At 36.2% G+C, this 72089-nt stretch overlaps 2 protein-coding genes and 1 non-coding gene across 3 annotated transcripts; 1 reads left to right on the top strand and 2 right to left on the bottom strand.

The window, feature by feature from the left end:
- Nucleotides 1-24554: 24554 nt before the first annotated feature.
- RPL37 (ribosomal protein L37) lies at nucleotides 24555-27315 on the bottom strand. The gene is made up of 4 exons (XM_074200559.1): nucleotides 27210-27315; nucleotides 26510-26645; nucleotides 25715-25799; nucleotides 24555-24670 (listed from the first exon to the last, which is right to left on the bottom strand). Exons 1-4 carry the CDS (start codon nucleotides 27210-27212, stop codon nucleotides 24601-24603), a joined length of 294 nt encoding a protein of 97 aa, XP_074056660.1. The 5' UTR covers nucleotides 27213-27315; the 3' UTR covers nucleotides 24555-24600.
- On the bottom strand, nucleotides 24751-24830 carry LOC141503830 (small nucleolar RNA SNORD72). The gene has a single exon (XR_012473131.1). It is a non-coding gene; the product is annotated as a small nucleolar RNA SNORD72 (small nucleolar RNA).
- A 1752-nt stretch (nucleotides 27316-29067) lies between the features above and the next one.
- Nucleotides 29068-45486, top strand: CARD6 (caspase recruitment domain family member 6). Its single transcript, XM_074201998.1, has 4 exons — nucleotides 29068-29123; nucleotides 32042-32160; nucleotides 33478-34029; nucleotides 37364-45486. Exons 1-4 carry the CDS (start codon nucleotides 29068-29070, stop codon nucleotides 39592-39594), a joined length of 2958 nt encoding a protein of 985 aa, XP_074058099.1. The 3' UTR covers nucleotides 39595-45486.
- The last annotated feature ends 26603 nt before the right edge of the window (nucleotides 45487-72089 follow it).

Raw genomic sequence — 72089 nt, 5'->3', positions numbered from 1 at the left:
TCACTGCTTCTGTTGTGGGTTACAGAAATTAACACTGATTTTTCTGCTCCAATACTTCCATTAATGACTTGAGTTGATTATTGCTAAATATAATTCACATGCACTAATAAAAAGAAAGCTCTTCTTTACAATACATTTTTGATCAGTACAACTCATTATACAAGACATTCCTTTGTTCATTTTAAATGCAGAAATGAAGGCCTCAGTTTTGCAAATGAAGGTCTCAGTTATCTCCAAAGAGCAAGAGAGATAAACATTTTGGTGTTGGAGTAAGTAATGGAATTGGAGTAAGGGAAGAGATTTTTGATAATTTCTCTCAATGAAAGGAGTGTAATTAAAACAATATTTGTGACCACCCAGGTGCTTTTATGGTTTTGCATTTAATTTTTAAAAAACATTTAGTCATGTTGAAATGGCGTTGTTTTAATAGTTCAGAGTTTAAAAACTGAACCATATTTTTCTTACATTACTGACTTGTGCCTTATAAAATCATAAAAACATTTGCATTGCCATATCTTCCATCTTTTCTTTAATTATTTCTAGAATTCTATCAAAGGTAGGTTTTTTGGTAATAGAAAATCACTGAGTCACTTAAATCTATCTGAACTGCTTTCACATTTTAAATCCTATCTTTTTTAGTTTAGAGCAAAATGTGATTATTCTAGAGGAATTTCCCTAATGGGAAAAAACTCAGTAAATAAGGTTGAAAGAGTTGGCATCATGAAGACCAGAATAAAGATCTACATTTTATTTGAGATAGTGAGGATGCACAAAATATTTTTGAACAGAAAAGTGATGGAATTGCTATGTTTCAATATTGTTGCCAGAGGATTCGTTGGTGAAAGTGAATGAATTCACATTTAGCCAAGGAGTTTTAAAACCACTCAGGATTTATTAAACAATACTGCCAAGTTTATAGATTAAATCTTTTTTTTCTTCTGGAGAGATAGCAGGTCTCTAGAAGACAGGTTAAATAACAAAGGATCAGGTCAGGTGCCTGAGGGAAAAGAGAGCAAAAAGGGAAGCAGCCAGGAGACCTGGCTGAGAGGGAAAGGAGAGAGGGCCAGATTAATCTGGCATAGAGGTCCATGGTTCCCCAGTGGGCCCTGTCCAGGAGAATGGCTCTAGCTTAGGGAGAGAAAAAGAAAGAAAATATCCATTCCAAGAAAGAGATAGCAGAGAGAAGAGCGAACTTCTCTTCTCCAGTTAGATTTAAAATACACTTCTGTGTAGTGGGCTGGACAAGGATGGTAATTGGGGAATGGTCCAGCACCTGGCTACTGGCAAGCTACTCGCTGGTCTTTCCTGTCCCAAAGTGCGTGACCTCTAAGTCCAACTTGTCATTTCCTATGGAAGATGATTGTCTCGACAGCATAAGCTTGACCTACCAACAACAGCATGGCCAAGGTCAGGTAAAGACTAGAAGATGGAAGCTGGAGGAAGGGGGAGCCAGCTGAGGTCCCTCCCATTTTGGCAAATTTACATTTAACAATGGAGTTACTTTGAACAATAGGAAACCACTGGCATCTAATCACATCTCCTATGTCCATAAATTCCTGCATCAATACTGCCAAAATTACATAAAACCAAAGGTTTACAATGTCTAGAAATAAATTCCCTCAAAAATACCATTAGAAAAGATTAAAAAAAATTAGAGACAATTCAGAGAAAAGGAACCAGGTTGAGAAGGGAGTCTCAAAGCCATGTTATATGTAAATAGGCTGAAAGAACTAGGGATGTTTAGACTGAAGAAAAGATCTAAGTCTTTAAGACTGTCTAATGGAAAAGGGATTAAATTTCTTCTACTTTATTGTGAAGGACAGAATTGGGAATAAAGGACAAGAAAAAGTCCCTAACATTTAGAACTACCTAAAAGTTGAATGGGGCAGAGAAGCAACACAGTGGAGAAGGCATCTGAGCAGGACTTAGGAATACTCATTTTCCTGACTTATTAGTTTCATGACCCTAGGTGGATCGATAAACCCTGTTTGCCTCAGTTTCCTCACCTGTAAAATGAGCTGGAGAAGGAAATGGCAAACTGCTCTTTGCCAAGAAAACCCCAAATGGGGTCACAAAAAGTAGTTGAAAAGCAGAAAAAGTGAAATTGGCTGTCTTGGGAAGTAGGATCTTGCCCATGTTTGAGGAGAGACCAGATTTCCAGGGATTTTCTTTTCATGCTTAATGATTTTATTTATTTTAAGTTTCACAATTTCCCCCCAATCTTGCTTCCCTCCCCTACTCCCCACAGAAGGCAATTTGTCAGTCTTTACATTGTTTCCATGGTATATATTGATCCAAATTGAATTGTGATGAGAGAGAAATCATATCCTTAAGGAAGAAACATACAATATAAGAGATAGCAAGATCAAACAATAAGATAACAAAAATTTTTTTTTTCTAAATTATAGGCAATAGTCCTTGGTGTTTATTCAAACTCCACAGTTCTTTCTCTGGATACAGATGGTATTCTCTATCAAAGATACCCCAAAAATGGCCCTGACTGTTTCACTGATGGAATGAGCAAATCCATCAAGGTTGATCATCACCCCCATGTGGCTGTTAGGGTATACAATGTTTTTCTGGTTCTGCTCATCTCACTCAGCATCAGTTCATGCAAATCCTTCCATGCTTCCCTGAATTTCCATCCCTCCTAGTTTCTAACAGAACTATAGTGTTCCATGACATACATATACCACAGTTTGCTAAGCCATTCCCCAATTGAAGGACATTTACTTGATTTCCAATTCTTTGCCACCACAAACAGGGTTGCTATGAATGTTTTTGTACAAGTGATATTTTTAGCCTTTTTCATCATCTCTTCAGGGTATAGACCCAGTAATGGTATTGCTGAATCAAAGGGTATGCACATTTTTGTTGCCCTTTGAGCTTGGTTCCAAATTTCTCTCCAGAAAGGTTGGATGAGTCCATGGCTCCTCCAACAATGTAATGTGTCCCAGATTTCCTATAACCCTTCCAACAATGATCATTTTCCTTTCTGGTCATATTGGCCAGTCTGAGAGGTATGAGGTGGTACCTCAGAGAAGATTTAACTTGCATTTCTCTAATAAGTAATGATTTAGAGCAATTTTTCATATGACTATGAATTACTCATCTGTAATCAGATTACTGATCTCATCTGTAAATTGCCTTTGCATATCCTTTGACCATTTGTCAATTGGGGAATGGTTTTTTTTTTAAATTTGACTCAGTTCTCTGCATATTTTAGAAATGAGTCCCTTGTCAGAATTACTAGTTGTAAAGATTGTTTCCCAGTTTACTACATTTCTTTTGATCTTGGTTACAGTGGTTTTGTGCAAAAGCATTTTAATTTAATGCAATCAAAATCATCTAGTTTGTTTTTAGTGATGTTTTCCATCTCTTCCTTAGTCATAAACTGCTTCCCTTTCCAAAGATCTGACAGGTAAACTACTCCTTGATCTTCTAGTTTGTTTATAGCATTGTTTTTTTATGTCTAAATCCTGTATCCATTTTGATTTTATCTTGGTAAAGGGTGTGAGATCTTGGTAAAGGGTGTGTTGGTCTAATCTAAGTTTCTTCCATACTAACTTCCAATTTTCCCAGCAGTTTTTATCAAAGAGAGAGCTTTTATCCCAATAGCTGGACTCTTTGGGTTTATCAAACAACAGATTACTATGATCATTTTCTGCTATTGTACCTAGTCTATTCCACTGGTCCACCACTCCATTTCTTAGCCAATACAGACAGTTTTTCCAGGGATTTTTATAGAGAGGTTTTGTGATCCCTTTCAATTTATCCTTTCATCCCACACATTTTAGGACATCTTGCTATCTGCCTTGACACTGCACCTACCTCTGGAATTGGAACAGTACCATTTGAAGCAGAGATCAATCACTCAATCTAGATCTCTCTATCCTGAAGCTCAAATTGATTATCAGGCAAGTGAATGAGTACCAGTTGGCCTAAATGATAAAATCTAGTTGGCTTTACTTCCAGCCACCCTACCTCATTTGTATACTTTTCTCCATGTCATACCTTGCTTTCCCTACTCCACTCAACCTCTTCTGGGAACAGAAATTGAATCAAAACTGTCAATGTTTCTGGAAAGGGAAAGGTAGTTCCACTTACAACTTTGCCTCCCCAGACTAAAATTCCCTTCTCTGTTCACCATTTTCCTGTTGTGTGATTTCTTCCTATTAAATTGTAAGCTCCTTGAGGGCAGGGATTATCTCACTTTTATCTTTGTATCTCTAGTGCCTACAATAGTGCCTGTTGGGCACAATGCAGCCACTCAATAAAAGTCTTTTCATTAACTCATTCATTCTGAGATTCTGGGAAAAATATCTATTTCAAGAAAGTAGGTGGTCACCTTAATGAATCTATGCTCTCCCTCTACAATGAATTACATATTCTTGGGAAAGATGCTATAAATAGACAATAAATTGGGCCTACAAATTGATGAGAAAGATAAAATGAATTGGATTATATTTTGTAAATTGTGCAATTCTTTTACTAATTCCAAACTTCCTTGGGGGGGAATCCTCAAATTTTGAGATTAAAAAAATTTTAATGGTACTAGATGTCTGGTCAGGATTGAAGGAATGATAAATTTTCACAAAAATATTGATAAAGAAGAATTATTTCAGAATTATAGAAAGTTCTAAATAGAGATGAAATACTGCAACATGGCCCTACACAATGCCAATGTCACAAAATATTTCTGTATGAAGAATTAGAATTTTAAATTAGAAATTTATACAAGATGATTCTGCAATACTACTATTAGGTGTGTATTTCAAAATGATCATTAAAAAAGGGGCCCTTTCATGGTGGCAAAATATTGGAAATGGAGGGAATACCCATCAATTGGAGAATGACCAAACAAGTTGTGGTATATGATTGTAATAGAATATTACAAATGTTTAGCAGGCAGCTTTTAGAAAAATTTGTAATGAATTGTACAAATACAATGTGAAATGAGCAGAACCAGGAAAACACTGTACAAAGTATCAAGAACATTGTGATCAACTATGAATGATTTAGCTCTTCTCAGCATTATAGTGATCTAAGACAAGTAAAAAGGACCTTAACATGAAATTCTACCCACATCCAGATAGAGAACTGATGAACTGGGAGCATGGACTGAAGAAAACTTTTTTTTACTTATTTTTTATGTTTTTTTTTTAAATTTGTTTCTTCTTTGACAATTAGGGTTAATATGGAAATATGTTTTACATAACTACACATATATAATCTATATCAAATCCCCTACTTTTTAGGAAGAGAGGGGAGGGAGGGAGAGAGAAGGAAAAATTTAGAAGTCAAAATCTTTAAAAATAAATTGTCTTGACATATAATTGGGAAAAAATAAAATACAGTAAAAAATAAATTTATTGAAGAGATAGAAATAAAACTGTTTAATTGATTTGGAAACTTGACTGATTTAAATCTCATTGAAAACCAATGGGTCATATTTAAGTCTAGACTTGGAAAAAATGAGATGGTCATAAAAATTATAATTAATATCAATCTGATAAAAGAATGGTTTCATGATGAACTGAAATAGATCTGTGAAAGTATTATAAATAATGTTAAATTGTGCAAAACAAGTCAAAAAATTTAAAGTTGATTAAAATGTATATAATAAGTTATTTTACTTTGTCCCAAAGGGAGCAGAATAAAAAAAAAACAACATCATACACACTAACAGCATTGTGAGTTGATCAGTTTTTATGATTACAGTTCCTCTCAGCAGTTCAGAGAGCTAGGACAATCCTGGGATACCTGTTATGAACAATGCCATCCACATCCAAATGAAGGGAAAAAAACAAAACAAAGCAAAAAACAAACAAAATACAGAATATGAATGAATACTTTTATGTTTTTCCTTCCTATTCTATGGTTTTCTTTTTCCCCCCTTTGTCCTAATTCTTCATACAGAAAATGATTAATATGTAAATATGTTAAACACAAAAGCACAAGTACAATGTTTAGTATACTGAGGGGAGAAGGGTGGGAAGAGAAAGTGGAAGAAAACTGTGTAACTTAAAAATATGCATGTGGATGAATGCTGCAAAACTTTTATAATGTAATTGGGGGGTGGCTGGGGGGTGCAGTGGATAGAGCAACCGGCCCTGGAGTCAAGAGTAACTGAGTTCAAAATGGGCCTCAGACAGTTAATAATTACCTATCTGTGTGGCCTTGGGCAAGCCACTTAACTCCATTTGCCTTGCCAAAAAAAACCCCCCTAAAAAACATAATTGGAAAAATAAAAAAAAAATCAATAAAAAAAGAAAAAATTACAAAAAAATCTATCAAAAGTAGCACATTTTTTATATAAATGTTTTTCATAAAAGTTTGCTTTTTAATAAAAGTTTTCATAAAATTACCTTTCCTGCTTTTTAAAAAAAATTAAATATTTTTTCAATTGATGAAAATATGCCTTTTCTTTCTCCTATTTCCCCTTCACTTTCCTCTCTTCTCAGGAAAATATACAAAAGTTCTGCCCCAAGCAGGTCGTCAAGCACAACAAATATTTGCATTGGTCATGTCCAGAAAAATAAAGTTTGTCTTAATTTGTTCTCTCTTCATCTCTCTCAAGGGCTGGGTAGCATGTTTTATCAGGAACATCTGGAAGCAAGGTCGCCTACTCTTCCTGTTGATAAAATCTCTTTTGATGTCTGAAGAACTTTGTTGTCACATGTATTTCCCTTTTTACACCTATTCATAGGATTTAGAGCTCAAAAGGAGCTTTAGAAATTATCTAGTAAAATTTCATTTCACAGATGAGTAAAATGAGACTGAGAAATGAGGTAACTTTGACCAAAGTTGCAGTGCAAAGTAAAAATTTGAACTTGAGTCTGATGATTGTTCTTTCCACTATAGTATTCAGTTGTTATAGTCATGTCCAACTCTGTCACCTCATTTGGGATTTGTCATGACAAAGATACTGAAATTATTTGCCATTTCCTTCTCTGACTCATTTGTGAAGAACTAAAGTTAACAGGGTTAAGTGACTTGTCAAGGGTCACACAACTCTAGGTGTCTGAATTGAACTCAGTAAGAATCAGGAAAACTCCAGGCTCATCTCTCTCCATTGTACCACCTACCTGTCCTCCCTACAGTCAAACTGCCTTCAATTCATTCTTTGCCCTTTCTGTCCTCAAACATGCACTAGTCCCTTGTACCTGGGTGATGGGGCAATAAATCTTTAAAAACATTCACTTGACTGGTTGTCCTCTTCATCTATTATCCTTGAAATTCTTTCCTTCCTTAGGCTTTATAACAGGAGTCTAGCCTTCATTCCTTGGGACTCTTCTCCAGGTATCAAATCATTTGCCTTCTGGATACCCGAGTCTTGATGTTAAAAGACTTAAATTTGAGTCAATTATTTACAAGCTTGCTACTTACAACCAAACCCATCTCTTTTCATTCTTTAAAAAACCCTCATGAAGGGGCGGCTAGGTGGCGCAGTGGATAGAGCACTGGCCCTGGAGTCAGGAGTACCTGAGTTCAAATTCCGCCTCAGACACTTAATAATTACCTAGCCATGTTGGCCTTGGGCAAGCCACTTAGCCCTATTGCCTTGAAAAATCTAAAAAAAAAAAAACCCTCATGAAACCCTTTAAATTTTCTCAAGCTGTTGACCCATATCTTCCATCCATTTCACATCCAGGAAAAAAGAAACAACTGTCAGTATCTATTGCCTCCACTTGCTCTCCTCTTACTCATTTCTCAACCTTTTGTAATCAGATTTCTGAATTCATCACTCAATGAAACTACTCTCCCAGTGATCTCTTAATTGCCAAATTTGATGACCTTCGTTTTTTTTAGAACACTCTTTGGTGACTAATACCTTCTCTAGGTTTTCCTGACAATACTTTCTTCCTCCATCTTCTTGTCTGTGTTGTTTTAGTCCCTGTCAGTGGTTCATCACCTATGTTCCTTGATGGTAGCTGTACTCTCAAAACTGTCACATTGACAACTTCAACCTATCCAAAATCAAATTCATTTTTTTTCTCCCAAACTCAATCCTCTTCCTAACTCTTCCAGTTCTGCCCATGACATCAAGATCCTTCCAGGCTCTCAAATCTGAAATCTTAGTATTTTCCTTGACTCCTCACCCTTCATTCTTCAACATAATCAAGCAGTTGTCTAATCTTGTTATTTCTGCATTCATAATATATATGTTGGAGGATTTGGAAGGCTTCCTGCTCTCATTCCTACTTCTATGCTCTCCCTCTACAACTCTTACTATTATTATTACTCAAAGGAAGAGAGTTTCATTTAATCCATATTTATTATTCAATCAAAAGTCTGGTGACTATCATTTACTGACTTCCAGGATAATGAATTCAATGAATTCAGTCTTTCTATCAGAACATAATCATTTATTAAATGCTTATTAGGTGCCAAATACTGTGCTAACACAGGAATACAAATATAAGCAGAAAAGACAGTTCCTGCCCTCAAGTTGTTAGCACTTCACTAGGGGAAAATCATGCATAAAAGGAAGATTTTCAGGTGAGGGAAGGGGAATTACAGTATCCAGTAAGAAAGACTCATCTTCCTACATTCAAATCTGGTCTCAGACAATTACTAGCTGGGAATGTTACTTAAATCCTCTTTGTCTCAGGTAAATAAATCCTCTTTGCCTCAGATTCCTCATTTGTAAAATGAACTAGAGGAGGAAATGTATCTTGTCAAGTATCTTGTCAAGAAAACCTCAAATGGGGTCACAAAGAGTTGGACATGGAACAACTACAAGAAATTACTTTGCATATAATTGTTTTCCCCCCTTTATTTCTGCTTACTTCACTCTGCATTAGTTTGTGTAGATGCTTCCAGGTTTCTCCATAATCATCACATGCAAACTTTCTTATAGCAAAGTAATATTCTATAACATTTATATACTACAATTTATTTATCCATTCCTCAATAGTTGGGCATCTATTTTGTTTCCTATACTTTGCTAAGAAAAAAATTTCTGCTATAAATATTTTGATGTATATGGGGACTTTTTTAGTGATTCCTTGGGATATAAGCCCAGAAATAGAATTGATGATTCAAAGAGGATGAATATTTAATAACTTTATTTGCATAATTCCAAATTGTCTTCCAATATGGTTACCATTTCATAATTTCAGCAACCATGTATTAGTGGGCTTGTCATTCTAAAACTCCTTTGACATTGATTATTGCCATCGTTTTGGTCATCTTTGCCATTTAGACAGTATGAGTCATCCTAATCCATATTTCAACACAAATCTAGATGGCTTCAGAGGAGAGAGTGAGATTGGTAACTTGCACACAGACCTCCCTCACTTAAGTCCAATTCATTGGCAAGTCATATGGCATCACCTTTCCAAGGTCATGGTCTTGAAGAACAAAGGACAAACAACAACAACAATCTTCAGTCTTGGATACTGTCAATTACCATTTTCTCCTTAATAGTTCCTCCTCTCTAGGTTTTCATGATCCTGTTCTATTCTGGTTCTCTTCCTCTTATCTCTGGCTGTTCTTCAGTCTCCTTTGCTGTTTCTTCATCCAGATTTCTCAAGGTTCTGTCCTGGGCCCTCATACTGTCTTAAAAAACCTCAAGGTTTTTATTTGCACTCTTATTATTCATAATTTAGAACATTCTTTCATATGATTATAAAGCTTTATAATTCTTTTTTTTTGAGAACTGCTTGTTTATTTTTTTGATCACTTATAAATTAGGGAATGACTGTTAATCATCTATATTTATTAATTGTTTAAATAAATCCCAAATGGGGTCATAAGGAGTTCACAACTGAACAACAAATATTTCTCCTCTAATTTTTTTTGTAGTGTGATCCTTAATATTAAGGTTGTGTTTTAGTTTAGAATGTGTGGTGGAGGGGCAGCTAGGTGGCTCAGTGGATAGAACACCGGCCCTGGAGTCAGGAGTAGGAGTTCAAATCTGGCCTTACACACTTAATAATGACCTAGCTGTGTGGCCTTGGGCAAGCTACTTAACCCCATTGCCTTGCAAAAAAAACAAAAACAAAAACAAAAAAAAACTAAGAATATGTGATGGAACAATTGTGAGGTGTTGATTTAAATCTTATTTCTGCCATTTTGCTTTTTAGCTTTCCCAGCAATTTTTAGCAATTAAGTAGTTTTTTTCCCCCCAAGCAATTTCTAGGCAAAATCTCTCAAACACTGGGTTATTGAGTTTTACAATTTCTGATTCTCCCTTGTCTAGACTTTTTCCATTGATCTAATTTTTTTTTTACCAAAACCAGATGTTTTTGATGATTGCTGCTTTATAATGTTTAATGCTTGGAGAGTCCATTTGTCCTTTTTCATTATTTTTCTTCTTATTATAGATGTTTTGTTTTTTCCAAATGAATTTTGCTATTATTTTTTAGAGTTCTATAAAATATGTTTGATAATTTGGTATAGTATTAAAAGTATAAATTAACTTTGTAATATTGTCATCTCATCATATTGGCATGACAATTGAATATTCTTTTAGTTATTTAATATATTCTTTCCTTAATGTGCACATTGTATTTGAATTTATGCTTTTGTAGGTTGATCTCCAGCCATCTTATGTAATTTGAATTTAGATTGAGATTTCCTTTACTATTTTTGCTTCCATGGTTTTGTATTATTGAATAAAAATATGGTTGATTTTTTTTGTGGGGTGGTGGTGGTGTTTTATGGCCTGCAACTTTGCAACTTTGTCTCAGTTACCATCCATGCTGATTCCCTCGGATTTTCTAAGTTTTCCATCATAGGATCAGCAAATAGAAGTAGTTTATCTCTTCTTTACCATTTTGTTAATATTTTATCAAATCACATAAGATATCTTTTTTCATAATTTGATTGTTATAGCATTAAAATTATAAATGAACTTTGGTAGTATTTCATTTTTCTTATAATGGCATTGACTACAAATATACATATATATGTATACATACATATATATAACATACATACTCATATTTCTTTTTTTCCCCTTCCCTTCCCTTCCCTTCCCTTCCCTTCCCTTCCCTTCCCTTCCCTTCCCTTCCCTCCCCTCCCCTCCCCTCCCCCTCCCCTTCCCTCCCCTCCCCTCCTCTACCCTCCCCTCCCCTTCTTTCCCCTTCCCTCCCCTCCCCTCCCCTCCCCTCCCCTTCACTTCCCTTTGTCCACATAGGGTATCATACCCTTACTTCAGGGTACTATTCTCAAATAAATATAAATTTGTATTAGCTTGAAAGATATCTTGGAATTTACGAGCTAGATTTCTTTCTTAAGGCCCAAGCCTTAAACCCAGATCATTCTGGCTCTCATGAGATTGGTCAATAATAGTTCCTAGCAGAACCCTCCTTTGGACATTGTTTGAGCCCAGTTGGCTCAGAATGAATGTAAATATGTAATTGTTTCTGTTTTGCTCAGAAACCTAGAGAATCTTTCCCCTCCCAGACTGATTTTTTTTTGGGGGAAAGGTAAAAGAGGTCATTCTTTGCCTCATTTCTTACCTAATCTTAATCACTGAAGGGGTATTGCCTCAGTCAAACTGAGAGACCTGGGGAAAAACCTTAGCTTAAAAGAGTCAAGGTCTCCCGCTTTATGGGGCCATCTCCAGTCATCCTAATCCATATTTCACCACAAATCTAGGCGGCTCCAGAAGAGAGAGTGAGGCTGATGACTTGTACAGCTCTCCCTCACTTAAATGCAATTCACTTGCAAGTCATATGGCATCACCTTTCCAAGGTCATGGTCTTGAAGAACAAAGGACAAACAACAACAATCTTCAGTCTTGTATACTGTCAATTATCATTTTCTCCTTAATAGTTCCTCCTCTCCAGGTTTTCATGATGCTATTCTGTTCTGGTTCTCTTCCTCTTATCTCTGACTGCTCTTCAGTCTCCTTTGCTGTTTCTTCATTCAGGTTTCTCAAGGTTCTGTTCTGGGCCCCCTTCCTTCTTTCCTCTATGCTATTTCACTTGAAGATGTTATGAGCTCCTATTGATTTTTCTATTATCTCTATGCAGACATATTTGTCTAGTCCTAACTCTTTTCTGAGCTCTAGTCTTGAATCTCCAGTTGCTAATTGCATGTCTCAAACTGGATGTCTATAGATAAATTAAGAGCAACATGTACAAAATAGAACTGATGACCTTCCCTCCCTCCTTAACCACCCTATCCCAACCCTCTCATCTTCCTAACATGGATATTACTGTAGAGGGTACATACCATCAACTTCCCAGACAGTTTACATCTTATGAACTCTAAAACTGTAAAAATCTTAAAAATATAGGGTTAAAACAAAATTTACAGAAAGGGTTGATTAGACATTTTAAATTTTATTCTCTAAGATCTTATCTCTAACTTATAGGTTGAGATCATTAAGATAATGACCATCCTGAAATAGGAGGGAGGGAAAAATATTTATGCAAAAAAAAGGGGGAGAAATTATTAACCTCCTTTTGTGGCCTGACAATGAAGGTTGCACAATATTAAGTTGTCCAAATTGTTTCTCATCCTTATAACAATAATACTCTCTGATCTCTTCTTGTTGCTTCCTGGCAGGACAAGTCTCCCATCATTATCCTCCTGAGTAATTAACATAGGGGGAGATACTCAGGAGTCTTGACTCCTTACATAGTGGCCAGGTGACTGAGAGATGAAGGTTGAGTATTCTCTTAAAGAATTCAATCTTTTTAACCTGAAATTTGAGAAACTTATTATACTTTTACATTTTCATTCTTGACTTTTCATCTTTGTCCTCCAAATAAAACCAGATGTGAAGTCCCATCATTTCTAATTTCTTTCTAATATCTTTCACATATACCTTCTTCCCCTTCCCCCCACCATGACATTGCCACTATGCTTATCTTCTCACATATGGACTATTTACAGGAGCAACAAGTCAAGTATTGCTTGTTGGTTTGTCAAGTCTCTTCTAACTCCAAGCTATCCTTGATTCAGCTGTCAAAATGATCCTAAAGCTCATCTTATCCTAAATCCCCAATTCAATCAACAAATTGCTACTTCTAGGATTAAATATAAAATACTATTTGAATTATAAAGACTTCTATAACCTGCACCCTTCTCACATTTCCTGACTTCTGAAACCTTACACATCTCCAAATATTCTAGGATCCATTGACATTGTCCTTCTTGTTGTTCCTTTCATGAGATATGCCATCTCCTGACTCTGAGTGCCAGTCCCCTAAGCCTGATTCTTCCATCTCTGCTTAGCTTCCCTGGTTTCTTTCATATCTTAGTTAAGTTATCATTTCCAAAAAGAAACTTTTCCCAATTATCTTCATGTTAATGACTTTCCTCTGCTGATTATTCTATATAGATACATAGATGATAGACATAGCTATAAATTTATTTATTTTTGAATTTTGAATTTTTCCCCAAATCTCACTTCCCTCCCCCCACCCTGCACAGAAGACAGTCTGTTAGTCTTTACATTGTTTCCATGCTATACATTGATCTAAATTGAATGTGTTAAGAGCGAAATCATATCCTTAAGGAAAAAAAACAAAATATGATAGTAAGATTACATAATAAGATAACATCTTTTTAAATTAAAGGTAATATGTCTTTGGTTTTTGTTTAAATTCCATAATTCTCTGGATACAGATGGTATTCTCTATCAAAAAATACCCCCAAATTGTCCGATTGTTGCACTTATGAAATGAGCAAGTACATTAACAGTGTTCTGGTTCTGCTCATCTCACTCAGCGCCAGTTCATGCAAATCCCTCCAGGCTCCTCTGAATTCCCTTCTGGTTTCTAACAGAAAAATAGTGTTCCATAATATATATATATATATATATATATATATAAAATTCACTCAATTTCCAATTCTTCTGTTTAGAGCTGCTATGAATATTTTTGTACAGGTGATGTTTTTACCCTTTTTCATCATCTCTTCAGGGTATAGTCCCAGTAGTTTCTAACAGAAAAATAGTGTTCCATAATATATATATATATATATATATATATATATATATATATATATATATATATATATATATATATAAAATTCACTCAATTTCCAATTCTTCTGTTTAGAGCTGCTATGAATATTTTTGTACAGGTGATGTTTTTACCCTTTTTCATCATCTCTTCAGGGTATAGTCCCAGTAGTGGTATTGCTGGATCAAAGGGTATGCATATTTTTATTGTCCTTTGGGCATAGTTCCAAATTTCTCTCCAGAAAGGTTGGATGAGTTCACAGCTCCACTAACAGATTTCCCACATCCCTTCCAACATTGATCATTGTTCTTTCTGATCATATTGGCCAGTCTGAGAGGTATGAGATGCTTTAATTTGCATTTTTCTAATAAGTAATGATTTAGAGCAATTTTTCATGACTATGGATAGCTTTGATTTCCTCATCTGTAAATTTTCTTTGCATATCCTTTGACCATTTGTCAATTAGGGAATGACTTTTTTTTTTAATAAATTTGACTCAGTTCTCTATATATTTTAGAAATGAGTCCTTAGACATAGTTATAGATAAATGTGATTATATATAGAAATATTCATCTGTGTGTATGTGTGTGTGTTTATGTCTATATCTATATAGAGACAGCTAGGTGATGCAGTGAATTGAACACCAGTCCTGGAGTTAGGAGGACTTGAATTCAAATTCGGTCTCAGACACTTGATACATACTTAAAACCTAAAAATCCAGAACCATCTCCAGTTGTCCTGGTTCATATCTGGCCCCTGGACTAAGGTGACTCCAGAGGAGAAGGTACTCCACAGTACTGCCTCATTCAATCCAAATCATCTGCTTGTCATGGTATCACCTATACTTATTCATATATACATACCTACATATATATATTTTCAAAGTTTTATTTCTTTAATCTTATATTTCTGACCAAAATAGGCTTCTCATCTTCTAATTAGGGTTTGTAAGTCTGAATGTTAACCTCTGCCCTCCTTAAGGTCTATGTGTCTCTAGCTATTAAAAACTGCAGATAGGCTCTGTGTCTTTGAAGTAGCCAGGTTCTACCTATTTGCATATGCAAATTTACTTTCACAGTTGTATAAAAAAATCAGAGGTAAAATCCATATTGAAAAGACAGGAAACTGGTCTGGTTATCTCAGTAGTCCTGCTACTAGTTGGATCCTGGTCAGATAGAACAGACCTTATGGATGGGTTAGAAAATCATAAATCAAATCAATGATAGTTTTATGTACTAATGTATAACCTGATTGGTTGACTGCCAAAAATTTTATGATTCTTTGTGTGATTTCTCTAAATACATTCCCTCATTAAGCTCTTGGTGGACATCTTTAAAGATGTCCTCCACCTATAGATTTTTGGTAAGATCTTAGAGAATAAAACTTCCTTTTTAAATCTAGAACTGTCTTTTCCTTTATTTTTAATCTAAGAATTAAAGTTCATAATACATACACATACACATATATGTCTTGTCTGTACATAGTTGTTTCTATGCTATCTCCCCCATTAGACTATAAACTCAAGAGCAGGAATTGCCTTTCTCCTTTCTTTGCAACCCAGTACTTAGCACAGTGAATGCACCATAGCAATTGTTTAATGAATGATAGTAGGCAAACTAGGTGACACAGAGGTTAGAGCACTGGTCTTGGATTCAGGAGGACCAGAGTTTGAACCCAGCTTTAGATGCTCGAAAATGAAAGACAAACATTATTATGATTATAATAATTGTTGACTGACTACTTACACAACCTTCTCTTCTCAAGAGGCTACTACCCTAGTACAAGTCTCATTACTTCCCCTAGACAATGACAATAGCGTCTTCATTGGTGTCTCAAGTCTCTTCTCTCTCCAAAACCTCCTCCACAGAGCTACCAAAATAGTTTTCCTAAAGCACAGGTCTGACCATGTCTCTCCCCTGCTTGATAAACATCAGCAGTTCTCTCTTACCTCTGGGATAACATATGCTTATATTTAAAGCCTTTCATAATCTAGCTTCAACTTGCTTTTTTTGTATTTATGAACAGTGTTTTTGGTACAGAAAGAACAATGAACCCCTTGAGAATAGAAACCATCTTTTGTTTTTCTTTGTATTCTACTGGCTCAGAGTAGGTACATAAAAATGTTTATTGATGAATACATGTAACTTCTCTTCATACATTCTACTGTCCAGGCAAAGTGGTATTCTTGCCTTTCTTAAGATAGTGAGTTTTATTTTTCACCACTACCTTTGCACTTCTAGTCTCTCAAGTCTGTCATTGTTCTCCCTTCTCTACCTTTTCTGCCTCCTTCTCCTTCCACCCTTTTTCTCTCTCCTAAAGCTTAATTTTCTTCAAGTCATGTTTTCACTTGAAACTTTTCCTGATCATCCAGCTCCTAATATCCTCCCTCAAAATTTATCTTTTCTTTATTCAATATTTACTTATTTTTATATATGTTCTATCCTTCTATAAAATGTTTTACTTGGTCTTTTCATCATCCAGAATATGTTATTGCTAAGTTATATCTGAGAGTCATGTCTGACTCTTTGTGATTCTGTGGTTCATAGCATTTCAAACCCTTCTGTCTTCTGCTATCTCCTGAAGCCTGTCCAAGACCATATTCATTGCTTCCACACTATCCATCTCATTCTCTGCTGTCCTCTTCTCATTTGACCTTCAATCTTGGGCAATATCAGTCTTTTCCAATGAGTCCTGTCTTTTCATCATGTTCCCTCAGAATATAGATGATCAATGTTGGTTCAATTCAATTAGAAAGAAATTTATTAAACACTGTGAGATAGGAATTGTGGATATAAATAAGAAAAAGAGATAGGTCCTGACCTCAAGAGCTTACATTCTAACAGAAAAGATAATTCTTACTGGGGAAATGGGGAATGATAATCTGTCTTTTCCTTATATAAGTACTTCACTGGGATGATGTATGGAATTTTAGGACTGATTCTTGATCCACCCTTTTCTTTGATAATAGAAGTATTGTTTTGATTATAATCCAAGGACTAGAAGGAGGTGATGGTGTCTGCTCAATGGCAGGGCCAAAGGCCTCTGGGGAATAAATGTACAAATCAGTATATTTACTAAGATTACTAGGAATTATAGCGTCTAGGTGTAATGGGATGGAGTATTATCAGTAAGACACTTAACTCAAGTTCAAGTCAATTCAATCAGACCACGTAGCAAACTATACACCCCTGTCTGAAGACTAATACTATCACCTGGGGATTACTCCCACCTCCCAAAGGGAAATAATGGGGAGGAGCTGAAGAGACTCAACCCATCAGCCTCTTCATTAAAATGTTTATCAATTATGATTACTTTACCCTTGTTCAGTCCTTTTCAAGTCTTTTCATGAGCCCATTTGAAATTTTCTTGGCAAAGGTACTAGAACGGTTTGTCATTTCCTTTTACCATTTTACAGATGAGGAAACTGAGGTATGTAGGGTTAAGTGATTTGTCCTTGGTCATATACCTAGTAAGTTTTTGAAACTAGATGTGAATTCAGGAAGATGCCATATTGGTTAATGAGAGGCCATTGGGGCAACTAGATGGCACAGTGGATAAAGCACCAGCCCTGGAGTCAGGAGGACCTGAGTTCAAAATCGGACCTCAAACCTTAATAATTGCCTAGCTGTGTGACCTTGAGCAAGTCACTTAACCTGTTGCCTTTGCAAAAACCAAAAAAAAAATTATTGAAAAAATCTAGATTAAAAAAATAAGAGTAACTTTTGAGAGGTCATTGACTTAATTTATTGTTATTGTTAGCTTAACTAATAAATTGATCATTGTCTCTTAATTTTACTTAGTTATTATTTAATTATTAATAAATTTAATTAATTTTCAAACATAACATTATCAAGGCATGACATTGCCTCCATCTACTCAAGAGATCCCATTCCTTTCTTGTTTCTTTCAACAGATTACCCCTTCTGTCATCCTACTATGAATTATGATTTCTATATTGATTAATATATGCATACTGAATTTAATAATAATAAAATAATAATAATATAATAATAATATAGTTTCCAGAGATTCTTTTCCCAGGCAGGCTCTGGCCTGGGAAAACAGTGAAAGCAAAGCAGCTAAGAGTATTTTATTTTAATTGTGACAAATCCTACATTTTTCCCTGAACATTTTTGTCAGTGTAAAATTTATACTATATTGTAACCCCCTCCCCCCAAACCATACAATCATCAGGGTCCCTGTCTGTGATGAGGACTACTCTGATACCAGGCTGTTTTTTTTCTTTCTTGTACTTAGCACATGGATTGGCAAAGTTTTTTGCATGTATTTTAAAAAATTTTTGAGAAAGAATTTTTCCTTGGTTGATTTTTGTGTGTCTAGTTCAAATGATCATCTTTAATTGCATGCTTGGGTAGAGTTGTGGAATATGAACTTGCAATTTAAGTGGATTGCTAGCAGAATGAATTAATCGCATCTGAGAATTTGTGTATTTGTATTGTTAGAGTATATTTGTATTGTGTATAATTGTTAGTTAAGTGGTGTCATTATCTTTGAGTATACCTCTTTAAGATAGGGAAGTGGTATGGTAAAATTGAAAGGGAAGGTACAGCAATTCCTATTTGCAACAACCCTGAAATCATACAGCTATGACAAATAGTATTCAGAGACAAGGGAAAGAGTATAGTTATGAATTGTAATCAGTGAAGGAAAGAAAAGATTAAATCTTTGAAAAACCAAAAGATTCCATCAACTTCCCAGTTTCTATGCTCCCTTTCAAAGTGCAAGATAGTGGCTTGATCAGAACCTGTGTTCTCAAGCCCTGGCAGTGTGGAGAACTCCAGATTATTGCCATAATATCCCCCTGTTCATACGGGGGACAAGAGGTGTATGCCTCAGTTGACACTGGTACATTGTTTTAAACTCTTCTGCCTTCCCTACTCCCATTATCTTCAGTTGTGGGGATTGCTAGTGAAGCCATTGTAGCCTGTTTCAGAACCATTCTCCCTTTTTTGAAGTATGAGTCTTTCATCCTTCTGTCCTGGCCCCTGAGACCCCCAAACAGGCCTTCCATTTGGCCCTTTGTCCTTTATTCCTCTTTATTCCCTTTCATCACTTCTCTTAGTCAAGTTCCCTCCAGTTTGGGGGTGTCAGATGTTCTAGATTTATTTGCCTGAGAAAGGAAGGAATGTAGTTGGTGTAAACACATTTAATCCTACCTGAAGTGAAAAGTGAGATTTTTAGTTCATGGCTGCATAAAATATCTAGTTACTTTATTCCCCACCCTCCCACCCCAGAGGACTTGAAGAAAACTCTTTTAGAAGGAATAGACTTTTATTTGTGCCTTGATAAATCCTACCTCAGAAATAAGGAAAAAGCATGCATTTAGGGTGGTTCATGACTAGGATGTCATGGAAACATTGGTGTTTTCATATTTCTTCAGGATAGCCCATTAAAAAATTAAATGAAAAATCAAATTTCCTATCTGACTATTTACTGCTTCCCCAAACTGCAGGAGAAATTCTTGGGCACATTCAAGAAAACAGAATTCATGCCCATGAAAATAATTGGTTGACCAAGCAGCTAAAAACTATAAACCAAGAAAGACTTCAAAAGGACTTGAGAAGTCTATGGGACTATGGGTTGTCCCAAAAGGAATAATAGTATTCCCTAAGTCCTATGATCACCTTCATTCATTCAGCTACTGGAGATCTGATAAGCTGGTAGAACTGGCTTGAAAAATTATTCCAATATGGGGGGCTTCCTAGAGAAATCACATAGATATCCATTTCACAGGAGCTTCATTATCTAAGTTGCAGTACCTATCACTATTAATTCTCAGGAATGGTTAACAGGATACCTAAAGACCTCCCTTGCTAAATTATCTGAGGAGTTAGGTATTCTCTAGTCCAAAACCTTCTTTTAGCTTGCCTTAGATCTAGACCATTTTGTTCTCATAAGCTCAGTAGATCCAGTTACTAGTTGGATCAGACTGAATTTCAGTTGAGCTTTCTAAATAATAGCACTGTGAGACAAGAGGGTAAGTTTCTGCTATTTCTCTGTGCCAACCTAATACAGTATTGCGGGGAAGAATCTTTAGCTGCTATACAAATGGGTTCACCTGGTGAATCTTGAGCTTTGCCTTTAACACCCTGTACAAACATAATTGGCTATTAGATAAGACTCATGCTGGAATTAAACAGAGCTAAGGGAGTTTTTCCCCTATCATATGATAACTATGTCCCTTTTTTTCCATTTATAGCAACTTTCTATAATAAAGGTTTGTAAATCTATATCAAATCCATTAGGTAATTGACAAATCAAACTAAAAATCATTGTGCTTTAAGGGATACAGTCCTTATTTATCTAAAAGAAAGGTATGTCCAGAGTTATTTCTATAATAATATATGTGCAATGAATTTAATAATTATTTAGTTCCACAGATCCTTTTCCCAGGCAGGTTCTGGGTCTAGTAAAACACTGAAAACAAAGTAGCTAAGAGCAATTTGTTTTAATCATAAAAAGGTCTTACATTTTTCCTTGAATTCTGCTTCTTGAATTACCTGAAGTGTATCAGTATAACTTGAACTGTATTGTACCCCCAAAATCATACAATAAATCCAGCCTTTCCTACAGGACCCCTAATTGGATGGTCACAAATGATATAATCATTGTATTGTCCTGCATGGTGGGCTTGGCCTGGGAAGATCACTCATGACCTAAATCTATTTTTCCACTAACGATCATTTATATCTGGCTCCACAACACAAGGCGGAGCTCCAAAAAATGAAGTAATTCCATGATTTTCAAATTGGTTCCTAATAAAAATAAGTTATTAATAAAGTGCTATCTTTTACTGGCACATGTCCAAGTTAGAGATGGCTCATTAAAAATTTGGTACTACTCCCTTCATTACTACCCTAGAAACATGTCCTTTCATAGATGCCCAAGTATCCTCCCATCTCATTAAAAATCTCACCTGACCCATGCTAAACTCCTTGGGAATGTATTCAACAGATGCCTCACTTGCTCTTCTCTCATTTTCCTTTAAATCCCTTAGAATCTGGTTCCTGTCTTCACCATTCCATTCTGCTCTCTAGTTACCAATGAAATTTTAATTGTCAAATCCAATGACCTTTTCTATATTCTTCTCCTCCTTGATTATTCTTTGACACTGTTGATCCTCATCTCTTCCTTGGTATTTTCTCGGGGATACTATTCTTTCTTGCATCTTCTACTTGATAGCTCTTTCTCAGTCTCCTTACTCAACATAGGGATCCCACATGGCTATCTTGTGCTTTTTCTTCTCCATCATTTTCTCTTGATAATCTCAAATTCCCAAGGATATAATTGTCATCTTAAATCTACCTATTCTACCTCAAACTTTGGGTCTTCAATCGCCCCTTTTCCCACTGCCTTTCAAAGACCTCCAATTGAATATCTAATAGAAACCTTAAACTCAATGCATCTCTCAATTTATTTCCCCTCTCTAAACCCTCCTCACCACCTGCCTTCCCTATTTCTAGAGGGCAACACCACCTTCCTAGTCTTTAAGGCTTGCAACCTAGGTATCACCCTGGATTTCCCACTCTTCTTTCTCTCCCTAAACCATTCCCAAGGTTTGCTTGCCAGTTTAGAATATACTCCCTTCTCTTCTCTCACACTCTAAAATAGGCATTCACCTTATACCCCAGATTATTCCAACAGCCTGATGGTGGTTCTGCCTACCTAGTCTCTCTTTTAAAGATATTTTCCATTTAGCCACAAAAATGATTTAACCTAACTGCAGTGCAGTTATAATCACACCATACAAACCCTTTTCCTGTTCTTCCTCCTTCCCTCCCTTCACTTCTAAGCTGAAATATAAAATCCTGTTTGGCATTCAACTTCATAAGCTATCTCATCTTCTTTACTAGTCCTCTTATGTATTACTCCCTGCTGGGTACTCTTGTGATTTTGGATTCCTTGTTGCTCCATGAACAAGATACTATCTCCAGGCTCCCCACATCATCTTTGCCTATCAATGCCTAGAATCCTTTTCCTCATCTGTGCCTCATGGCTTCCCTCAAATTCTATGTTTATGTCTTTCCCTAACCACATTTACTTCTATTTATCCTGTAACTTATTTGTATCTATCTGTTGGTAGGTCTCCCCAATTAGATTTGAGTTCCCGGAGGGCAGGGGCTGTCTATTGCATCTTTTTATCCCTAGAACTTAGCACAGGGTACAGAAGGAATACAAAGTTTGACTGATTGACATAAAAAATAGCCAACATTTCTGTAGAGCCTACTATGTGCACTGTATTAAGTTTTATTTCTCCTTAAAATCATTTTAAAGATGAGGAAATGGAGGTAAACAGAGGTGATGTAACTTAATCAGGGTTATTCAGTTAGCAGGTTGATTGAAGCTGATTTTCACTTCCAACTTCATTTACTGACTATACTGAGCAGCCCATACTGAGAATATATGAACTCGCCAAAGGAAACAGTTGATATTTATTTAAAGTTTTAAAGTTAAACATTTTACACATACACAAAATTAACAATGTACATTATATAACTGTATTAAGGCTTTTGGGGCACCCTATCTCATTTGATGAGATAGATAGTACACACATATGCCATTAGGTATATTACTCTATATTAAAAAACATATATACATGAATATTAATCTCCAAAGTGCTGGTTTCCTTCATTTAAAAAATTTTAAGTTCCAATTTTTTCCCTCCCTCCTCCAAGAAAACAATTACAAACATTATAATCATGTAAAACAAAGTCTATTATCAGCCATGCTCCCCTGCCCCAGCAACAGCCCCTCCCACCCCTAAAAAAAAAAACCACAACATGCTTCCATTTGTACTAGTTCACTGTGATAGCTAACACTCTGGGGTCACTGGATCATTTAGTAATTCTTTTCAAGTTCAATATTCTAGTCTTCTTCAAAACTACTTAAACGGCTAATTCCTACAAGAACTTTGTACTCAGAGCCCTAGTTGCATGGAGCAACTCCCCATTTTCTAGTTTTTTGTGTGTATTCAAACTTTTAAATGGTAGGAAGCTTGAATGCAGTAATCTTTTCATTCATTTTTTATCTTACCTTCTAGGGATCAGCAAGTATTTAATGCATAGTTAAAAGATTTACTGCCTTTGAAATTTTGTAGTTATCTAATGCTAAGCAATTTTCCTCATCTGTAAAATGGAAAATGAATACTCAATACAAAATGTTGGTATGAAATGCTATATACAGGTTATCTTATTGTAGTCAGATATTCCTTTGAGTGTAAAGAATTCCTAATTCCACCCCCAGTATTTACCAGGTGTGATCAGATGGGCAAGTCACTAGCCTTGTATGTTATTACTTTTACAGAGATTACAATGTAATGCGTTAGTTAGCAAGAGAAATATTATATAGGTTAGAATATAACATTTTCAGTTGAATCAATGCATGATAGAAACAAAATGATGAAATCTCTTCCATTGCTGTGGTACTTGCCAACACAACTCAGCGGATTAAAAGTGTAGAACTATAGATAACAACTGGAGGAACCTCAGGTTAGTCCAATTACATCTCCTGTTTTACAGATGAGGAAACAAGCCCAGTAGTGACAGGTTCAGGGACAGATAGGAGCTGGGATTCAAATTCACAACTATAAATCTGCTAAAAAATTCTAATGCCAGTATTAAATTGTCTATTAAGTTTTTGAACAGTCCCGGATAAAACTATAAAGTAACCATGCAGACAAGAGGCTACAAATACTTCAGCAAAACTTATTTTTGTGGTGGTATACTCAGTTTCCTTCAAAAGGTAGGACAAGTTTTACAAATTCATATATTCTGAACATCTAGGCTCCACCCCTGAGCACTATATCAAGCAATGCATAAAGTGCCCCTTTCCCTAAAATACAAGAAATCCATTCAAGGACTTAAATTCTATTGTGACAGATTTCAATTTACTTAAATACAAATCCTGTAAACTTTTCACTACATTCTTAAATCATTTAAATGAAAAAAAGTTGACACTCCACCTCTAAATGGAATATACAAACATTGTATGTTCATGTATAGGTATATGTAATGCGACTGAGAAATTACAGCTGGACAACCAACATTCTCCAAATGGCATGTCTGTACATGTTAGCAGAATTAGAATAAAAACCCAGGTGCCCTGATTCCAAATGTATCATTTTCTATTGTGCTGTCACCTTTCTAATTTAAGCTTTGCTAGCACAATTCAAGCTAATTTAGAGCTGTGAACTTCACATCAGCATCAAGTTGCTTATTAAATAGCACAGAAAGAAATCCAATTCCTGTCAGTTTAATATTTATATAGTATTAAGTTTATAACACATTTATATATATGATTTCACTTAAATCTTACAACACTTCTGTAAGGTAGGGTATTACAGATGGGTAGTGGTTAAGTACTAATTAATTCTAATAACTGAAGTGTGTCTCTTTGTGCACTGGGGAAGGGGGTGTGTGAAGAGGATGTTCACAGGGCAGTGGAAGGCCTAACACTAACTTCTCACAAACAAAAAGTCACAAACAAAACCCAAATATGACCTAAGATGCAGGTTACTAAATAAGTCCAGTTTTGGTTATTAAATATCCACCAAAAACTCATTAATTTCACTAAAGTGATCAATCGATCAAATGAAACTGACTACAATTACTTTTTAAATTCAGGATATTTATTTTAACAAACAGTTGAATACTCAAGATGAACTAGATGCTGCAACAGCTGCTCTCTTGGGTTTAGGTGTTGTCCCTTCACGGAATCCATTCCTATGGCATTTGAAAGGGGGGAAAAAGGGTTTAGTTTTTCATGGTATATGGTTTTATTTTTATTTATTTATTTCTTACTCAGCTTTATCTCAGTTAAATGCTGAAATCAGTATTAATTCATATGTTCAGACATTTTTTAAGAGTGCATCACTGACAAGCTGCAAAGAGCCCACCCCCATTTTTCTCATAAAGGACATAAAACTTATAGACTTCCAATTGTTAGCCTACTTTTTATTTTTGGCTCATGATTATATAGGTAGGAAATGTGCTGGTTTAAAAAACCATATCCATTCAAGCCCAAGATTCTAAAAATTTGAGGATGATTAAATTGTCACAAGGCTTCCTATTTCTGCACTGAATTCTCAAAGATTTTTTTTAAACAAGAGAAGTATGCCTGTGATGTTGGCATCAAATATATTATCAAGAATTCAGACTAGAAATTCAGTGTGATAAATTACTTTACCAAAAAAAGCTTTATATTAAAACTCAGTTCCACAGTTCTAATCTCTCTCTTCAAAGCAACATAAATAAAAATATACCCATTTTAAAACTTCAAGGTGGAAGTGCTGAATTCAATGGCGAAAAGATCCATAATAACAAAACCCTAGTAACTTTTAACTAGTCAGAAACATTTTATTTCTCTAAAGTAACTCTAGAGCAGAGAGGTTTTTGAAAACATAACCCTGACAATGGTTTTCAAAAAATCCCAACTGCATTTGTTGACTGTGGCTACAACCTGGAAGGAGTTTCACTTTGGTTCCTGTTATAAAACCAATAAACTGAGGCCTAGTTAAGAACCCTAAATATTTTTTGCTCTTAAAAAAAATAAATGCATGTAAACCTCTAATAAAGCACTGCCCCTATGGATTATTTATCTAGTTCCAGAGTGCAACAATCACTACCAAGAATGAAATTTAAGACTAATTCATTAGTTTTATACTTGCAAATTATGTGAAAACTACTCTAATTGATAGTCATTGTTGAAGTAGGAGGAACTACTCATGATTTTGTTTTATAAAGCTCAGTAAGAAAACAAAATTGTACCTGAATCGGCGATAGACAATTTTTAGGTGCCTCATCCGACCAGTACCAGTGGTGTTTCGTCGTTTAGCCTTTGCACTCCAATTATCTAGGAAATAAAAAATAAAAAATTGTTCAAGTCTTCCAAATCCCCCAAACCTATTATTTTCAACAACACCTTCTTAGCTGTTAGCAAGTTTTTGCTCATTTTAAGTTATTAGTCTTAAAGATGGTAAAGACATGAAATAATCTCATCTCAGAAGGAGCATTTCTATTTGCATTACAAGTTAATCAAGGGCATTCAAATGCTGATTTGTTCACTGAAAAATCCCTTCCTTTTGTATTTTTCACATCTCAACAATCCATAGAACAGTCCTAAATAGTGAATTAATTGTGTGAAGCTAGGCACACCAGAATTACAAGTTTTCTCCACTGCCCAAACAACTCTTAAAAAAGTTTTAAATGTGTACCACCTGTTCAAAGATTCCCTGTCTAAAACTTTGTTCTAATCATTTCTTTCAGGTGTTTACTTTTCTACCTTAAAATATTTACCATTAAAAAAAATCCAGACTAGTAATTTTTCCTACTTATTTTTAAGGAGTCAAAATGTGAATTCACCTCCTCTGGTTTAAGTGATATTTTCCTAACAAAGGACAGTCCTTAAACTTTCATTTACCTTTCTTATTCATTTTATACACTTGAACAGAGACTATTTGTAATGTGTCACGTCTGTGAAACGAAGAAGACTACCCTCTAAGGACAGTAAGTGAACCCTGGCCCCTGATTTAAGGAAAGCCCCTTGCAATATGGCCAACTTACACTTTCTCTTGCGCTTAGCGGGGTATCCACATTTGCCGCATGTTGACTTCTGGAGATGGTATGCTTTAGAGCCGCAACGACGGCACAAAGTGTGCGTCTTATTCCGGCGCTTACCGAACGAAGATGTCCCCTTCGTCTAGAGAACAAAAACTCATTTGAAATTGTTTAACGGCACAATTTGGCGCGACAAGAAAACGGCTGCAAACGTTGGCGCTAACACGAGGCACGAACTTCAAAAGGCCATGCTGCTGAAGCAAGTCCCCACGACCATGTGCCATGTAATCCGTCCTCCAAATGGCGGGGCCTTTGGGGAGTTATTTTGGGGTAAACGGGAGGTGTGAGAATAAGGAAATCCTACTCTTTAGAGCCCTTCACGCTTTCTCAAACTTCAGGCCATTCCCCAGTAAGTGGGGCCCGGGGAGCCCAGGCTTTCCCGAGCAGCCCGATCAGTCCCGGGAGGGGCCTCTCGGGGACATCGGGGGGCTCCGAGGTAGGAGGCGTGAAGCTTCCCGCAGACAAGGGCTAAACCCCGGGTCTCACCGCGGCCCACACTTTTAATTTCAGGCTCCTCTTTCCAACTTTCCGCCGGACCTCCCTCCCCGATGCCCGCGGACGCCACTGCCGCCGTGGTTGGCCATCGCAGCGAGCCGGGGAGAGAGGATGGATACCGATACCACGTCTACCCAAAGGTAAAACTCACCATCTTCCTCCAGCCGCCAGGACTAAAGAGAACGGAAGAGAAAGAACACTTCCGCTATATCAAGTTCGCGGCGCTTCCGCCGAGGTAGTACTTCCGTCGGTCACGGTGCACCATAGAAAAGGTTCCGGCAGCACCGAAAGGAGCGGGGGGAGGAGAGGTTGAGGAGAGGCTGTGGCCTGGGCGGGGCCGCGCCGCCGCCCTTCCTGCCGCGGCTCTGCGACGCGCTTCCGCCTCCGGATCTTGGCTTCCACGCTGTCAGCCGCGGTGCGTGACCTTGGCCTGGGCCCGGGCCGGGCCGCCCACACCCAGCTCGGCCCCGCCGTGCCCAGAGGCGGCCTGACGTGGAAGGAGGGGCCACTCGCTGGCCGGGCCTCAGTTTCCCCTTCTGCAAAAACGGGGAGTTTGAACCAGATCAGGGAAAGGGGGGGGGGGACAAGCATTTATCGAGCGCCTACTGAGTACCAGGCAGGGGATTTTGCATTCGAGCAGGGGCTCTTAACATTTTTTTTTAAAAATTAGAATAGAGGGGCGGCTAGGTGGTGCAGTGGATAGAGCAGGAGGACCTGGGTTCAAATTTGAGCTCAGACACTTAATAATGACCTAGCTGTGTGGCCCTGGGAAAGCCACTTAACCCCATTGCCTTGCAAAAAAAAAACTTAAAAAAATTAGAATAGAGCGTTTTAATGAATTAAATAAAATTCATTGGGTTATAAAGGAAACCAGTTATAGTGTTTGCCCTTCATACTGGAAGGCCATGGCATCAGGGAGGGTGGCGTCATGACAAGCACATAAATTTGAGTGAGAAGTTGATGTGCTAAGTCACCAGTCTCACTTTCTCCTTCAGAACCAGTAGGATGACTGAAGATGGCCCTGGATGCAAGGCAATCCGGGTTAAATCGCCCAGGGTCATAGAGCTAGATGTGACTGAGATTAGTTCTGGCTGTGTGACCCTGCCCATGGAAGTCACTTAACTTGTCTTGTTTACTATTGTCATAACTATTTCCATGTAAGATTTCCACTGTAATATTAAGAATTTTATTTTATACATTTAAAAACTTGGGAGATGAGATCCATAGGCTTCATCAATTTGCCAAAGGAGTCTGTGACAAAAAGAAAAAGAGTCCCAAGAATTTCAGCAAGTATCTTCCTGATTGTACATTAGGCACTCTCATGGTTTCAGCCAATTGTTGTAAACCTACAAATCCCTTTAAGGACGTTGAATTTCCTACCTTCTGCCTTTAAACTGGAGGATTGTCTTATCTGGAATATATTTTCTTTTTAATTGACCTTGTAGAATCCTTTCTTCAAAACTTAGTTCATGCAACCAATTCCTACTTGAAATTTGCTCTGATTTACCTGTGCCTAGTGACCCAAGAAAAAGAAGCCCCTGGAACCACCTAGCAAATTACTTTGCATCTAATTGTTATGTATTTTTGTTTAATTTTCAGTGTGCATCAATTTTTGAAAATTATGTAATGTAACTTTTTTGAAAGAAAGAACTGTTCACTTTTTTGCTTTTGTATCCTCATGCCTAATAAAGTGCCTGAAGCATTTTAGGTCCTTGTTGAATTAAATTGAAACTGCTTGACTGGAGTCTATAAGCTCTATGTTAGGAATTCCTAGATATTTAGAAAAGGGGTAGTCATCATCAAAAAGTATCCCAGAGTATAGACAAGACTGAATATCTACTAATATTGTAAAACTGAAACCAATGATGACATCAGATTTGGCAGTTGTTTTCATTGCATAAGCAGTTGCTAAAAAAAAAAACAACGCATTTGTGACTTGTTTTTAAAAAACATTTAATATTGGAAGCCTCCATAATAAAAAGCAAAGGAATTCCCAATTGTGGTACAGGATGGGGTCTCAAGCTTTCTACAGTTTTGAAGATATTGCTGCTACTTTGTCATCAATGTACCTAGATATATATTTTTAATTTATTATTATATACTTGGTAACCTCAACAAGGGACAACCTCATATGGACAGACTTTTAAGCTGGACTTGAAACTAGGAAAATTGTGTTATGAAGGAAACCAATTATGTTGAAATAGAGTTCAAAAAAGCTAACACACAGATTCCAGATAAAGAACCTCTGGACTGGATGATCTTTGAGGTCCTTCCAACTTTGTATCTGTGATATATGTAATTAGTGTGCAACAATTTTTTGACATTATTTACTTTAGCTTTGTGTACCTCACTCCACCCTAGAATTTATTGGATCATAGATGTTTAGGTGAAAGAAATGATTATGGAGGGAATTCCCTAATGCCACCCTCAACAAACTGCCCACATATACACAAAAATAATCCAGATGAAAACATAGTGCACAATAAAATAATAGTTACTCAAAAACCTATTAGAGTGGTGGATATAGGGAATAAATGGGCTTCTATTACCTCTGATGCTCCACCTCATTATCACTCAAAGGTGGTTAGGTGGTGTAATGGAAGAGCACTGTCCTTGAATTCAGGTGGATGGGAGTTTGAATCCAGCCTCAGACATTTGACTATTACTAGTCGTGTGACCTCAAGCAAGTCACTTAATGCTGATTGCCTTGAATACAAGGCCATCTCCTGATTTATATCTATCCACTGGACCTAGATGGCTCTAGAGGAGAAAGTGAGTCTGGTGACTCACTCAAATTCAATTAACATGCTTGTCATGGCATCACCTCCCTGATGTGGTCTTTGAAAAATGAAGGACAAACATTAAAACGAAAACAAAAACATCACTTTCTGTCCATCTGATTGTATGATGAAGCTATAAACTCCAAAACCTCTATTTAAGGAGATTTTTCTCCTTGTTGCACTACTTTGAAGCTTTTTTGACTATTCCACCCTGCCCCGAACTGGGTGATGAATATAAAAAGACAAAACTGAAACAGTCCCTGTTTTCAAGGAGGATAAAGTCTATGTGAGGAAACAATATAAGTACATGGATATAAACAAAACTACAGTTAAATGATAACTGTTAACATTTAAGAGTTTTTTTCTGTTCCTTTTAAATTATTATTTCTTATACATTACTGAAATTGAGTCTGACTGACGAGAATGATCATCCCCTTGACAGAAATAGGAAAGTTAAGAAAGAGAAAAGATGCTAACTCAAACCCTCCTTTCTTTAATTCTTTAACTATTAAAGAGTTTTAATTAAATATAGTTACTAATTTATTTCTTCTTTTGAAATTGTCTATTCAAGTTCTTTGATAATTTATCCTTTCAAGAAAGGGACAGCATGGGAAGACTTCTGTGAATTGATACAAAATGAACTTAAGAGAATCAGGAAAAATATACACAATGATTGCAACGATGTAAACTGAAATATGTTGACCAAACTTGAAATATGTGACAAAAGAAATTATATGAAAAAAATCATCTTTCTTTGCAGAACTAGTGACCATGGAGTCCAGTGGATTGAGTGCTGATCTTGTTTCTTGGTCCTGCCTCATGTATTAGTTGTGTGGTCCTGTGCAAATCACTTAATCTCTGCCTGATCCTTGTAAAATGGGAATAATAATAATAATAATAATAATAATAATGGCTACTTTTCAGTGGTGTGAGAATAAGATATTTTAAAGTACTTTGAAAAGAGTGTTATATAGATACCAACTTTATCATTAACAATTCTATGTCAGGTTTTTTCAATATATTGGTTGGTTTTGCTCTAGAAAATGTTGTTGATAGAAAAAAGATAGCAATGAAAATTTTTTTTAAACAGTCTATTAAAAAGCCACCATTCATCCGCTGAAGAAATGGCATTACAACAATACTCTATTGCAAAGGTGTCCAATCTTTTAGCTGTTTTGGGCTGTACTGAATAATAACTTGTCAAGTAACCTAAATGCAGCCCAGAAGAGCTAAAAGGTTAGATACCCCTGCTTTATTGCATGTTGTCAAACTCAAAAAAAAAAAGAATCCCTTCTGGCCACATATTTTCCTAGAAAACCACATATTTCCATTATTTATGTTCTATCATATTTTAAATTATTTTTAGAAGTATTTTCAGGTTACATTTTAATCTTGTTCTGCCATCTTACTGGCTGGCATGTATGCCAGATCTAATGGCTCTATGAATGGATTTACTACATTCAAATTCAACAAAATTCAGTATTAATTAATTAATTATTATTATTATTATTATATGAAAGGCAGCCTGGATAAAAAGACAAAAATGAAAACACTTCCCTTTTAAGGAATTTACATTTTACAAGATCTTAAATTCAGCACTTATTGACTCTATTGACTCGCTGGCAATTGATTTCTTAACCACCTAGCATCTGGTTTCTGTTCTCTAAAAATAGTTCTTGCTTTGCAGGATTATGTGAGAATTGTTATGAGAAAAGAAGAGAATAAATAGCTTTTGCTTTTCAGAAAAGAAATAACATTTGCCAACTTCAAAGTGCTTTATAAATGTTTCAATTATTGTTTAATTTTTTTTTGAAGGATATGGTGATATTGAGAAAGTGAAAGTAGAGTATAGAAATAATGTGAAATACATAGTTGAAGGCAGGAGATACTGTGAATGTAAGTTGGGAAAATTGGTGGATTTTAATATAATGGGTGAATGACTATTAACTGTATAGATTTATTAAAAGCCAGACCTTTTCATTTCAGATGACTGCCCCCAGAACTACTTTCACAATCTATTTCCAGGTCGAGTGAAAAGAACAATGGCTACTCTGATTATGGCTTCTGTAATCATTGAAAAGGAAAGTCAAAAGTTAGATAAAATTCTGCAGCAAGATATTCTGTATAAGATACGTTAATTTCTTGAAACCTCATTTCTGAAGAGGAGTTTGAGATCTTGGAGACTGTTACAGACCCATTGAAGAAAAGTAGGAATATATTCAATTCTTATAGAGAAAAAGGAAGAGAGAAGCTGTCAGCAGTTCCTTGAATGTTTACATCGTGCTTTTCCGGCATCAGCAACCAGTTGGTGGCCTGCCCTTGGTGAGTTGAGATTTTACTTTTTTTTTTTAAGTCTGATTTTCTTAAGAAATAATTCATTTTAAATGGTTTGCTTTTACATTTTCCCTTATAGTTACATTTCTTTTTGATAAATTTAGAAGATCTTAAACTTTTAAGTTTATTTTGAATGAGCTGTATACTTTACCTTTCTAAGAGCGTTTCCTCTTTCTTTTTAGAGCAGTTTCAGTGGCATAAATAGATGTCATACAGCTTCAATATAAACAGGTTCCAAAGATTTTAACTTTATTTAGATATAGAGAATGGTAAACATCACACACATTCTATCTCAGATTTCTGATTGATTGACTACTTTGTATTCATTTACATTTATTAGAACAAATTTTATATATATTATATAAATATATACATGATATTGATATTTTTTATTAGGGAAACTTGGAAAATTTCTACATTAAGATCCACTGAGCTGAGCATGTTACTAATACTTTCAAGGTTAGGAATTTGAGTATTATAAGGATCAGTTAATTTTTCACAGAAAAAAATTTTTTTCATATGTTGTGCTGGCTATACCCACTAACTATTTTGAAAATGCCTTGGATGTGATGATCTAGTAGCTACATATCTATAGTTGAAGGATAGGTTTTATATCTATTAGTGTGTATAGTTTGCTAAAGAGATACAAATAATTCATTTTTTCCTCTCAATTTCTTAAGGATACACATGTGATAATTTTTTTTTTCTCCAGAGGAGGAATTAAATTGTAGTGGGGGGGAGGGAGTTGGTAGATATTTCCTTTAATAAAAATTGTTTAATATTTCTCTAGGCTGCCAATAGATAGTAGAATCTCCATTCCTAGAAACCTTAAAAAATATATAACAGGCATTCTTGAAATGAAGCTTTGGAGGAAATAGTTACAGAACTAGGGAGAAGCTTCTGAAAGTCCCTTCTATTTTTCAGATTCTATGACAGCCAGAAATGCAAACTTTATTTATTTTTGAGATTTTCCCATTTCATTTGGGAATTTCTAAGCTTAGAATAACTCTGGGCTGTCCTTAATGCCTATGTCCCTGGGAAATTGAATTGATTTTAGGAGCCTCCATATGTTTTGTGGGTCAAGATTTCTGATTAATTCTAAGTCCCTTAAAGATAACAACTTTTGGGGGAGTCCAATAAATCCATTTGCTTTCCTTAGTGGGAGAAAAATTTTTGGCTGGAGAACAAGACTAACTTAAGTGAGTGAGGTTGCCTAGTTCTCTTCTCTAGTATAAGGTTATCAAAACACAAATTGTTGGAAAATTCATTTTTTAATTTGAGAAAAAAATCCATTTCCCCCCCCAGAATTTGTTAAACAAAAGAAAGGATATGAGAAAGTAGAAACTTCTATATTCATGGAAGAGAACAAGAATTCAGAAGTTACTCAGCTCTTTGAAAAGAAACAGTACAAAAATACTGATGCCTCAATGCCTATAGAAGAGGAAAACCTAGATGAAAAAACTACTGGACCTTTGGGAAATAAGGGAGTTAGTAATTCAGCAGTCAATTTGTCCTCCAGGGAGGAGGAAGAGGAAGGAGATGAGCTGGAAGACACAATGGATTCAGTGGATGGAGAGGCCTTTGAAAATCCAGAAGGTTTTGTGTATTTAGAGGAAGAATGGGTAGGTGAGAGTCCAGATACTTATTTAGACTTAGGAGAAGAGGATTATCTAGAACCTGTGACAAAATTTGAAGATGTAGAATCAGCAGAGGAAGAGGAAGCTTGTGTAGATCTGGAGTATACTGAGGACTCTGGGAAGAATGACATGATTGGATACTTGAATGATGAACAGAGCTATGAGAATCTAGCGACTGAAGTCTCTCTGGAGGAGGAGGAGGCAGCAGCATATTTAAAAGGTAAAGTGATAAAATTAGCTCTACATACACACAAATATTTTCACAACATTTAAAGTAAGCAATCATAGAATTTTGATGTTGCATTAGACAGTGTGGAACTGTCTTGCTAGTCTCCCCTGTGTCCACTTTTTTTCAGAGGTAGGGATTGCAGGAAAAGAGTATCTGGAGCCAGGAAGAAAATAGAAAGTGCTAAAAATTGCAACTTTTGGTCAGCCTAATAGTCAGGTGCTCCTCTGCAAGACAGGGTGGTAATATATGTCACCTTTCACCACATATGTAATAAATTAGGATAGGAATCAGACTTGTAATTATATTGATAGAGGTAATGCTGAGTTGAGGAAATAGTTCCCCCTAATATTGGTCAATAACTTTTCTTCAACTTACTGTCCAAGCTTAGGTACTGAGAGATTTAATGATTGGCCAAGTCACACAAAATGCTATCAGAGTTGAGATTTCATCTCTGAGTTCTCCATCTACCACATCACACTGTAAATTATTAACATTGCAACTTAGGGGTGGCTAGGTGGTGCAGTGGATAAAACACTGGCCCTGGAGTCAGGAGTACCTGAGTTCAAATCTGGCCTTAGACATTTAATAATTACCTAGCTGTGTGGCCTTGGGCAAGCCACTTAACCCCATTTGCCTTGCAAAAAAAAAATTCAACTTAGTTATTACACTTAGAGAAAGCATACTATTTCAGCTTAGACTTGGGAATTTTGAGGTTTTTTTTTTTTGTAAAGCAATGGGATTAAGTGATTTGCCAAGGATCACACAGCTAGGTAATTATTAAGTGTCTGAGGTTGAATTTGAATTCGGATCCTCTTGACTCCAGGGCCAGTGCTCTATCCACTGAGCAACCTAGCTGCCTCTAGACTTGGGAATTTTGATGCTTGAAAAGGTTTGGGAGATCAGAGGCCTAATGTCTAAAACGGGAGCAACAATTGAAACTGGAGAAAGGCTTAACTTTAAAAATATAGATTCTATATCATTCACCAGTGAAAAAAAGTTTAATAATTTTTTGAATGCTCAAACTCTTTTATGAATCTTTAGCCACATTTCTCCCTTTTAATTGTAAGGGTAGTTTGATAGATGCTGTATACTTTTAAGTGTGATATAGTAGGAGGAACTAGAACCCACTTTGCTCACTGATGTTTTTCAAGTCAACTTTATGCAGACATTCAGTTCCTTGAGATAACAGACTGTTTCATTTTCATTTTTGTATCCCCAGTGCTTAACAAGGTACCCTGCACATTTTATGCACTTAAAAATGCTTATTGAATGCTTGACTAAATTGAAGGGTTGGTTGTCAATAACTACATTGGAGTTGGGAAAAATATACTTTTACAAGTTTGGGAAACATTTAAGGGAGAAGTGATCTCTACTGAACACATCCATTTTTATCATAGTAGGCCTTTCAGAGCTGAGACAAGACCTCATAACCCATCCAATTCTTGGGTAGGAAAACAATGATTCTTTTTCCAGCACAACACAAAGTTGATTTAGATGTTATTTTCCCAACTCCCCATTAAGTTCAGCTTAATAATGATATCAATCACCATTTCCAAAAGAAGCAACTAAGGAATACATTGGAAGGCAATTTTTGAAGTTCAAAAGAAGTTGGAGGCAAGTATTAATATTTTGAGATAAACTTTGTAACAATAAGCAGTTCATTTTAAACTTAAGGTCAATATGATGTTCCTTCTGTAACCATAGGGAATTTATTTTAGACAAAACATTACAAGTTCAATCATCATTGTACTGAGCCCCCTTTTAGAAAATTTTTCTTGCCTAAATTTATTTATTATAATTTTAAATAAAATTTTATTTGTCTAATTACAAAAATCTATTTTTACCTTCTCATCCCCTACCACATTAAAAAGATTAATTCCTTGTTTTAAATATCCACACTCAAACAAAACAATTTTCTTCATTAAGCATGAACTAAGTCTATAGCTATCTATCTATCTATCTATCTATCTATCTATCTATCTATCTATCTAGATATATATAGTACTGCCCCCTGGATTCTTCATCTCTCTTTCAGGAGATGGATAGCATCAATGATGACACCATCATTGGTCCTTTGGAATCATTAATGATAGATAGCTGAATTGTTATTAGAGCTTTCAGAGTTGCTTGTCTTTATTATGTTTTGTTATTTATTATTGTTATTTATTTATTATACAACATTGTTCCCTTGGTTCTGCTTCTTTTGTTCATCAGTTTACAAAAATTTTCAATTGATCCTTTTAATAATACTGTTTTTGGAGTATTCTCTAATTATTAGTATTAGAATTATTCTCCTGGTTCTGCTTACTTCATACTGAATCAGTCCATAAGTTTTTTTCATGCTTCTTTGAAATAGTCCATTTTCTTTTTTCTTACAGTACAGTGATAGGTCATTACATTCATATATTGAAATTTATTTATCCATTCCCCAACTGAAGGTATCCCCTTAGTTTCTAGGTTTTTTATTTTCCTTTTTTGTTGATCTCTTTTGCATATAGGCCTTGAAGTGGTATAGATAAACGGAATGACATACACTGTTAGTATCTTTTTGTGTATTCTAAATTTCTTTCTGGAATGGTTGTATCTCTTCATAGGCTTACCAACAGTACTTCAGCTGATTTCCCATGGTTCCTCCAATATTTGTCCTTTTCCTTTTTTTGTGTGTGTCATCTTTGCCAATATAACTTACATTTATGTTTGTCTTTTGTTAACCTCTGACCATTTTGTGGATAAGTTCAGGTTATTGAATTAAGTTTAGGTAATGAAAATAAGATTATATTATAGAGATTATGAATAGACAAGTAATAGGAGAGGGAGTTTAGGAAAGAACATATCCTCTTTTGGGTAGATGGGTTCTTGAGTAGGTGGGTACACTGGTAGCATCAGTTCAGGTCTTTTTTGAGATATCTGTAGAATTAATGACCCTCCTTGCTATCTCCCTTTTCTGCCACATTTCAATCCTATCTTCCCTTTTTTGCCTTGGGACTGCTATTTCTTGGCTTATTACTCTATTCTTTCTCTACTACTTGACCCCTAGAATCTCTTTTGTACAAGTTTTTCACACCATAGCTTTGACTGTTCATTCTTGGTTTTGATTGACTGATTGATTCAAGAAGTGTTCTTATTGAACAACTGTTACTACTTTTAAATAGGTAGAATACTCAAAGGAGCTCTATTCTTACAAAGTAAAAAGGGAAAAGTGGATGTTGGAGATCAGATTTACATTTTCTCTAAGTCAAAGATAAATTCCACAAAAAACTACTCACAAAAGTTAACTTTGTTCTTAAGGATCATTTTACATTCACTGTATTTCTTGTTTCTTTAGAGAGAAGAAAAACATTCAAAGAAATCCTGTCATGTTTGGCAATGGACAGGAATAGAAAGCTTCAATCAAGTTTTGTTCATCAGTTTCATTTGGACCATGGTTGTCATTGGATTCCTCAGACATCAGCAGATTTAGCTTTGAATTTCCTAGTAAAAATTCAATCCTTGGATGTGACTGCCAGAGATACAGTCCTCAACCAGATGGTTCTAGATGACAACGGCAAAGAAGAACTGATCACTAAGATAGAAAACATGAGTCTTAGAGAAAAAGAGACCATTAACCCCCTTGATGTCCTTTGTGCCATCATGCTTTGTTCTGACAACTCTTTGCAAAAGGAGGTCTTGGGAAACATGTTTAAGTGTCACTTTGCCCTTCCCCTGTTACTACCAGATGCAGAGAACAATAAATGCATTTTGATGCTAGGTGCCATGAAGAACATTGTACCAAAGGACTCAATGCAATCCCTAGGAGATACTACTGAGGTTGGCATTGAGTCCCTAGTGTTTATGAAAATGCCACTTATCTCTTTTGTTAGATTGGGGTGCTGTGGTTCATCTAAATCAAGGATCCTTAATGTAGTACTCAGTTCTTCCTCAAAGCAACCTCCCTACATCTTTCTCCACCGAGACTCCCATATCTCAACACTTCCTCGACAAATCTCTGATGGCTTGGTTGAGATTACTTGGTGTTTCCCTAATAGTAGCTCTAGTAAAGACAACCCTAACCTTTTCCAAGAGCCTGTGGCTGTGGCCAACCTTAGGGGAGACCTGGAGTACTTCTGGACACAGTTTGGCTTTTTAATGGAAGTTTCCTCAGCTGTGTTCATTTTTACTGACTGTCCAGGTGAGAAGGAATGGAACCTCCTGGCATTTCTAGGAGAAGCTGGTAAGGAAAAGTGTTATTTCATTCTCAGTCCCCAGTCTAGGGAGAGTGAAGAAGCTCAACTCTTCCAGAGAGTTCTGAAACTGAAGCCATCACAACTGCTGCTTCTAGAGGAGAGTGATATGGGGGATAGCGGAAGATATGCAAAGGACCTCCAAATAGCCCTGAAGGAGGTAATGTGCTCTCCTCTCAAATATGTGTCTGTGGAAGATATGGCATCATTGGCTAGAGAGTTGGGGATCCAGGTGGATCAGGACTGCGAGAAAGTCCAAGGTGTCCAAGGAATCCTTAATGAAGTCACAGCTGAGGCAGGTGAGGAAGGGATGCCCCAAAGTCATACTCAGAATACAAATCTACCAGGAAACCACTGTCAAAAGCCAACAAGAGGGACTAGGACTTTTAGGGGAGTCCACCCCCAACCTCATGCTTCCTACCCTACTACATCATTTACACCTGGCCCATGGGCATTGTGGCACCCTCTGACCAGAATTAGGAGTAATCATTACTGGAATCCTCAGAGACCCTACTGGGCTATGGGCCCCAGTGTTTGGCCAGGGGTTTGGCCCAGATTCTTAGGCCCTCTGACATTTCACAATAGAAGAGCCAATATACAAGGTAGAAGTCCTGGCAGAGAGGTTAGCCAATCCCAGAGAATTCATCAAGATGTAGCATTAGGGAAGTTCTCCAGATCTCCCCAAGTACATCATTTTGCAAGATCTCCCCAAGTACATCATTTGGCAAGATCACCTAGATCCATTTCTCAAAGTATACAAGCCCCATACCAGGGATCTCAGCCAAAAAATTTAAGAGCCTGTAGATTTTCCTCCCAGATAGGCCATTTGCAAACCCTTCGACTACAGCCAGCAGGAGCATCTTTTCAACCTATGAGACCAAATTTCCATTTAAGATGGCCTTGGAACCCAGGCTTCCAATATGTAGGAGTGTCTAAGAAGCCTATGAGACAAGCACCAAAGTCAGGACAGCATCAGACTACAGAAACACAGCTTAAAGAATCAACTAGGAGACCAGCCTCCAAATCACAAGGATCAAAGCTAGATAGAGCATCTGGGACCCAGAGATCTCTGCCAATAGGAGTAGTTGGGCAGCCAATGAAATCATCCTGTCAAATAAGAAAGGAACCTCACCCAGCCAGAATAACTGGGCAACCTATAAGACCTGCCTGTCAGCCAAGAGCAAATAAACAGGAGCAGGGCCAAGCCACAAAACCTGCTTCCCAAACAGGAGTCACATCCAATTATAGTAATAAACCTTCACCTAAGTCCCTGTCCAAGCCTTCTCTAAAGAAGCCATCTCACTCCCTAGGAGGAACCAAGAGGGGAGGAAAATAATAAAATACTTATTCCAGAATCTAGTGAGTCTAATTATCAAGAGGCAACTAAGTAGTGCAGTGAACTGAATATTGAACCTAGTCGGGAAAATCTGCATTCAAATCTTGCTTCATACTTGCTGTGAGACCCTGGATGTAATTTTTGTCTCAGTTTTCTCACTTGTAAAATGGGGATAATACTAGAAGTTACCTGCCTGGGTTATTGGGAGGATAAAATGTAAAGGTCTTTGTAAGCCTTAAAATATCATATGAATACTAGCTATTATTGTTATAAGTCAAATTTTCTTAAAAGCTTATTGTGTATTCCACATAACCATTTAGTTGCCAGATTCATTTATCTATGTGTCATTTGATCTTTATTGTATTGTTGTTGTTTGTCCTTCATTCTCAAATAAGACCATGATATCAGGTTGGTGATGCCATGATAAGCACATGAATTGAATTTGAGTGAGGGAATGCTGTACTACATCACCAGCTCACTTTCTCCTTCAGAGCTATCTGGATCCAGTGACCAAAAATGAATCAGGAAGACTGGAAATGGCTTTGAATGTGAGACAATCAGTATTAAGTGACTTGCTCAAGGTCACACAACTAGTAAATGCCTAAGGCCAGATTTGAACTCAGGCCCTCCTGACATCAAGGATTGTGCTTTACCTGCTACTCCATCTAGCTGCCCTTTGATTATGTTACTCCATTGCTAGAGAATCTTAAATAGCTTCCCTGTGCCTACAGAATAAATTAAAATTTCCAAGGCCCTCTATAATCTGAGCTCTAATTTATTCATTGGATTGATGAGGATGAGGATGAAGATGAAGGGACTGGATTTAAGGGACCCATGTTCTTTCTCTGGCCTCTCTAAAATAAAGGCATTCTAGGCATTAGGGCACCTGCAGCCTCACTGTGTCAGTAGGATAGGACAGACATACCCTAAAAGGCTCTATTAGTAGGAAGGATCCCATAGGTTTTGAAACAGAACTCATTTTCTTTCATTCCATTTCACAAATATTTTGTTAAATGACTGTTGTCTTCAGAGTCCTGTACTAAGCACTGGGGTTATTAGTGTCATTCTGTGTACTCATTTCTTTATAATAAATACTTGCTGATTGATTGATTTCTAATTTGATTATGAAAGGAAGGAAAGTTATGGATAATAGATTGAATAGATGGCTGAGTCTTAGAAAGGTCTTTTAAGGATGAGGAAGAGGTTCGCATGTTTGCTATTAGTGCAGTAGGAACCAGAAGAAGAGCAGGAATGGGATTATAAACATAAAGTAGAAGCGTTATCCTGGGTAAGAAGGGCACTTCATTCCCAGAGAATGGGGAAAAGGGTAAAAGAATAGGGGACATCAGACATTTAGGGTATAGAAAAAGTGTGTTCATTTTGGATGGCCTCTGTTTTCTCAAGTGAAATAGAAGATGAGGTCTTTTGCTGAGAAGGCAGTAATAGAACAGGGACTTGAGGTCATCACAGGTTGTTAGAAAGTCAATGAAGATGAATATGAAATATTCAGTGGAGCATGGGAAGAAAGCCCGACCAGGAAAACAACAAACTTAATGATTACAACAATGTAAATAGAAACCCCAACAGAAAAAAACTGAAACTAAGCACTGTGTAATTATAATAAGCAAGTTTAATCTTGAAGTAAAGTTTTTCTTTGCAGAGGTGGGGAACTGTGGATGTGAAACATTGAATATTTTGTCAGACTCATTGTTGGACTTTGTTGTTGAGTTGCTTAGTTTTACTGAACTATTTCCCAATTTCATACCCTTTCATTTTGATTCTTTGTTACAAGTAGTAGAGAATCAATTGATCAGGACTTTCTGAACCATTTCCCTCCTGTGTACTAAAAGAGAGATTAGTGGGGAGGGGGAGAAATAATGGTGATGTAAAAACAAAAGAGAGACTTAATTTTTTAAAGAAAATCGATCAGGGAAGATTAAGGAGACTACAATCTAGTTGAAATTAGAATACATTATTTTTGTAGTGAATTCAAGACCATATACTTCCATGATTTCTCCTAGAAGGAAGAACCAGTAATAGAGAAGGTAGATAGTGGTTGGAGTTGGTAAACTGTGAAGAATGATAGAACAAGGGAACAGAGCATTCAAAAGAAGATGATAGTGAATGTCTGAACTGGTGAACTATTAAGTCAGGACTAGGAAGGGAGGAAAGTCAAGCTAATAATAGACTGGGAAAATGGGGGGGAGGAGGTGGAAACATGACATATAAGTATGAAAAATATAGTTAGAAGGAATATGGCAGAGTATATGGAAGGATAAAGAAATTTAAATTTTAGTATTTTAATATTTGATAAATTGTGTCTATTATAGATGTTTGCATATAAATTCCTAACCTGTATGTCTTTAGACAGAGGACAAAATATAATCATTAATGCATAACTGGAAAAACTTCAATGAACAAATAAATCTTGGACCCATGATTTCATCAGTGTGGGTATTGTCAAATCAAATCTTTTTTTGGTCTTTTCATTCTTTATGGTTCTTAATGGTGTCTTTGGCAAATTCTTCCTAGATGAACATAATGTAAACTTCACAATGTATACAATATAATGTAGACCAGAGGTGTCAAACTCAAATGGAAGTAGACTCCTTACAGGCTGCACATTGACTTAGAAACAAAAATTAACATAATTATTTCATTTTTAATACACTTCTTAATTACATTTTAGGTTCAGGCATTCCTCTAATTTTGCATGGAGTCTTGGCAATGAACACTTATACTGTAGACTTTCCTTTAACTGTTTAAAATTTCTAAGCATTATCAATGTACTCCCCAGCTGTCTATCAGATGTTGAATCCTGCCTTAGATCCTTGACATTTACTAGTTGTGTGACTTTGGGCAAGTCACTTAACCCTGAATCCAGACGCCTCTGGAGGAGAAAGTAAGACTGGTGACTTAGCACAGTACCACCTCCTCACTCAAATCCAATTCATGCACTTGTCATGGTATCACCTCCCTGATCTCATGGTCTTCTTTGAGAATGAAGGACAAACATCAATCGTGACTATATGGTGAACTCTCTTCTTTGCTAGTTATCCACTTATTTCATGTTACTTCTTAACTCTTCATTTTCTATAAACTTCACTGCCTGTTTTTAACTCCATGGAACATCATACCCCCCACACAGGGTACCCTCTGGTGGTTCCCTCACCCCCCCTTTTCAGCTTTCTTTTGTGTGTTGCCTTTTCTCATGAGATTTCAAAGGCTGGATCTGTCTTTTTTTTTTTCGATACCCAATGCTTAGCACAGTATCTGGCCTTAATAAATGTTATTGAATTAAATCTTTGGTAATCTCCTGCAGTGTACTTTTATCTACCAGTATTATTCCATTGCCACTTAGATTATTTTTAATTTTGTATTTGTAACTTAAAAGATTATTTCATCTAGTCTTTGAAGGAATTAGGAACTATAATGCCATTTCTATGATCCCATCCTCTCTTTCTGTACAAGGATGATAAGGTATTGATCAGTCATGATATTGATATAAATGATGAAGAGGATGGTTTTGGAGAAACCTGGGAAGACTTGTATAAACTGATGCAGAGTGGAGTGAAAAAACAAAACAAAAAAAGGAATCAATTTATAAAATGACAATAATTTATAAAAATGAATAGCTCTGAAAGTTTTAGTAATTCTAATCACAGTATTCTATGGAACCCTATTTTATGTCTTTTTATATTGCCATTTCTCCAGTCACCTGCTTAATTCTGAGTCCATTCCATGAGCTCCTGTTTTTACTACCCACATTATTTTGACCATTCTAAGACTGTATTTTACAAAAGGAAGAATAAAACAATTTTTGAAGCTAATACTCATTCTATCTTCATGTAAACACAATAAAGGACTAAATTTTTTACTCCCTCATGCTTTAACTCTCTTGGTTCCCTATAGACTGAAAAAATCTATAAATTTATTTTTGCAAATATATTGGGAGAAGGTAATTCTTATTTTAGAAAGTGACTGAGTCTGAGGATTCAAAATGAAAGATTTCTTAATTATTACCTATTAAACTTGCTCATGTTCTCCTAAGGAAACTGAGGAATAAAAACTAGTTTAATAAGGTGATATTGAGGAAAGAATTAACTGACCAATTAAAATCAAATGTCCTCTATAGATTAATCAACCAACACTTCCTATTTTGTCTATATTTAAGTTTCTGATTAAATTCAGTAGTCCCTTTTTATTTTTTATACATTTACAATTCCATTCTCTTCAATTTCTTTTTGTCTTTTTTTTACTTTAGTTAAAACATTTTAGTTTTAAAGTAATTTTTTAAATCAACAGTAATCTATTTTTATCCTCATATTCCCATTGATTATGAAAGAAAAGCAAAACTTCTGTTAATAATATATAGACTCGTCAGGATCTTCATGTTCAGACCACCCCTCTGTTTTTACTCCTCTTTTTTTTTTTTTTTTTTTTTAAAAACTATTAGGAGAATGCCCTGCTTTCCAGAGCTTTCATCAGCAAGCAAGCTTTGCCTTGAGCTTGGTGTACTAACAATCCTTTATGCTCACTTGCTGATGAACTCAGCCACCTCAAAACTCCGGAATTGTTTCAGACCAGCAACCAGGTGTTCTTTGGCTTGGATGAGTATTTTTCAGGAACCATGTTCTGGTCATAAAGCCCTGCTATGAATCAAACTTCTCTCATTGTTGCTATAATCCTCATTGTTAGGGCTACAGCTCACTGCTTAATCACTAATATAAGTAATGAGATTTGCCAACACTAAAGGGGATCTCCTGGGTTTCAGAGGAGGCCTTGGCACATGTGTATTATTTTCCTCCTCCAAATAATGTAAATAATAATAAAAGAAAGCTTTATTTTATTATGCTCACTGTTAACTCTTTGTTTTTATTTTCTTTTTCAGAATTAACTGTGGTTATGATAACCTGTGTAACCTCTATGACTCTGGTCATTTGTTTTCAGAGTTGACATAACCAAGCAAAACAAATTTCTCTCTCTATCGTGTCCCTTAGCGTGCACGTGCGCACACACACACACACACACACACATTTTATATACATGTATGTATATAAAATGTACAAATATATGTATACACACATAAATACACATGCATGTCTCATTCTGTACTCTGTGTCGTTTACTTCTATATTAGAAGGTAGATAGCATGTTTCATGAGTACTCAGAGAGGTAGCAACCTTATCCTAACTAACCTAGGGATTAACCAGGGGAAACCTTGGGGGACTTTCCTTGGAGATTAAAGACTTATCTTGACCAAGGGGCCCCTTTGTAGCATAGCTTTTAGGCTATGGGCCTCACTGGTAAAATTGCTGAGAATGTATTAATTACCTTTGGTAATTTTGGAGCTGAGCTAGCCTCACAGAAGATTTTTTTTAACTACTTTGAAGAAGAATAAATTCCTTAAACATATGATAACTCTAGTGTCTAGTTTCAACAACTCTGCTGAGAAGCAGGTAGTGATTGCTTATGAGATAGAAAGGAATAACTTCTCATTCACTGAGGCCTGGAAGAAGTTGAGAGATGGTATCAGCGGAATTATTTCAGTCATCAACCCTATTAGTGAGAGTATTTTTTCTATTGATAAAGGACTTTGTAGATCATACAGTTTTGTGTATGGGGTAGGGAAAAGAGAATGATTCTACTTCTTCATTTTCCTCTAATTGTTTTTCTTTTTTAGGTTTTTGCAAGGCAAATGGAGTTAAGTAGCTTGCCCAAGGCATGTTATTTGATAGGGGCAACTAGGTGGTGCAGTGGAGACTGTCTCACTGCACCACTTAGCTGCCCCTATCAAATACAATTATGCATGTACAACCTATATCAGATTACTCACTAACATGCAAAAGATGGAGGGGAAAGAAGAGTAATTAAAAAATGTGCAATTCAAAAGCTTACAAAAAGATAAATATTGAAAATTATCTTTGTCTTTAATAGGAAAAAAAATAACATTAAAAAAAGAATAGACGGGGGGGGGGGGGGGGGGGGGGGGGGCGGCTAGGTGGCGCAGTGGATAAAGCACCGGCCCCAGAGGTGTAGATCAGGAAACTGACACCCCCCCCCCCCCAACTGCTGTGAGCTATGACTCCCAGGACCCTGGGGCTGCCTCTGGGAGGCTGAAGTTACTTTGCTCTGATGGGCCACCCCTCCAACCCTGGGGAGCAGAGCCTTTCCACTCTTTTCCAGGTTACCTTGGGTTGGAGAACTACCTCACTGGATCCTTCGGTGGGTTCTGTCTCTCAAAAATTTAGTTAGAGTCCTTAGTTTATAAGTTTTAACAGAGAGCACCTAAGAGATGATCCTCTCTTGTCTCCATTTTGGCTCCACCCCTCATCTCCCCATTTTAAGTTTTGAAGGCTCTATTACAGGATGGACACACATAGTTCATATGAACATTTGGAGTGGAGATATCTTTGAATTTGGGAATCTCATGTTTCTTTTGAGCTACTACAATTCTCTTTTGCTCATAGAGTACTATACTTTTTTTGACACAGGCATATCACATTGGATGGTTCTGTGCCAGTTTTTTCCATGTTTCACAATTGATTACAAAGTTTTACTAATGACCACCATTTAAGCATTTGTCTTGAGTGAGTTTTCTGTAAAAATTTTCTTTTTGGCATTGAAACATTCTGGTCAACCCATCAGTTTTGCCTCTGCAGTAGAGTTTGAAAGTTTGGTCATTCAGCTCAAGAAAGGACAACTTCTTGGAGCCATAGATGAGAGTTAGGTTAATCATGTGGGCATCAAAGATGGAAAATAGCCTTGATGCAGCTGATGGAAAGCAGCACAAATGACACAAATGATAATTGGGTGAATATTTCTGCTTTACTGGCTCAAGATATCCATATAAAAGATTGGGGGGGGGATCTCTTTTCTAGAGAATTGGGCATTCTGGTATCTATTTGTATTTTTTCCCAGATTGATAAAAGTGGAAGGATTACTTAATCAAAGCACCTAGATTCAAATTTCACTTCAATGATTTATTAAGTTGTGTGACTTTGGGTATATCAGTTCAAATTTTTTGGCCTTCTCCTTTGTAAGAGGAAGGTGTACAGATGGCCTTTGAGATCCATTCTAGTTCTAGATCTATGATACTAGGTAGTCTAGCTCTATTTAGGAGAGGTAGATTTTATTATAACAAATATACAAGTAATAGACAAATCTATAAGTAGTTCACTGGGACCTACAAGTCTAGGGGATCATCAAATAAATGCTTCCAAAAACTTATATATTAGCACAGACTCTGGTCAGGTTCCAGCATGCTGCAGACCCTTGTTCCCTGCCTTCAAGGACTTTGTTTAGCTATTGTTTGATCCACTCTGACCACTGTTATCTTCCTCTGACCACCTTTTCTTATATGGGGTAACCTTCCTAATGACTTTGTTTTCTTTTTTTCTTCTCCCTTCCTGTCCTCTTATTATAGTTTAATCTCCATGTTGATTATTGTGACTCTCATTATGTTTTGACAAACTCATTCCTGGGGAGAATTAGTAAACTGAGTGTATAACATAGAAAGAGAGGGATGGAGATTGGACTTGGGATGATACTATTTTAGTGAAGCTTTTACTAATACATCTTCTCTTAAACTTAAACATTTTGATAGTTGTCTATAGTAGAGAGGAGTTAAGTGACTTGTCCAGGGTCACATGGCCAGTTTGTGTTGGAGGCAGAACCTAAATTTAGATCTTCCTGGCTTTGAGGCCAGTTCTCTGTCCACTAAACTAGGCTGACTTGTGTAAGAAATATGAGGGTCCATGAAAATTAGATCAGTAGGGGTGCATATTTACTATATACATTGTGTTTAAAAAGTTGAATGACAGGATTTATCTTCTCTTTCCTACCTTCTAAGAAATCTTACAAAAACATTTTTGATCATGGAAGTTTCTTCTTTGAAATCTTTCTGACACCCTCTCCCTTTTTTTCTCCCACTTTTAAGCTAAAGTTCATTTTTTTTAACTTGATACTTTCAGCTCTTTACTGTCTCACTCTGACATTCCTTTTTGCCCTTTCTTTCCTACTGTATTCTTAAATGAACCCTGTGCTCCCACAATATATCACAGAGATTCTGCATTTCTACCTTTACTGACATAAAATCTCTCTAATACACTCATCCCTTCAAATGCCTTCTTCCTTTCTTTTTTATTGAAATCTTTTTCATACTGTATGTGCAACTTAGATGCCACTTTTTTTTTTATGTGAAGACTTCTATTGGAATTGATCTTTGTTTCTAACCTCTCTGGGACCAATAGTTTGAAAAAAATCTTTACTGCCTTTCATTTTTGGGATATGCATTTATAAAAAGATTAATTTATGTTTATTCTAAACTTAACACCAAATAAATGAACATTTCTCTAATTAAAGGTGAACAGGCAAGGATTGTGCATTTCTACCATGTAGAGCTTGCTTTTATGTGCATGTTTTATCAACTCAACTAATTTGGCCTAGATATTTTGTTCTCTTCTCAGTATCATATCTTGCACATAGTAGGTATTAAATAAACATTGATGGATAAACCCAGAGTACATTTGAGTACCTTTGACTAATTTATTCACCCCTTCTCACATTTTTAGGAAAATAGGAAGAAAAGAAAGAAAGGCAAATTATGAACATCTTAAACTATTTAAAATGGTCGGTTTAAGGAAATGTAATTTTTTTCTCTTCAAGAAAAAGAGCTATTCTACTGCCATCTTCTGGATAATTTAAATAACTACACAATAACGAACTACATTGATTATGGGATCATTTAGGAAAACTTGTTTACAAAATTGATTCATAATTAATTTATATAACTTCTTAATGTAGCACTTACTTTGAAACTGTGATCAGATCTTGATTTCATGGGTAGTCCTACTATAGATGATGATTGTAACTCTTTCATATTGCTTCATATAAAATAAACAAATAAAACACTTATTAATCCTTAGTCAGACACTGTGCTAAGTTTAGGTAATAGAAATACAAACAAGTAAGACTGTTTCTGATCTCCAGGAGCTCATATTCTAATTGGAGAAGATCTCATAACAAGATGGCTGATGGGGCCACTAGGTGGTGCATTGAATTAGAGCACTGGCCCTGGAGACAGGAGTACCTGAGTTTAAATTCGACCTCAGACACTTGATAATTACTAGCCGTGTGGCCTTGGGCAAGCTACTTAACCCCATTGCCTTTCAAAAACCTAAAAAAATAATTAAAAATAAAAAAGATTGCTGAGTAATAGGGACAAGTTATATGGTATGGAAATGCCTCAGAAATATCTAGAGGTCTAATTCAGGGCAAGATCTGTCAGAATTGGACTGGCGAGTTTCATATTTATGTTTTTCTATACATATTCATAGTATATTTAACAGCATCATTCATTTTTTTATTCTACTAGTGATTACTGGAATCTCATTTGTTGCCCCTCCTTTTACTTTTATTACAAAACTTTAAAAATTTTTTTTAATTAATTTTTTAATCTTTTCCAGACATTCACACATATCTTCAATCTTTTATGCACCTTCTAGTGGCATTGACTGTAGCACCCTTCAATTTTTCATTTGTTTCTACCTTGCTGGAAATTTGCCTTGTTTAATTGGTTAATTAATATAGTTAATTTTTTTATCTTTTAAAAAATTAACTTTATTTCTTAGTTCTGAAAAACAAAAATTTCTTAGCAGGAATCAGTAAGCTTACAAAAGAATTACACTCTGCTTTTTGCTATCTTTACAACACAAAGTACATTGACTGACCTTGTTAGTGGTATTTAGTTTTCTTTTAGCTCTGAAATGGGATGCAGGTAGAGTAGGAGGATGAGAAGGCAGATTTTTTTTCCAACTGAAAAACATATACATTTTTAAAATTTAAAAATAAATGAATACTTAAATTTAAATTTAAACAACTAAAATAAAAAAATAAAAACCATCACAAAATGAAGAAGTAATGAAATTATATGAAAAGGTCGATAAGTTGCTCCAAATTGTCAAACCTTGATAGTAGATATCTTTATCATGTAGATGGAGAGAATGATGAAACTGTGTTTTACTATATCATAAATATGATTATTTCTTTCATTGATGCAAATCAAAACCCATTCATGCCTTCTATGCATTTATCATTCATCTTCTCCCATAGATAATCCACAAAAACATTCACCCAATATTTTTTCTTTTAGTCTTTTCACATTTTTTGGGTATGCCAACATTTTGTTTATTATTCCTAACTCGTTTACCATTAAAAATTATCTTACCATGATAGAATTTTATTACTATTATCTTACAAAAACCTATTTCCTTTTCAAGTCATGTTCCTTAAATGAATATTCCTTATGCATCTTCTTAATCATGGGTTATCATTGGAAACACAGTACTAGTACTTTCACCCACAACTTTGATTCCTCAGAGAATGTAGTATTACAAAATTCACAGTTACAGAGCATTGCTAGAGCATTTGCATTTAAAAGATGGAGTTTTGTGCCAGAGAGTGGTTTGAACTTTAAAAAACCTATGCAATTTCACAAATAAGATTCATTCCACCTCTCCCTCTTCAATTATAGGTTCAAATTTGCAAATTTAGCCATGCTATTCCCCACCTCAATTTTTTTTTTTTTAAATCTCATTTTGTACTCTTAGTCCTTCATATATCTTTCAGGAGGCATACTTGATTAGTTGAATGGCATCATGGTTGGTAGTATGACTGATCACAGCCCTTAATTTTTTCAAAGTTGTTTGCCTTTACTATTTTGCTGTCATTTTATAAAATTATTTGGTCACTTCAATCAGCATCATTCATTCAAGTTTTCCCAAGTTTCCTTGAAAGCATCCCCTTCAATATTTCTTACAACACAATTGAATTCCTTCACCTGATATCTCATAACTTATTTCTTCTTTTTTCTAATACATGAATATTTTCTCAGATTCCCATTCTTTGTCAACTTAAAAGAACTGTAGATTTTTTTTTTAGGTTTTTGCAAGGCAAGATGGGGTTAAGTGGCTTGCCCAAGGCCACACAACTAGGTCATTATTAAATATCTGAGACTGGATTTGAACCCAGGTACTCCTGACTCCAAGGCTGGTGCTTCATCCATTATGCCACCTAGCCACCCCAAGAACTATAGATTTTTAATATACATAGTGTTTATTTTATTTATTTAAGACTAATCCTTCTCTTAAATTACCTTCCATTTCCCCCTCACCCTTCTCTTCTCCTATTTCTGTACTGAATGAAATGTATTTTTGTACTCAACTATGTATGTTCAATTATTCCTTTAATAAATTCAGATAGAAGTGAAGTTGAAGTATCAGCTGTTCTCTCCATAGCCTCTTCCTTGTTTGTATTTGTTTGCTTGTACATTCTAAACATGTAATAATTTTTCCTATACTTCATTTCCCTTCCCCTTCAACCACCAGTATACTCTTCATCCCCCTTTTTACCATTTTTTTCTTAAGATCATAAAGACAAAACATTGCATAGAAGACTCCTTCTCTGACCCCTGATGATTACAGATTTTAGAGAGGACATAAATGTCATCTTCCCATAATTGAATGTAAGCGATTTATCCTTGATTAGTCCTTTATTAGTTCATGCATATTTACTTTTTACATCTCTATTCTTGTGTTTGAACTTCTACTCAGTTCTGTTTTTTTTTTTTTTCCACAAGGAATGATTAGAAGCTCTCTATTTCATTAAAGATCCTTTTTACAAATCTTCTGTAGCATTATGATCAGTTTTCTTGGTAAGGTATTCTTGGTTATAAGCTCATATCCTTTGCATTCTGGAATATCATATTCTAAGTTCTCTACTCCATTATAGTAGATGACTACTAAATCATGTATGATCCTGACTACAGCTCCTTAGTACTTGAATTCTTTTTTTCTTTCTTTCTTCCTTCCTTCCTTTCTTTCTTTCTTTCTTTCTTTCTTTCTTTCTTTCTTTCTTTCTTTCTTTCTTTCTTTCTTTCTTTCTTTCTTTCTTTCTTTCAAGGTTTATGCAAGGCAAATAGGGTTAAGTGCTTACCCAAGGCCACACAGCTGGGTAATAATGGTTAAATGTCTGAGACTGGATTTGAACTCAGGTACTCCTGACTCCAGGGCTGGTGCTCTATCCACTGAGCCACCTAGCTGCCCCTTGAATTGTTTCTTTATGGCTGCTTGTGTTGCGGTCCACTCTGGGCAGCCGGGCATCAGCCTAATTTACACAGCTCTTCGGGGCGTGCTGCCAGACATGACCCACATGTTCAATAATGAAAGTCAGCCAGTGAGAGATAAGCAAGGAGTTTATTGCAGGTATATGCTACATCTCTGACTGCCATAGTTGAGTAAGGGTATATATAAGTCTAGTCCCCCTGTATCAGCATTCCTCATCTCCAGGCACTGTGAAAGTGTAAAGGGCATGCCACAAAAGGTGTGTATCCTGGAATATATGGAATCTTCAACAAGATAAGGATGAAAGGCTGAGGGATAAGGACAAAAGGTCCTTCCTGAGAATCTTCAACAAGATAAGGATGAAAGGCAGGAGAACAAAGAGAGAGAAGGGCCAGAGCTCCTTCCTGAGTTCAGAGCACTCTGGTATGGACATTCCTGTTGTCCCAGGTCTCTCTCAGGATGAACTCCTCATGGCCACGTACTCTCTTAACCCCTTACATTCTGGATTTTGGCTCTTTCATTCCTGAAAGTTTTCATTTTAAGATTTCTCTCAGAAGGAGACTGGTAGATTCTTTTTATTTCCACTTTGCTCTCTGATTCTAAGAGATCTGGGTAGTTTTCTTTTAATATTTCTTGAAATGTGATTTCTAGCCTCTTTTTTTGGTCACATCATTCAGATAGTTAAGTAACTAAAGTTCTTTTTTTCTCCTTAATCTGTTTTCTACATCAGTTGCTTTTTGCTATGAAATATCTTACACTTTCTTTTATATTTTTCAGCTCAGTATTTCAAATTTTTTTGTACTTTTTGTTGTCTTATGAAGTCATTGATTTCTATTTGATCCATTCAAATTTTCAAGGAGTTTTTTGTTTGGGCAAAGATTATATCTCTTGTGCTAAACTGTTAATGCCCTTTCTAATTCTTTTTTTCTATAGATTTAATTACTTTTTTCATTTATAAAGATATTTTAAAACTTATTTTTAAAACTCTAGCTTCATCTCTTTCAGAATCCTAGTTGAATTTGTACCCAAGTTTTATTTTCCTCTTAGACATTGCTTATAGATGTTTTGGAATCATTCTTTTCTTCAGGGTTTTTATCTTGAGAGTCCCTGCCACCATAATAACTCTTTATGATGTAATTCCTTTGTGGGTTCATCCTTCCAGTCAACTTCCCAATTTCAGAATAAATGCTAGAGCTGGGTTGAAGGTATGGATTGATCCTGTTGCTGTTTTCTTCATTTATTGAATGTTCTGTTATTCCAGGCTTTCAGGGACAGGCTAGTGACCTATAAGCTTTTATTGCTCCCAAAGTGGTCTGATCCAAGACAAAGTCTGATTGTTGCCCTCCTGGTCTGGGCTCTGCAGGTTCCTGAGCAACAATATAATGCTGTTGGACTTAGTCCCTATCAGTCATATTCTGAAAGTTCTGCTGATTCAGAGTGATAGAATTGCAGACTCCTCTTTGGTTTTGGGATTCCTGCCTTGATTGTTCTATAGGCTGGGTGAGATCCTGTTCTACTCCTGGGGTCTGATAGCTTTCAGAATCCATTTTTTTGTAAAATTTTGTAAGATCCACAGTTTTGTATCTCCTTTTCCTCCTTTTTTACCTTCCCATGACAATGACTAATCTGATATAGGTCATACATGTGCAATCATATTTAATATATTTCCATAGTAATCATGCTGCAAAAGAAGAATCAGAACAAAAGGGAAAAATACAAGAAAGAAAGAAAATCATAAAACAAATTTTAAAAAGCGGAAATAGTATGCCTTGTTTTATATTCAGATAGGTGTCTCTCTAGATGTGTATGGCATTTTTCATTACAAGTCCCTTAGAATTTGATCATTGAACTGCTGAGAGGAGCTAAGTCAATCACAATTGATCATCACCTATTAATGTGTACAATGTTCTTCTTCTCACTTCACTGGGTATCAATTTTACATGTTTCCACATTTTTTTCTGAAATTTATCTGCTCTTGATTTGTTAAAGAACAATAATGTTCCATCACATTCATGTACCACAACTTGTTCAGTCATTCCTGTAGTGATGGGCATCTTCTCAATTGCCAATTCTTTGTTTCTAAAAAAGAAGGTGTTATAAATATTTCTTGTACATGTAGGTCCTTTTCCTTTTTTAATGATCTCTTTAGGATATTGATTTAGTAGTGTGATATTGCTGGATCAAAGACTACGCATAGTTTTATAAACTTTTGGGCATAGTTCCAAATTACTCTCCAGAATGGTCAGATCAGTTTACAATTTCACCAACAGTGCATTAGTGTTCAAATTTTCCCACATCCCCTCCAACATTTTCCTTTATTTAGCCAATGTGATAGTTATGTGGTGGTATCTTGGAGTTGTTTTAATCTGCATTTCTTTAATTAATAATGATTTAAAGAGGTTGGATTACTTTTTTTTTTTTTTGCAAGGCAATGGGATTGAGTGGTTTGCCCAAGGCCACACAGCTAGGTAATTATTAAGTGTCTGAGGCCGGATTTGAACTCAGGTACTCCTGACTCCAGGGCCGGTGCTTTATCCACTGGGCCACCTAGCCGCCCCCGGATTACTTTTTTTTTTAAAAAAAATTTCTTTGTTAAAGGCAGTGGGGTTAAATGACTTGCTTAATTGCTAGCCACTTATTAAGTATCTGAGGTCAAATTTGAGCTCAGGTCCTCCTGACTTCAGGGCCAGTGCTCTATCCACTGCACCACCTAGCTGCCCCTGGTTGAATTACTCAATATAAGTACTGCATGTTTCTTAGCACCTTCTACCCCCCTTTTATGAGATTTTGCTAGCTATGTTTTAGAAATAATAACAAAACTCAAGGTAGGTTTGTCTCATCTATGACTTGACAGGCCTAAAAAAGGAAAAAAGAAATTCCCAATTTAGTGATCAACCTTGATAACCATAATTGCTATTGTGAAGATTTCATATTGTGTTCAAAGTTCTTTGGCCTACAATTATAAAGAAAGATAATGCCCTCATACAACTTAAATACCATTTTCATATATTTGGGCATCTTTACCCCAAATAGATTAAATCCTGATAGAGAAAAGAAAGATCCTAAAACCCTTGTTTTATTTGAATTAGAATAAAGAATAATTTAAAGAGCCAAAATCATTGCTCATTACCCACCTTACCTTGATTACTGTATTAAATATGCATATATTCAGCTACAGAGTCTCATTATTTTGTTGCTACATTGTGGTTAATATAAAACTTCAGTTGCACTATATTGGAGCCAAAAAATCAGCAGGGGGAAAAAGATGGAGGGAGAGAAAGAGTGATAGGGATTTGAGGGACTAACTCACAGAGATTTTTTTTTATTATATAACTATTTTATTTGTTTTCCAATTATATACAATAGTAGTTTCTACTTTTTTTTGGTAAGGTTTTGGATTTTACAATTTTTCCCCTACTGTCCCTTACCTATCCCCTCTTCCCCATATAAGGTAGTCTGATAATTAAATTAAAGGCAATAATCATTGGTCTTTGTTTAAACTCCACTTCCTCTGGATTCAGATGGTATTCTCCATTGCAGATACCCTAAAATTATCCCTGATTATTGCACTGATGGAATGAACAAGTCCATTAAGGTTGATCATCACCCCCATGTTGCTGTTAGAGTGTACAGTGTTCTTCTGGTTCTGCTCATCTCACTCAGCAACAATTCATGCAAGTCTTTCCAGACCTCTGAATTCACAGAGATTTCTAAAGGAGGGTGAGAAGTAGGATAGGTGGGGTAGCTAGGTGGCGCAGTGGATAGAGCACCGGCCCTGGAGTCAGGAGTACCTGGGTTCAAATCTGGTCTCAGACACTTAATAATTACCTAGCTGTGTGGCCTTGGGCAAGACACTTAACCCCATTTGCCTTGCCAAAAAAAAAAAAAAGTAGGGTAGGTACTAGGTCTGGAATAGCTTAAAAACCAGATAAGGAAGAGTCTCATATGGGAACAAAGGAAAGAAAGGGGTAGGGAAACTTAGTTCTCCAAATTCTGCTCAGCAGACTTATTTGTTGAATTAAAGTTAATAAAAAAGTGGATTAGAAAGGACTGCAGGGGATTTATACCTATTTTAGACCTTAGATTTCCAAACCAGGATTTTAGGAGTGGAGGAAGCAGATTCTGGAAGGCTGAAGCAGTAATAATTCTGAGTAACCCTATCTGATAGAAGAACTAGAAATGAGCTAATACCAAGGATAAGACCTTTTAGAAGGAGATTAGTAAGAAGGAAAGGAGCTAAAAAAGAAGAGCAAATTTTAGGATTCTAAAGTAAGTAACATTGGGATTAAAGTTCAATAATCCTTGTAAATCACAAATTTTACTCTTTCTATTTCTTTTTGCCTCTTATTAGAAATAGCTAAGTGGTACAATGGATAGAGCACTGAAGTTAGAGTCAGGAAATCCTGAGTTCAAATCTAGCCTCGGACACTTACTATTGTATGATGTTGGGCAAGTCACTTAATCTCTGTCTCCTTTGTTTTCTTAACTGTTACACAAAAATAATATTATCATTTACCTCTCAATGTTGTCGTTAGGATGAATAAGATAACATAGTAGGTGATTAATAAATGCTTTTTTTTTTATTTTATCCTTCCACTGTCAGGCTTCTGTATCAAATATCTTTAGCACTAGAGGGCAGTCGTGTACAACTTTTTGGGAGCAAATATAGGCTCTTGAAGAGGAGCCTGTTAGGGAAAAGTAGGAAGTAGTGACAGTAAAATTGCACTTGGTAAGCACTACAGGATATCAGGAAGCCAGGTCTTGGGGATACCACAATGGAGAGATAGCAGGAGTGAGTTTTACTTCTTATACCAAATTTAAAAAAATATTAATAAGGCTAATTCTTATAAAAAGTCAGTGTTAGAGTACTCTATCAATGCAGTTATTAGTTGAAAATTCTTAGAAAATTGCTTAACATATATAGCACATCTAGAGATTAAGACACAGTTAATAATAGTTAACATTTATAAAGAATTTTAAAGTTTGCCCAATGCTTTATATATAATATTTCATCTATGTTATCTGTTCTGGGTCACTTAGCTAGGAAGATCCAAAGGTAGATGTTCCCTTAATTTTCTTTTATTTTCTTTCATTAATTCGTATATCCCCCCAACTTTTTTTTATTATTTTATTCAGGGAAATAATATTTCATTACATTCATATATATAGCACTTTTCCCCCAGAATGATTAAAATAGTTTTTGTTAAGATATCTCAACAAAATGGCACACCTCTCTCATGGTGGGAGAGAGGGGCAGGGAAATCCCCAAAATATAAGCTCTTTTGTGCACTTTGAAAGGCTTTGTTCCTGCCCCATCATGCCAATCATAGGTTGGGGTTACAAATATAATTGATACATTGGTTCCTATATATTTCCTCCACCCTGCTCATTATACTAATGAGCAAGAATAGTTAGATTTCCTTGTTCACATATATAGCACTCTTTATATAGCAATATAGTAGGTATCTACTTTCTTTCCATTTTTTTTGCTACCATAAACATATTATTATGAGTATTTTAGTATAGATGGAGCCTTTCCTTCTAACTTGGATGCTTTGGGGATATATGTCTTCAGTGTGTTCTTCTCTCGTGGTTCTTTTTCTTTTGCCTACAATTTAAGTCAGCAAATATTTATTTAGATTCCTGACCTAAAGCAACTTATATTTAAATTGAGAGCTACAATATGAACATGAATAAGTAAATGTAATATAGTTTTGTTACCGCAGATTTGTTTCTTGGGTTTGGTTCTACCCCATGATGAATTGCAACTCAGATTCAGGAATGCAGGTTTTGGAAAGAAAATAGAGATTTATTAAAGGAAGTTATAGCATATTAAGAAAGTAATAGAAAAGTTAAAAAGTTTAAAGAGAAGATCATGTGGATTGCTGATGCAATTGGCCAGGCCAGCTGGCCAGGGCTCAGCAGGAGACTAGAAGGTAAAAGAGAATTGAGCCCTACCCTCAGATGTCCTTAAATTCTCTCCCATGGGAGGGGGTGGTGACCCTGGGAATGACCCAAATCCCTCATTGGAGGAGGGGCCTTTTGGGGAAGGGTCTCTTTTGGGTGGTCTTCCAGGGCCTGTGCTTCCTGGCTGCCCCCTCAGACAACAATGCAATCCAAATTAGGTTGAAGGTCAGGCCCTCAGGTGTGGAAGGTGAAGGAAGATTCCCTTTACAATGCAAAGAAAAGATTTACAAAGTTTGTCTACAAGTGATCTCTTCACTCCCATGGCCAGGTTTTTCTGCATCAGCAGAGAGGTCACAAAAAACTAGGGAAATCAGGAAAGATTTATGGGAGAAGGTAGCATTTGAACTAAACCTTGAAGAAAAATGAGAACTTTGAGACACAAAATTGAGGAACTCATGATTTACCCCTCCCCCCTCAAAATCTCCCCATCCTTTCAAACTTGCATATTTCTATGGACACCACCATCCTCTTAGTCACCCAGGATTACAGCCCTGGGATCATCCTTGAATCTTAACTCTACCCCCAAACCCAAGTCCAATTTATTGTTCAGTCTTGTATTACAATCTCTGGAACATATCTTGCCTTTGTGCCTTGCAAAGGCTGTCTCCCATGTCTGAATTATACTCCTACTTTCCTTAACCCTTTGCTTGTTAGAATCCTTGGCTTCCTTCAAATTTAGACTTTTCTGATTCTCCTATTAGTGGTTTTATTCCTAAAATTAAAGTAGGCACATTTTAATCCTCCTAGTAGGAAGTAAGCTCTTTGAGAGTAGGGACTTTTTGGTTGTTATTATTTGTTTGTATGTGTGTTGTTAATTGTATTCCCTGAGTCTAGAACAGAACCCTGAATGTAATATGCACTTAATAAAATACTTCTTGGATTGATCAGATTGGCATTCATGGGGGGAGAGTAAATTATACAGTGATTGGAGTGCACAGTTGAAATGTCATATTTAAGTTATTACTACAATTTGGACAAAATTTGCAAGAAGGGGAATGTGAAAGAAATGTCAAGAAATACAAATCCAAGCTAGGAGAGTGTTATAAACATTAGGCTAAGTTTTGTTAGAACTCTCCTATTAAAAAAACCCTTCCCTTCAGTTTATCATTCTCTCAAGGTATTGTTTTATTTCTTCCTTTTGTTTTCAAACTTTTAACAAGAGTAGTCTTTACCTGCTACTTTTACTTTCTCATAACCTATTCACTTTTTTTTTTTTAGGTTTTTGCAAGGCAAATGGAGTTAAGTGGCTTGCCCAAGGCCACACAGCTAGGCAATTATTAAGTGTCTGAGGCTGGATTTGAACCCAGGTACTCCTGACTCCAAGGCTGGTGCTTTATCCACTATGCTATGCTACCTAGCCGCCCCAAATATTTTCTTTTTAATCAGAACTGAGATCAAGAAATGTTAATAAACTATTGTAGTCTGGACCTATCCTTTCCACTTGCCATTTACTGTCCTATTTCCTAGTAACATGTATATATATATATATTTTATACTTTTATTAACTTGTAAGCCCCTTGAGAGAAGAATGTGCCTTATTTCTGTTCTGTGTCCCTACATCTAGCATGATACTCTGCATATCATAGGGATTAGATAAATCATAGTCAAATAAATTTGAATCTTCATTTTATGATAAAACTAAGAAATGAAAAAAACTAAGGTCAAGAGAGGTTAAAGTGTACTGGCTACTTGAGTTCAGTTCTGACTATGAAGAATCACTATTCAGACTCTGGAAAGCAAGGGTGGAAATAAAATGCAAATTTATTAAAAAGGTTACAAGACATAGGAAGGATTAGGGGGGAGGGGGAGAGAGAGAGAGAGAGAGAGAGAGAGAGAGAGAGAGAGAGAGAGAGAGAGAGAGAGAGAGAGACAGACAAACAGCCAAGCAGCCAAGCAGCATTGGCTGGGCCATGGTGAGAGAAGACTGTGGCCCTGAGTCAGGGTCCAACTCAGATTTTTATGCCTTGCCTCTCATCCAGAGGGCAAAAGGTGAACTCTTTTCTCCTATACTGGACCTGGAATTAGGTAGAAGGTAAAGCCTAAGGAGATCAGGATACAAATTTTACATTAAACAATGAGGGTCTCCACCCAAACAGCTTTTAAGATTACAATTGTTTCTGTTACAATCATAATTCTTTACTTCAAGTCAATTTACATCTCGAGTCTATTTACATCCCCACCCAAATTCTTTCTGTTATATTCCCAATTCTCTTCATCTTTCCCCTGTATCATTCCACCCTCATATTATTCAGGACCAGATTCTTCTGGGCCTTTCAGAGTCCATTTGGAGATGAAATATATTACAGCAAGGAATTCATTGAGGCAGGGTCCAGAGAATGATTGACTGGCACAGCTGGCTGGCATCCTCAGAGGCTGGTTTTGGAGATATACAGCTAAGAGAAGCAAAACTCAAGGGGAAAAAAATTGAGCAAGCAAAACCCAGAAATATTGTAACAGAGAAGGCTATTTAACAGAGGTCCAATAATTAGAAAAAAACTAGAAGGTTTATAAAGGGCAAGAATTATACTTGATGATCCAAGTCAGTATCAAAATATCTTTTTATAAGAACATGGATTCCAATACAACACAGATTCATTGATGAATGCCACATAAGTTGTAAACAACTCAAAAATAGTATAAACAAGTGTACTGAAAAGGCATTTTAAAAATTGCACATGTCCAAAAAGTAATTTTCAACAAAATTTTCTATTTTAGCTTTGGCCATGTTTAGAATAAACAAAAATTTCAGTTGAAGAATGGATCTCTTTAAAGCAGTTAAAATTATACCAATAGGTATTATTCTGATCTACTGGCTCACTGTCATACTTAATTATGATGCACCTGGAATGATAATGGAAATTTGCTATTACAGAGCAGAGAGGGACATGAGGATATGTTCCCTTATGACAGACAATTTTCAATGGGCCAGGTGAAGGAATGTTTAAAAGAATCCTATCCCAGTTGAAGCTAGGGTTGTTCTTTCAAAGGTCACTTCATTTAACATCAAACCCCATGGGGCTAAATGGCTTCAATCGCATATTGTCTTTCTATTTTATCATACCTGATGTCAGGCAGATCAGTATATTGTAATATAGCAATTGCCTATAACCAGAGCTTCAGGTGGCTTGAGCACTAAGCAAAACCAAGATATGCCAGGCTGAAATGTGATGTAAGAGATCCAGGAAAAAAAAATAATTTAATTGTTGCTCATGTACCTAAGGACAGTGCTGTAAATGAAATGCAATAAATCAAGTTTGAGATGTAAAAAACACAATCCTAATTCATATTTTTTTATAAAATGTTTAAAGTAACTAAACATTTCCTCCTGGCTAGGAGGTTATACTTCTCACATAATAATTGGCTAGAGATTGCCACAGAGAAATCTCAAATCATCATCATCATTATTTTATCTTCCTCATGTTACAAAGGACAAAAAATTTTTTTTTTGTTCCTAAATTTTTCTGGGTTGAGTAGACCTTTTTAAGGGAATTCATTCACATTTACTTAAACCCCTGAAGCTTTTAGCCAGTCACATTTTCCAGCAGCAAGAATATTTGAATGATTGCATGTGTGAAACTCAAATGAGGAAAAGTAAGTTCTTTGACTAAGAAGTCTAGGTGTCAAAAATGGGCCAATTAAGTAAATTTTTGGTACTTTTTCCTATATTAGAATTCCAATTCACCTTAATTGGTCAATTTCTTACCTTCTTAATAGAATCCTAAAGTTATAGAACAGTATCAATTATTTAAAAACACATTGATGAAGTTTAAAAATATTGGGGTATGGTCTAGAATTGAGTTCAAGAAAGTATAATGAATTCATGAAAGACTTGACTCTAGTCCAGATGTATTTGGGACAAAAAGGTTTATTTAATTGTTAGCAGAAGCTAAGGGGAGAGAGAAGATAAAGGTTGAGATGATTCCTACATTTTGACACCTTTTTTTCTAGTGGGATAGCCCTTTGGATGAATTTGGGGAAGAAGCTGAGATATTTACATCTCAGAATAATTGAGGTGATTCCTACCATCTCAGTACCCCTTTTCTGTGAAATAACCCTGTGGGTTAGTTTCCAGGTGGCCCACATGGAACTATTTATCTAGATAACAATGGGTTGGAAATCAGACCCTCACAGGATATACAAGACCATCACAGAAGAAAGAATATTTGAATATTTGATATAATTTATTTCTCTGTCTAATATTTCCTCTGAACATTAGTACTATTTATTGTGGTACCTTACTCCTTCAATGCAATGTTTTTCAACTATTAAAAAATACTGACATGCATACTGTTAAAATATGCTGGATGTGAGATTTAGGGGGAGAAGAAATTGGGAAAAATGGATACAAAACCAAAAAGGAAACAGTTCCTGTTGCTAAGGACTCATTCTATTCTACAATGGAATTCCTTAAGCTCTTTAAAATCAGGCCAATCCAAATTTTTTTAAAGTAGGCAGACCTCCTACAGGATCATACAATATCCCACTCTAGAGGAATCATGGGAGGCAGCAGGTGCTGCATAGGTCAAGCCAACAATGGGTCTCAGGTTAAAGCTAGTGCTTCATTATTTGGACCCAGATTGATTCTGAATGAATGTAAATAGCATTTGGATGTTTTTGTCAGGGTCTTCCCAACCCCCAATGAATGTAAATAGCATAGCATTTGGATGTTTTGTCAAGGTCTTTCTTACCCCCCACCCCAGCAGATTGATTTTTTTGACTATGCAAAGGAGTCTCTTGAATTTTTTTTTCCTTTTTACCTGACTTAATCACTGAGAAATCTGGAAGGTGTTATTCTCTCAGCTTAATTTTTTTTTTTTTGGAAATGATCATTCTTGGTCTCTTTTCTTTTTCTTACCTAACCTTAGTTACTGAATGGTTATTGTCCCAATCAAATTATGACATGGGGCAGATTTAGCTTTAAAAGGCCAACTTCTCCTACTGTGTCCACTTTCAATTATCCTGAATTATATATGGCCACTGGACTTAGATGTCTCTAGAGGAGAAAAATGACTTTGATGACTTTGCACTGCACCCCTTCACTTAAATCCAATTCACTTGCATGTCATGGTCTTTGATGTCATGGTCTTCTTGGAGACTGAAGGACAAACAACAACAACAACCCCCTTGACAACCAACTCCCCTCAGAACTTGATCAAAATAGCTCTGGATCCTAAGTCCAAGAGCCTTGGGAATAATATTGTTCCCCAAACTGATAGACTTGTTCTTGCTTAGTCCATATAGCCATCATTGAGGGGAGAAATCATTGTGAAGGGGCCTACCTTCCTCATCACTACTAGCAACAATTAGTTGCTAATAATGGCTGATGAGAATAAGAATCCTGGAAGTGTTAAGAAATAGAGTAATGAGGGTGGAGCCAAGATGGTGGTGTGAAGGCAGCATTTCCTGGGAACACCTTCTCCCCCAAACTCCAAAAGACAACAAATTATGACTCTAGCAAAAATTTAGAGAGACAGAACTCACAGAAAGGCTGAGTGAATACATTTTCCCAGTCCAAGATAACTTAGAAGTTCTATGGGAAAGGTGTGTTTCACCAGGACCAGGGTTGGGGAAAACATCCTTGGCCGCAGCTCAGCGCAGTGCAGCCCAGCTCAGCCTAGAGATCACTGGCAACAGCTTGAAGGGGCAATGAGAGAACTCTGCTACACCAGAATGAGTGTGGAGTGAGGAGCACCTGTTGCAGAATCTGCAGTGAGGATCTGGAGAAAGCAGCCTCACCCCCAGAGATGGTAAGGAGAACAGGGAAGACTGCAGAGGTTTCTCTGCTTTCCCTGGGGTAGGACTCTGCTGCTAGCCTACACTCAGATCCAGGTTGCAGTTTGGGCTTCCATACTAAGTAGCCAAGCTGGATCCCTCCTTATAGCTCCAGGGCAGAGGGAAGTACGGGGGCCATCTACATATTAAAGCATAATCAAGAGAGGAAAAGACCTTGCAGGAATAAAGGTCCCAGTGGGGTGTCCCCCCCCCAAAAAAGCCTTGGAAGTACTGTCTTTTTTTTATTTTTTATTTTAGATTTTTCAAGGCAATGGGGAAAATGAGATGTAAGTTCTGTCTTGGGCTGAAGAAATGAGTAAAAAAACAGAAAAAGAAGAATCTGACCATAGAGAATTACTTTAATCCCATGGAAGATAAAAACACATACTCAGATGATGACAAAATCAAAGCTTCCAAAAACTCCAAGAGAAATAGAAATAGAAATAGAAAATGGGCTCAGACTATGGATGAACTCAAAAAAGACTTTGAAAAGCAATTAAGGGAGATGGAGGAAAAATTGGGAGGAGAAATGAGAGTGATGCAGAAAAATCATGAAAACCAAATCAACAATTTGGGGAAAGATATACAAAAAAATACTGAAGAAAATAATATGTTAAAAACCAGTTTAGGTCTAATGGGAAAAAAACAAAATAAAAGGCAAATGAAGAGAAGAATGCCTTAAAAAGCAGAATTGGCCAGCTGGAAAAGGAGATTAAAAAACCCTCTGAAGAAAATAACTCCTTCAAATGCAGAATGGAACAAAAGGAAGCTGATGACTTTGCAAGAAATCAGGAAGAAATAAAACTCTTCCAAAAAGCCAAAAATTAGAATAAAATGTGAAATCTCTCATTGGGAAAACCTGACCTTGAAAACAGATCCAGAAGAAAAAATTTAAAAATTACTGGGCTATCTGAAAACCACAATCAGAAAAAGAGCCTAGACTTCATTTTTTCAAGAAATAATACAGCAAAATTGCCCTGAGATCCTAGAAGCAGAGGGTAAAATAAAAATTGAGAGAATTCACTGGTCACCTCCTGAAAGAGATCCCAAAAGAAAAACTTCCAGAAATATTATAGCCAAATGCCCCAAACTCTCAAATCAAAGAGGAAAATTCTAAAAGCTTCCAGAAACAAACAATTCAACTACCAAGACTCCATAGTCAGGATTACACAGGATCTGGCAGCATCTACATTAAGGGCTTGTAGGGATTGGAATATGATATTCTAGAAGGCAAAAGATCCTGGTTTACAACTGAGAATGAACTACCCAGCAAAACTGAACATCCTCTTTCAGGGGAAAAGATGGTCTTTCAATGAAACAGGGGATTTTCAAACTTTCCTATTGAAACAATCAGAGCTGAACAGAAAGTTTGATCTCTAAGTACAGGACTCTGGTGAACCATAGAGGGGATGGAAGAGAAGGACTAACTATGAGGAACGTAATGATATTGAACTGTTTGTATTCCTGCATGGGAAGAAGATATTGATAACTCATATGAACTTTCTCATTTAGAAGAACTGTTAGAAGGAGCATATATAGACAGGGCACAGGAAGGAGCGGAATATAATGGTATAATATAGTAAAAAGATGTAGTCAATGGGTGATAAAGGAAAGTGCTGGGAGGAAGGGAAACAAGATAAGAAGAAGCCAAGAAATTTCACATAAGAGTCAAGAAAAATCTTTTTCAACAGAGTGTAAGGGGGAAGGCAAGAGGGAATGAGTGAGCCTTCATTCTCGTCAGAAATGACTCAGACAGGAAATAACATACACACTTAATTGGGTGAGGAAATCTATCTTACCCTAGAGAAAAATGCGAAGAAAGGGATGAGATAAAGTGGAATGGGGGAGGGAAGGGGGAATAGATGATAGAAGAGAGGGAAGATTGAAGGAGAGGGTACTCAGATTCAACACACTTTTGGACAGGGCCAGGATGAAAGGAGAGAGAGAGACTAGAATAAATGAGAGTGGAGAAGAATAGAGTGGAGGTACAGCTAGTAATAGCAACTGTGGGAAAAATATTGAAGCAACTTCTCTGGTAGACTTATGATAAAGAAAGCAACTCACTCCAGAGACAGAGCCATTGGAATCTGAACACAGACTGAAGTGTTCTCTCTCTCTCTCTCTCTCTCTCTCTCTCTCTCTCTCTTTTGAGTTTTCTCATCTTCTTGGGGGGTTTATGTTTATTCCTATAATACATTCAATTTCAATCAATGTATAGCAGGGAAAAAATGTTAAGACTATCAGACAGCTGTCTGTGTAGGGGAGAGGGAAGGGGGGGAATTGTAAACCTTACAAAAAAAGATAGGTAGATACTACTATTGTATATAATTGGAAAATAAATAAAATGTTAATAAAAAAGAAATAGTGTAATGGATCAGTGGAGGATAGGTTAAAAAAACTACAGTAAACGACTACAGCAATCTACTATTTGACAAACCCAAAGACATTAGCCTCTAGGATAAAAATTCACTATTTGACAAAAATTGTTTGGAAAACTGGAAAATAGTATGACAAAAACTAGGCACAGATTTACATCTCACACCATCAAAATAAGGTCAAAATGGTTATAGGATTTAGACATAAAGAGCAATACCATAGATAAATTAATAGACCAAAAACATTCTATCTATCTGATCTTTGGAAAAGGGATAAATTTTTGACCAAACAAGACTTGGAGCACATTATAAACTGCAAAATGAATGATATTGACTATATTAAATTAAGAAGGTTTTGCACTAATAAAATCAATGTTACCAAAATTAGAAGAAAAGCAGAAAGCTAGGAAATAATCTTCACAACCAAGAGATCTGATAAAGATCTCATTTCTAAAATATATAAAGAATTGCATCAAATTTATAAGATCACAAGTAATTCCCCAATTGATAAATTGTCAAAGAATATGAAGAGATGATTTTCAAATGAAGAAATCAAAGATGTATATATTCACATGAAAAAATGCTCCAAATCACTATTGATTAGAGAAATGTAAATTAAAACAACAATGAGATATCATCTCACATCTATTAGATTAGCCCAGATGAGAAAAAGGGAAGATGATCAATGTTGGAGAGGTTGTGGGAGGATTGGGACATTGATGCATTGCTGGTGGAGTTGTGAATGGATCCAACCTTTCTGGAGAGCAATATGGAACTATGGTCAAAGAGCAATAAAACTGTACATACCCTTTGACCCAGCAATTCCAATTCTAGGACTATATCCAAAAGAAATGGGAAAATTGGTAAAGTCCTACATGTTCTAATTATAGCAGCTCTTTTTGGAGTGTCAAGGAATTGGAAATTGAAGGGCTGCCCATCAATTAAGGAATGGCTAAACACGTTATGGTACAAGAATACTATGAAATATTATTGTTCTAAAGAAACCATAAATGGTCGGACTCTAGAGAAGCATGGAATGACTTACAGGATCTGATGCTGAGCAAAGGGAATAGAGCCAAGAGAACAATGTACACATCAACAACATTATGAAATGAACAACCTTGATAGAAACAACTCTTGACAGTCCAGAACCTAGGACAACTGTATTTGACTGATTATGGACTATATTATCCCCAACCAGAGGAAGAAAACAAAACAAAATAAAACACACACAGGAAAAAAAACAACCTTTCTAAATCTAATGAACACTTTATAAAAATTATCTCTTATGTCTCTCTCTCCCTTAATCCTAATTCTTATGCCCCAAATCACTAATTTGTAAATATGTTTAACAAAATATGTATGTAAAATGCTAACTGGACTGTTCTCTGCTGAGAGGAGGGAGGTGAGAAGGGAGGGTGGAGGGAGATTTTGTAACTTGGAAATATGCATGTACAAATGGTTGAACATAAATAAATAAATAATAAAAAAGAACCACTGGTTAAAAAAAAAAAGAATTCTTGGAGTGGTTCCACTCCCCATACTACCTGTTCTGCTTCCTACCTGGTCCTCCTGACTGTCATATATGAGAAAGGGTCCCTACTAATTGTCAACCAATTGCCACTCAAAGGGTGGATGGACCAGCCTAACTGAAGCAGGGGGAGTGAGATAGGAATGAGCAGATTCAGAAAAGCCAAACCAACACTGTTATCATCTTGACTACCAACTCCCTTCAAGACACCTATGGACCCCTGAAACCAAGAGCCTTTGGAATTGCAATACTTAAATTCTACTATCTACAACCATCATTTTAGAATATAACTCCTATGGAAATGCAATCTGGCAACTGTTCTTGCAAGTACTATAGCTACATTTATTGAAGACATAGAAAATATTTTTTTTCCCTCATCAGAATCTTTGATATTGTCAAATCATTCAACATAAGAAATTGTTCAATTTTCTCAGTGAAAGAGCTGAGCTTTGTTGTTGCATCCTAAAGATCATGAAACTTTCCTGTCTGAAACTTTCCATGTACATTCTCTCTTCCATTAAAATTTGAATTCCAAGAGAGCAGAGATTGTCTAATTTTTCTATTTATCTTTCCAGTGCCTAACATGGTGGTTTGCACATGGTAACTGCTTAAATGGTTCATTCAAATATTCATTCACTGCTGGGCATTGAAGGAGAGAAGAAACAGAGGGGGAAAGAGACAGTAAAGAGAATATAGGAGACACCCGTGAAAATATTGCAATGCACTCACTCATGGTCTGCCATCTGGTCCATTGGGAAGCCCTGTTTACTTTATAATTGTAAATTGAGCATGAAAGAATCAGGCTCTCATCTTCTTTCATTACTTTCAGAACAAGCTGCATTTTCTGCTTTTTTAAAATTTTCTTTGATTTCAAAGGTTATTTTTAATAGGACATTTTAGTCTCATTGAGGTTTATTCAGGTCAATATGAGGATTGTAAACTATATTTAAGAAACTCGATTCTATTTTGGTTCACAGCTACATTTCTATTGAAGGGAGTGAATGGATGGGTGATTTTATCTTTTTATGCCAAAGGGATATACTGGCAATCACTCAGCAGTATACCTACTACTTATATGAATGGTTAAAAAAAATAATAAATGGCATCTTTCTCAGCTGTGTCTAAATTACTTGTTTTAGAAATTGTAATGTACTTTCTTCCCTGGGAACAACCCCAATCAATATGATTATTATAGTTCTTTACTGGCAGGATTCATTAATTATAGATCAAACACTTGGGAGAGATTTTTGTGAGTGCTAGAGAATATTTTTTACAGATGCAGCACTGTGTGACCTTACACTATATCTGATAGTGCCTCAAATACTGTGCAACATTAGATTCTCTTGATATAGTAGTATTCAGATGGTAACTCACTGGTTGCACAGTGGCCCAGCTGGTTGCTTCTTGCAAAGGGATCTAGGGGAAGGTGGAATAGAGAACAGAACTGTTTTTTATGATGGCAGTTCTATTTTTATATCTATATATGTTTTAAATTATTTAAAAATTTTAATCTAAATTTAAAAAAAATATTTTCTGATTTTTCCATCACCATTGTTATCACCAGCATTTTCTTCCTCTCTCTACCAGACAGCTGTCTCATATAATAAATAATCTATTTTTTAAAGATTTTATTTATTTTGAGTTTTACAATTTCCCCCTGATCTTACTTCCTCCCCACACCCCCTACAGAAGGCAATTTGTCAGTCTTTACATTGTTTCCATGGTATACATTGATCCAAATTGAATGTGATGAGAGAGAAATCATATCCTTAAGGAAGAAACATAAAGTATAAGAGGTAGCAAGATCAGACAATAAGATATCAGATTTTTTTTTCTAAATTAAAGGTAATAGTCCTTGGTCTTTGTTCAAACTCCACAGTTCTTTCTCTGGATACAGATGGTATTCTCCATTGCAGAGAGCCCCAAATTGTCCCTGATTGTTGCACTGATGGAATGAGCAAGTCCATCAAGGTTGATCATTACCCCCATGTTGCTGTTAGGGTATACAGTGTTTTTTTGGTTCTGTTCATCTTGCTCAGCAGTTCATGCAAATCTTTCCAGGCTTCCCTGAATTCCCATCCCTCCTGGTTTATAATAGAACAATAGTGTTCCATGACATACATATGCCACAGTTTGCTAAGCCATTCCCCAATTGAAGGACATTTACTGGATTTCTAATTCTTTGCCACCACAAACAGGGCTGCTATGAATATTTTTGTACAAGTGATGTTTTTACCCTTTTTCATTATCTCTTCAGGGTATAGACTCAGTAGTGGTATTGCTGAATCAAAGGGTATGGACATTTTTGTTGCCCTTTGGGCGTAGTTCCAAATTTCTCTCCAGAAAGGTTGGATGAGTTCATGGCTCCTCCAACAATGTAATGTGTCCCAGATTTCCGACAACCCTTCCAACAATGATCATTATCCTTTCTGGTCATATTGGCCAGTCTGAGAGGTGTTGGTACCTCAGAGAAGTTTTAATTTGTATTTCTCTAATAAGTAATGATTTAGAGCAATTTTTCATATGACTATGGATTGCTTTGATCTCCTAATCTGTAAATTGCCTTTGCATATCCTTTGACCATTTGTCAATTGGGGAATGGCTTTTTTTGACTCAGTAAGGGGTGGCTAGGTGGCACAGTGGATAAAGCACCGGCCCTAGAGTCAGGAGTACCTGAGTTCAAATCCGGCCTCAGACACTTATAATTACCTAGCGGTGTGGTCTTGGGCAAGCCACTTAACCCCATTTGCCATGCAAAAAACCTGAAAAAAAATTTGACTCAGTTCTCTGTATATTTTAGAAAGAGTCCTCTGTCAGAAACATTAGTTGTAAAGATTGTTTCCCAATTTGCTGCTTTTTCTTTTGATATTGGTTACAGTAGTTTTGTCTATGCAAAAGCTTTTTTTTTTTTTTAGATTTTGCAAGGCAATGGGATTAAGTGGCTTGCCCAAGGCCACACGCAAGGTAATTATTAAGTGTCTGCGGCTGGATTTGAACTCAGGTACTCCTGACTCCAGGGCCGGTGCTCTATCCACTGCACCACCTAGCCGCCCCCTAGCACCATCTAGCCACCCCCCGTGCAAAAGCTTTTACAATAATTTTTTAAAGAAGAAAAAATCAGACGTGATCCATCACAGAAAAAAGTCTAAAACTATAAGCAATGTGTGATACCTCACCTTAATGAAAGGGAGGCTGGATATATTTCCTTATATTCAATTCATAGTCTATTTTTATAATTACACTACATTCACTTTGCATCAATTCATACATATATGCATACATACATGCATACATACAACACTTTACATTACAATCACATTACATTCTGGGTGACTTTAATGCTAGAGTGGACTCAGATTACCAGTCATGGCAGGGAGTCCTTGGGAGGACTGGAGTTGGAAAAAGCAATAGGAAAGGTCATCTTCTATGGAAGACTTGTGTATCTCATGATCATCTCATCACAAACACTTTCATTTACCTAAATGCAATAAAACTTCCTGGATGCATCCTTGTGGCAAACACTGGCATCTATTAGACTATGTGATAGTAAGAAGAAGAGACAAATGGAATGTGAAAGTGACAAAGACAGTGTGTGGCACAGAGTGCTGGATTGATCACAGATTCATCCTCTCCAAAATAAATATTCACATTCAACCAAAGTGGTGACTCCAAGGCAAAATGAATACTAGAAGAATTAATGCCAAGAGATTAGAGTTTTTCTCTGAGCAGGAACAGCTTGTTGCTAACTTGGAGGGAAAACTGAGTCAACACAGCAACAGTGGAGCAGAAAAGGAGTGGACAGCTTTCAGAGATCTGATGCATAACACTGCATTTGCTCACCTGTACTGGAAAAACTCACAAAAACAAGACTATTCTTGATGAAAATGATGGGAAAGGGGGCAGCTAGGTGTGCAGTGGATAGAGCACCAGCCCTGAAGTCAGGCATACTTGAATTCAAATCCGGCCTCAGACATTTAATAATTACCTATCTGTTTGGACTTGGGCAAGCCACTTGATCCCATTGCCTTGCAAAAAAAAAAAAAAAAAAACCCCAAACCTAAAAAAAAAGAAAATGATGGGAAAATACAGAAGCTGCTAAATGAAAAAGGAGAACTCCACAGGGTTTACCAGCAGGATAGTTCATCCATTTCTAAGCAGGCAGCATTTAATTCCATCAAAAGTAAAGTCTAAATGAAGTTAGAGAGACATAAGACTCTTGCCTCAGGAGGAAGGCAGATGAAATTCAATTTTATGCAGACAGTAACAAACCAAAATGCTTTTATGATGATGCCTTGAAAGCTATTTATGGACCAAAGACTTACGGTGCATCTCAACTACTCCGTGCTGATGGAGCCACATTGTTTAACAATAAGGACATGATCCTAGAGAGATGGGCTGAACACTTCCATAGTGTTCTTAATCAATGCAGAAGCCATTGACCATTCACCTTAAGTTGAAGTTAATCAGTCCTTAGCTGAAGTTCCAACTGAAGAAGAGGTTTTGAATGCCATTATTGTCCTTTCAGTGACAAAGAATCTGGTGCTGATTCTATTCCAGTTGAGATCTACAAGGGGGATCCATTGTTCATCTAAAATAGACTGAAATTTTCCAGGTAATAAGGCATGAAGAGGTTATCCCCCAAGAATTCAAGAATGCCTCCATTGTTCATCTCTATAAAGGTAAAAGGAAAAGATTGTCTTGTGACAATCACAGGGGTATTTCTCTTCT

Source organism: Macrotis lagotis, chromosome X (genome assembly GCF_037893015.1).
Source record: "Macrotis lagotis isolate mMagLag1 chromosome X, bilby.v1.9.chrom.fasta, whole genome shotgun sequence".
Lineage (NCBI taxonomy): Eukaryota > Metazoa > Chordata > Mammalia > Peramelemorphia > Peramelidae > Macrotis > Macrotis lagotis.
Note: the sequence above shows the minus strand (reverse complement) of the source record. Positions and strands in the feature narration are given on the sequence as shown.

What these genes read in the sequence shown, in the direction of transcription:
- RPL37 (XM_074200559.1), bottom strand. An exon ending in CGCTAAGCGCAAGAGAAAGT is followed by an intron (nt 25,800 to 26,509) that starts GTAAGTTGGCCA and finishes TTTATTTCCTAG; the next exon opens with ATAATTGGAGTGCAAAGGCT. An exon ending in ATTGTCTATCGCCGATTCAG is followed by an intron (nt 24,671 to 25,714) that starts GTACAATTTTGT and finishes CAAATGCCATAG; the next exon opens with GAATGGATTCCGTGAAGGGA.
- CARD6 (XM_074201998.1), top strand. Translation starts at nt 29,068, where the DNA reads ATGGGGTCTCAAGCTTTCTACAGTTTTGAAGATATTGCTGCTACTTTG. An exon ending in CAGTTGGTGGCCTGCCCTTG is followed by an intron (nt 32,161 to 33,477) that starts GTGAGTTGAGAT and finishes TTCCCCCCCCAG; the next exon opens with AATTTGTTAAACAAAAGAAA. An exon ending in GGCAGCAGCATATTTAAAAG is followed by an intron (nt 34,030 to 37,363) that starts GTAAAGTGATAA and finishes TTGTTTCTTTAG; the next exon opens with AGAGAAGAAAAACATTCAAA.